Genomic DNA, 64,241 nt, shown 5'->3' with positions numbered 1-64,241 from the left:
ATTGATCAATTTGATATCCCCTGATCAATAACTGACACATGCATACTGATTTGGTTCCTAATCATCAGATAAGTCGCATACAAGGAAATTAAAAAGGCCAAATTGCTCTCTTTCTCTTTTTATTATTATCATTATTATTATAAATTTTTATGTCTAGTATTTTTAAAGGGAAAATATATATATGTATGTATATATAATTTTGAAATCATTAGATTAAGTGAGGTACAAGGAAATGAGAAAGGCAATAACTTGGTGCTTTATGTACAGTAAGCTCCTTAATCAAATTAAGTATATATATATATTCAAATGCCCTATTAGATCGTAACGTTAATATTATGAGTTCTATGTACATGGCTCTTCATATTTAGTTGGATTTTTTTTTTTTTTGAGAGGCAATTGTACGTTATATCAAGGGGTTTTACAATTTTTTTTTTTTCAAATTCTCATTCTTATATGAGTAAATTTTTGGTATATTATAGTGAACTATTAGTATACGTTTTTTACATCATATAAAATCTTTTATTTGCTTATTAAAATTTTTCTTTATTACATAGGATAGTTTTAATTTGGAATTATTGTATGAAAAAACTATGGTTTTCCGTGTTGTTGAGAGCATGAAATATATGTAATCCATTATACACAACTCACAACAAGCAACTTCAATAAGCCTTATATGACCCTTTTTTTTAATTAATTTTTTTAACCCCTTAAGGCCTTTCTAATATGCAGGAACTGAATTAATTAAAAAAACATTATATTCGGTTTAGTAATTTGATTAATGTTTATGAACATAGTTTTTCTTTTCTTTTTTTTTTTTTCTTTTTTTTCTCCAGCAAAAGTAGAAAATAAAAAGGAAAAAAATGAAAAAAAATTTATAGGTAGGCTTGTGTCACAGAAGAGCTGGAAGAGTAGATGAGATAATATAAGATAGCGGTGGAGGAAGGTACTGGATTCTAGCTCCTCTCCTTTTGGCGAAAAGCACCCACATTTTGAATAAAGTTTCTGCCATAAAAAGCATCATCTTTATTTTCTTGTTGAGGTTCTCTTATTCTTCTTTGTATCCCTTGTGTTAACAAAAACCCATATATTCTTTTTATTAAAATTTTGCTACCTTGGATATATATATATATATATATGAACACATTGTATGTATACACGTGTTCAAGAAGCCTCCTTGTTCATATGACCACAACATCTAGTGAAAGAGATCTATCAAATGCAAATTGTAGAGCAAAAGAAAAAGTCATAACTCAATGAATTTATTGGATGTCGAATATCTAAGTAAAAAGAAAAAGAAAAAGAATATATATATATATATATATGTATATGTATATGTATATATATATGTATTCACATCGATTAGTATTTAAAATTTAGAACGAGTATGATCACATAGGAAATTTAGTGAACTCGTCTTTTATCGTATTATTATATAGTTAAATAAGACAATGTTTTTGGTACATTAGTTGTCTCCCAATAAAAGAATTGAATTTATTTTCTCCCAATATATATATATATATATATATATATATATATATATATGTATTCTCTGTTTCTTGGTGTAGTCCAATATCTAAACAAAGTCTAAAAGTCTCATAAAGTTGATTTTCATCCATATAGAAAGAGGTAGAGATTAGGGTTATGAGCGGAATGGAGATTGTCTGCAAAACTTTCCTCAAGAACCCAAAACCACCGCAACATGACACAACTTTTTGGCTCGCATGCCAAAGAAGCTTCAGCCCTTTCGCCCTCTTTTTTTGAATTGGTGGATTGCTTTGTGGAATCTGATCCCTATTAATTTAAAGTTATTTTTGATTTGATTCTATCTTTCCCTGTTTTGGCATAATATTTTTTGTTGTTGATTTGTGGATTAGATTTATATGAATCCAAAAGCTAGTTATATATCTATATATTGGCTAAACTATGGAATTTTTCTTCTTGATAGTAAAAATATGGTATTTGTTTGAGTTTTTGGGCTTGCAAAATTTTTCTCCCCTATGTGCATAGAGTTATGGTCGGTCTCTTCTATTGAACCCAAAAGAATGTCAAACCTAAAAAGGATAGAAAATCATAACCTTCTCTCTCTCTCTCTCTCTCTCTCTCTCTCTCTCTCTCTCTCTCTCTCTACCTTTCTCTCACTAATTATAGAAAATTATAACTAGAGATCTCAACGGGGCAGGACAGGGCCGGTTTTTAAAATTCCATTCCCGCGGGAAATTTTACATCCCATCTCTGCGGTTTTCTCCGTTTTTTTAGGTGCGGGGCGGGATCGGGGATTTTGCGGGGCGGGACGGTTTTCCCCATTTTATTTTTTAATTGATATTTTTTTTAGATATTTATATAAAAAAATTATTTTATGATTAAAATATTAAAAAAATGACTACAATGTAATAAAAATATAATAAAATACATCAAATAACAAATTTACAATTATAATAAAATACATATTTAAAAAAATAAATGAAAAGAAAAGAAAAAAATGATTTTACATAAATGAAATTTTGTAAAAAAAAATAATAAATAAATATATATCGAGGCGGGTTCGGTACGGGTTTATTATTCCCCATTCCTGGCTCGGTTTTTAGGCATTTGCCCTGAGCTGTCCTGCATCCCCGAATTTTCGGGGAAAAACCGCCCTGTTAGGGGCGGTGCACCGCGGGTATCAGGCCGTGCGGGGCAAATTGCCATCCCTAATTATAACTTACTCTTGATGGACAAAGAGTATTCATGGAAAATAAGGAAAATTTTAACGAAGTGCAAAACAACCTAATTATCGTGTGACAATTACTAGTTTATGTAGTAAATTTTAATTCAAAAAAAGTTAATCAATCCTTAAAGATCATCTGAAGTTAAGTCATCTACAAATAAATTTTAATTGAAGAAATTTAATTCTATTATCTTTTATACTAAAATTTTAAAAGTGAATATTTTAATAGTAACTATTTAAATTGTCATTAATAATCAAGTGACAAATAATATTCTTTTTAGAACATTTCATCTTTTAGCACTATAAATGGTTGGTCCAAGATAATTGAACCATATGTATATATGTATCACCATGGAATATTTGAATGTTTTGCCAAGGTTCCAAAATATTGTTGATTAGAAAGATATCATAATTTAAGTCGTCCTCTACGATGAAGTCCTATGGTATGTCCAAGGTAAGAAAATTTCCATAAGGTTCTAGTGGCATGGAAGGGATCTATATCTTTTGTCCCCCCCCTCCTCTTTTTTTTTTTTTTTTTTTTTTTTTTTAAATTTTTAAATTTTTTTTTTTCATCTTCGTTCTTGTAAACCATTGATATAATAAGTTTAGCAACAAAAAAAAAAAAAAGAAAAAAAAAAGGGGGAAATATTACTTTGGTGTATTGAAGTTTCAAGGTTGTGAAATTTCGACAACGAATTTTAATTTGCATAAATTCGACCTTAAAGTTTCAATATCATTGCAAATTGATCCAATTTCTAATGGTGTTAAAATTGATGGTGCTAACATCAACATGTCATTATGTTGACATTATAAATATTTTTTTTAAAAAAATAAAACAAATACTTTTAAAAAAAATTTGAAAAAATTTATTTGTTATTTTCCTATTGTATATTTATGGTTTTTTTATTTGAAAAATTGTGTACGTTTCTTTTCTATTTAAATAAAAATACCCATAAATATTATTAAATATTTTTTGATCTAAAGTTAGACAAAATAAATAAATAAATAAAATTGGAATTTTTGGCCTAATAAAAATAATTTTATTGGACAAAAAATTAAAAGGGATGTATTCAATTTAGAGTTTGATGGATTTAAAATGAATTATAGACTTTAAAGGATTTGATGGATTGTTATGGAATTCTACAGACTCCATAAAGATTTTATAAGAATCCAATGAAATCTTTGGATTTAAAGCTAGATTTCATATTGACAAATTTCTTTACAATTTCCCTGTTAAAATCCTTTCAAATCCATTAAAATCCATCATTTTTTAAAATCTTTTAAAATCAATGACTTTTTCAATACCACCAGATTTTAAAAGAATTCTATAAAGTCATAATTGAATACATCTAGATTTTAATGGACTTTAATAAAATCTATCAAAATCTGAATTGAATATCATTAGACTTGTATGGACTCCCTTAAAATCTAAATCGAATACCTCAAAACTTTAAAAGACTTTTAAAATCCTTCAAATTCTAAATTGAATACATCCCCCTAAAAATAACTTTTTATCCCATACAAAAAAAAAATTAGATCAAAATACAAATTAGACCAACATTAAAAAAATAGATCCAAAAATTTTTTTGGTCTCATATTTCCCATAATTCATTTTTCAAAAATAAAAAAATAATTTTGTTAAAAAATTTGAAGAAATACATTTTTTTTTTCTATAGACAAAAAAAAAAAAAAAGGACCAAAATGGATTTATTTTTTCACTTTCGGAAAATTTTCCATTTGACCAAATGAATTATAGACGAAAATACCAATGTGGAACTGATCAAACTATGGGCAATTTTTCCATTTTTGAAAAAATTTTCCATTTGACTAAAAATAAGCCATCCAAAATGGAAAAATAAAAATTAGACCCAAAAAAAAAAAATGGACGCCATTTTTCCATTTTTGAATTTTTTTTTCCATTTTTCCATTTTGGTCTATTCTAATTAGTTTAGTCATTTTTGGCCTCCATTTTGGTTTATAAAATGGTCTAATTTTCAATTTTTTTAAAAAATTATTTTTATTTTTTAATTTTTGGCTAGTTTTTCTTTTGGTATTTTGATAATCTAATTACTTTTATTAGACCAAAAATTTCAATTTTATTTTAATTTTTATTTTTCAATCTAATTTTAAGTTTAAAAATATTTAATTATGATTATGGATACTTTAATTTAAATAAAAAGGAATGGATACAATTTTATTTTTTTTCATCTAATTTTAGTTTAAAAAAATATTTAATTATGATTGTGGGTATTTTAGTTTAAATAAAAATAAATTGTAATAAATTTTCAAATAAAAAACCATTAATATAAAATGGAAAAATAATAAATGTATTTTTTTCAATTTTTTAAAAAAATATTTTTTAGTTCTGAAAAATAATTATGATATCAAAACAATCAATTTTAACCCCATTATAAGAAATTAGATCAATTTGTACTGATTTTGAAACTTTAAAACTAATTTTTACAAATCATAAGTTCAAAATCGAAATCATACAACCTGAAACTTCAGAATATCAAAATGTAATTTACTCAAAACAAAAAACCTAATTGATATAATGCTACATATTAGTTAAAAACATTAATAAAGAAATTAAAAAAAATAATAAGTGAAAAAATTTACATTTTAAGATGAAAGGAAGATCCTATCAATCAATGATATATGAGGATACAAAAGTCTTTATCCGCAGGGCAGTCAAAGAAAATACGGACTTCATTCGTTGTATATATGATCACAAAAATGTATAGGAATGTAGGTGTTGTCCACATTGAGCCTCTTAGAAAGATATATTGTTCGTGAAACCACTATACAATTGTACATCTAGTGGTAAAGACGTTGCTTCTTAATTTTCCTTTGCTCAACGTCTGAGTTCGAATCAAGTCTCAATTGATGTTAAATAAAATTATAAAGAGACTATTAAAATTCAAGAAATATAAACTATAAATTAATTGTTGAATCCTTCTTCCGTGAGTTCTAGGCAAAGGCACTAGCCAGCAAAAGAAAATTTGCTTCTTTTAAATTTACTTCCATGGGAAGTTAATTGATTTTTTTAAACTAATGAATGTGTATGTGTGTTTGTGTATATATACGGTTTGGTTTCAATGACGATGTTAATTTAAGGGTATCATGCAGATATATATCATGCAACATGTTGCATGATAAACATTGTTAAAATAACATGTTACATGTATCTCTGTATAATATACTTAAGTTAGCATCCTCACTGTAGCTTAGTTGTGTATTTATATATATATAATATTTTTATTTTATATGTTGAACATTTAATCAATTAGGGGTGTTCATTAGTCCACAGTCAACCATTTTATCCAATAACCCAAACAATTCAATCTTGATTGGTTTTCTAAATTTCGAATCTAATCTAAACCGAATTACACATATTATTGGATAATCATTTTTTGCTTTAATTGGATTAGTTGGTTTTTTTGGGTTTTTCTTTTCTAATTTTTTGTGCCTTTTCATTTTTAAAGCTTTTTCCATTGTAAATGGTCTGAATTTTTTAATATTTAAATTGGTGAGCCCACAAATAGAAAAAAACCATATATATATATATATAAAAAAAAATATATATATATATTTTTAAATATATTAGAAATACGTTTATTCAGTATGGTTTGGATTAGATTTTTAAGTTTAAAAACCAAACCAAATCAATTTTTTCAACAAAACAATCCAACTAATAATCAGTTAACCAAGAATACCGCTATAATCAATGAAGTACTATGATCTCTTAATCAACTTAATTAATGAAATATAAAGTATTTAATATTAGTTGAAATTAATTACCATAATTAAGCTTAAATAAGCATATGGTGATTCTATGTATATGATATATATGTTTGAACTATATAAGACATGAAACAAAGGTGTATATATATATATGTATATACACCATGAAGAAGAACATATAATATCCAGAGACAGAGAGATCAAATTAAGAGACTTGTGATCATGATCAACGTCCAGCTTGGAACCTACGGGATAGCAAGAGCCCTAATGAAAATGCAACCACAGCCGTTAATAAAATCCCTCTGTTTTGGCTCAATATTTTGACTGTATTACTTAGAAAATCTCCATCATCATCCCATTTCTTCACATCCTCTTCGGAAAATCTCTTAATCTCATTTCCCTTCAATTTTTTCTCTTCCTTCTTGCTACTTTTCTCGTCACCTTCTTTGTTTTTCACTTCATCGTCTTTGGGTTTTTGTTGTGTTTTTGCTTCACTGTCTTTCACTTCGTCCTTCTCAAGTTTTTTCTGTGTGTTTTCTTCTTTGTTTTTCGGTACTACTTCGTCTTCGTGTTTTTGCTGCTGTGTAGCATTATTTTTTTCTTCAAGACCATTGACGACGTCGTCTTTTTTCTTCTCTAAGCTCGGAGTCGCTTCTTCTTTTTGTTCTTCATCTCTCTTTTTTTGTTCTTCTTCTTTTGGTTTCTTGGGGATTGTAACGTAAAGAATTTCACCATCGAATTTGGCTGTGATTTTGCTCATATCTGCATTTTCTGCAGCTGGAATCTTATAGGTCTGGTCGAAACTAACAGTTTTATTCTGGTATGTTACCCTTTCTCCGCTGACCTTTAGGTTGCCAGTGCTAAGTACTTGTATTTGCACCTGCTCTGTCTTGAATCCTGTGAATAACCCAAAAAAAAAAAAAAGAAAAAAAGAAAGAAAGTAAAATTGAACAATTGTTTAAAAGTAAATCAAATTCTTTTTGTTTAATTAATAAGCATTGCTTGCAATTATAATATATAAAAGTTTGTTACAAAAATTATGTATAATCTGCTTACGATTACATGTAAAATGTTGCATACATAAATTTTAACATACATACATTTTATAGGAAAATTTATAGAATATATATACATAAATACTGTAAAATAAAAAGAAATAAAAAACTAAAGTTTTCCTTTAATTATTAGTAAATAGATTGTGATTTTATATTGTGCCTTTTAAATAATGCTAAAAAATACTAAAAATTATTTTCCAAATATGTGGCAATATATTATTTATTGGTTTATATTTGAATTCACTTATTCTAAGGTTTACTTTATTTAGGTTATACTAATTTTTCAAACAAGAATATATTAACATATCATTTGTTACATCAAACTCGGTGCGCCTGTAACATTAGCTAATACTAAGTGGGCTTTTCATCCTCTCCATAAAGAAATACAAAAACCTGATATTATGCTTTTTCTTGGGAAAAATAATGAATTTCCAAGAAAACAAGAAATAACTACACAAACACAAACAGTCCACAGCACCAAAGTATATATTACCTGACTAGTTTCCACGAGAAAAGAAATTACTAATAATCTCAAAATATCAAAAACTATATATGTATATCTAGAATATGGTGATCATAAAGATGTTCATAAATGGTGGTAAAATATAAGATGTTGGCCAAGAGAAAATACCAGGAAGATCAACGAGAAGATGTTGGCTATTTGAGTCGTCTGACCAACCTGCAGAAGGTTCAATCTTTTCGCTTCCGGGTTTGCTACTTGTTCCTCTAACGTTTGCCATGGATGATCTGTCTACCGATATAACGAATATGATTATGGAAAGAGATTGATGATGACGATGATAATGATATATATGTACATGAAGAATGCAATAATATCAGTGTATTTATAAGAATGGAAAATATTATAAGTACAAAATGGGATTTTTCATGATATGAGGTTCAAAGTCAAAGCTTAGCTTGTGGGAATTATGCATTCTTATTCCAAACTTTCCCCTCTTGGAATGTTAACCTACGGGCGGTGGCTTATGTATTTTAGTTTCCCAATTCCCATGAGGTGGAAAAAGTTAGATTCTTTGCTTTATTTCTTCCTCTCCAAACAACCTCTCATTTTACCTTCCAATCAACTTTCTAGTTTAACTAAGCCTAAAATAAAATAAACAAAACCTTCTACGTAATAGATCTTGTTATGTGGTAGCTAGCTAATTTCCTCTCTCCCTCTCTCTCTCTCTCTCTCTCTCTCTATATATATATGTATATAAATTGAAATTTAAAATTAATAGCACAGCTACTTACTTTTGAATTAACTTTCTAGTTTGTATAATTAAATCTAAAAATAAAATGAACACCTTATACATAACAGCATTTGTTATGTGTGGGAGTTCTTTCTCTATAAATTATATGTGTATAAATATATATTAGGATTGAATATTTGAAATTCATTATTTAAGACAACAATAGCAAAGCTACTCCATGATCCATTGAGGACTCATGAGGTAGGTTTAATTGAATAACCATATAAAATTTTTTCAACTAATTAATCTACAGTTTATATATTATATTGATGCCACATCATTCATAAAAATTTCTTGGTTTGACAAATGCATGAAACTAAATGCACATGCACGCCAATGTGATAACATTTAATTTATACGATTTATTATTATTTTTGGTTGTCAGATGCCAATTACCAAATTGTAGATATGCTTTAGACCTCTGAGTCTTTTAGCTTGCAACGTGTAGCGCGTTTCATCTATACTAATGATCGGATCAAAACATTACAGAATATAAATTATTCCTTTCATTCCTTTTACTTATTATTTTATTATTAAAATTTTTTATATTATGCAAAACTAACTGTGCTGCTTGTGCTTTATTTATTTATTTATTTTGTGAAGCGTTCAATTTCATTCCATACTTTGGATATGTTAAAGCAACCTCCATATATATATATATATATATATATATGTACGCACCACTTCTCGAAGCCAATAATATGATTAAATTTGGAAATTAGAAGGGAAAATCGGAAAGCCAAAAATAAAAAGTTGATAACTTTTATTATTTGTAAAATATAATATATTAAAAAGGATCAATTTAACGCAAAATGAGAGCAAAATAACTTTCCATCTTTTTAATAATAATAATAATAATAAATATAAGCCAATAGCCAATCCATCAGTGCGAAAGTGACAAGAGAAATTACAAATTTTAAAGTAATAAAAAAAAAAGGTAAATGCCAAGAAGTTTTTTCGTTATCTTTAAAATCGAAGTACATAGAAAAATACCAAACACAATCCCATATTATTGGACTCCATTTCAATCTCTTCCACCACACCATTAATGGGTTTCTAAGCTTTTTTTAAGCTTTGACCGTTATAGTGAAAATATAGCTTACTAGAAAATCCTATTTTGACTTCGATAATACTTTCAATAAAAAGTACATAGTAAAATACCAACACAATCCTATATTATTGGACCCCAATTCAACCTCTTCCACAACGATGCATTTCTAAGCCTTTTTTAAGCTTTGACCATTGTAGTGAAAATATATAGCTTGCTTGAAATTCCTATTTTGACTTCAATAAGACAATAGAAAGAAAAATTGGAAGTTGACCGTTAAAATTGGGGAGTTGGTTCCCCTCTATTGCCTCCCTACTTCCCATTTCTCTTTTGCTTCATTTTAGACCTCATTCTGTTCCATATAACCTGCTCTTTTTTTCATTACACTTACTAAACTTTTTAACTGGTTTCAAATCAACCCCTTTGTTAGATTTTGTATACCATTATAGAAAACACACACACACACAGAAAAAAAAAAAAAATCCAAAAAATGTAAGTAACAGAAAAATATAAAAACAAAAAGACACAACAAAAAATTTTTTTAAAAAAAAATTGAAAATAAGAGAGGCAACAATGGAAGAAGATGCCAAGCCTAAATTGCTAATTCTATGCCTTCTTTTGGTTGCATTCTTTCCGGCCTTGATGGCTAACATTGCAGAGTTTGATGAGGTATGGCAAAACCGAGCTCGAGAAGCCAAGAAAGCTTCCCGTGCAGCGTATAATCCGCACCCAGAACAAGTTACTCAAAATTTTAACAAGGAAGTACACAAGTAAGTTTTTTTTTTTTTTTTTTTTAAACAGCTATTTTTTCATGAACATTGTATAATGTTGGCATTGATTTATAGAATTTTATTATTATTATTTTTTTTATACATTTCTATTCATGTTAAAGTCGTTATCATTGATCATTTTAAGATGTTAAAATGCTAAAATGTTAGCAAATCGGCTAAATATGTATATCAAGGTAGCCAAAACTATATTAGTTAGTTCTTTTTTGGTAAAAAATCTGCAGGGCATTGGATGGTTTAAATAGCACAAGGAGGAGCTTGAATAAATATAGTGGTCCTTGTATGGCGACAAACCCAATTGATCGTTGCTGGAGATGTGACAAAAATTGGGCTACAAACCGCAAGAGGTTAGCTGACTGTGCTTTAGGGTTCGGACATAAGGCAACAGGAGGCAAAGCAGGGGAGATCTATGTAGTCACCGATTCCTCGGACGATGACTTGTTGAACCCAAAACCAGGAACACTACGTTACGCTGTGCTCCAGCCTCAGCCCCTCTGGATCATATTTGCACACGACATGATCATTAAGCTAAGTGAAGAGCTAATGGTGACAAGCAACAAGACTATTGATGGTCGAGGTGCTAACGTCCACATTGCCAATGGCGCTCAAATCACTCTGCAGTTTGTGAAAAATGTGATCATCCATGGCCTGCATATCCATGATAATAAGGCCGGGAATGGAGGCATGATTAGGGACTCTGTCGATCACTTCGGCTTTCGAACTCACAGTGATGGTGATGGCATCTCATTGTTTGGATCCTCAGATGTTTGGATAGATCACATCTCTATGTGGAACTGCCAAGATGGACTCATCGATGTGATCATGGCGTCTACTGCCGTTACCATATCAAACTGCCATTTCACTCATCACAACGAGGTAATATCCATGGCTAGTTGCCAAACTGCTAGCCAAAAGCGAAAGCTATGGCATATATAGTATGAAAAGCTTATGTGTGAGTTTTAAAGTAAAAGCTTATTCCATAGCTCTTGAATTTGCTTTTAAAAGATGAAGCCCCGCCAATTAAGCAAAATCTAAAGGGTTACAAAGAAAGTTTTACTTAAAATGTGTGTGCGTGTGTATATAATGATGCATGAAAGCAGCACGGTGACTGTGTATGTACGCAAATACAGGTGCTATTGTTTGGTGGAAGTGATACGTATCCGGATGATGAGGTGATGCAAGTAACTCTGGCTTTCAACCATTTTGGTAACGGTTTGGTTCAGAGGATGCCAAGGATCAGGTGGGGCTTTGCCCATGTTGTCAACAATGACTATACCCATTGGCTCATGTATGCCATTGGTGGTAGCCAACATCCTACCATCGTTAGCCAGGGCAATCGGTTTGTTGCTCCATCAAACCCATTTTGTAAAGAGGTAATGGATACGCTAGATTTCCATAGGCTCATTATGTATAAGAATTGTGCAGGTTCTTCACTTTTCTGGACCTCTCTACACAAACATTTTCCAAACGAGTATCATATAAGAAAAAACCAATTAACCATTCTTCTTTCTTTCTTTCTTTCCTTTTTTTTTTTTTTTTAAAAAAACAAAAAACAGAAAAACACAATCACGTTGTGGTAATAAAATATATGCATTTACATGCATACACATCATATTTTAAGTAAAGAAAATTATAATGTTGTTTCCTTGATGATTTAGGTGACAAAGAGGGGCTATACACCTGAGAGTGAGTGGAAATCATGGAATTGGAGTTCCGAGGGGGATCTTATGGTGAATGGAGCGTTCTTTGTTGAATCTGGAAGCAAAATTAACAATCTCTCCAATAAGGATATGATCCCTGCCAAGCCTGGCACATCTGTGGCCAGGCTCACAAGATTTGCAGGTGCTCTTAACTGTGCTAAAGATAAGGCATGTTAATATGTATGAACAACAGTAATGTACATATACATGGAGATCAAACTGAACCCTGTTCGTAAAACAGAGGTTGTAGCGATAAAGAAGAAAAAATTAGTAGAAAATTAAGTACTTACTCTTATTGTTTTGAAGTCTCTATTTCAGAAGATTTTTGCCTGAAAAGGGGAAAAGAGAAGATGGGATTAGGACAAGAGGGAAAATACACAACTTTTTACAAATGTTAATGATAATTGATATTTTCTAATTAGCTAATTCTAGTTTGTAAGTTATTGTCCTTCATAGAATATAATTTTTTAGTCCTCTTCAACTTTTGCGTGGTACTCAAGAAAAAGTTCAAGTATATTGGTGGTGTTGTCACAAAGGGGATATTCTTCTAGTCAACCAACCATTAGAATTTCCTGGCCTCATTCATTTTCCTTTAAGTGTTACTTCGGTGAAGTCATAGAGAAATCAGAAAACAACAGGAACTGCGACTGACTTTCGCAAGTCCACCCGAAAGTGAAAATATTGAAATTTGTCATGAATTACCAGTTGCGTTTGAAGATTGAATAGAAAGTGGATTGTTTAGGTTTGTGAACCTGCTTGAATAAGCTAAGCAATGAAACAAGCACAAACTGGCAAACCTATGTTCAGCAATTTTATGAGTAAGCTTATAACCAATATGAGTTAAAGGAGATGATTCTAAGTACCAGATAAATGATTCTGATGTTGGATTTCAAATCAGACTTCCATTATCATCACTGCAAGAAGAGAGGATATGGCCATTTAATAAGCATTAAAATCCCATGCAATAGCCCTCTTGAAGAATTCTCCAGATACAAACAGAAGAGACATATTAAAAGAATAGAAGAGGGAAAAGAAAAGAGAGAGAGAGAGAGAGAGAGAGAGAGAGAGAGAGAGAGAGAGAGAGAGAGAGGGAGATGGTGAGTATAAGGTCAAGTCAGCCATTTATAAAGAAAATAGATAAGAACAGGGGACAAGAATGGTGTTGGCACTAGTTTCTGACCACATGAATTTTAATTACACATGATGTACCCACCAATAATTCTTCTCTTTCTCTTGTTCTTTTCCTATTGTTTATCATTTCATATCTCCCGCATAAGCCAGAAGGAAAGAAGAATAACACCACTCAAAGAGTTCTAGCAAAACATTCAGAACCACTAACCTTCTCAGTCGAGGATTGTCCTTGAATAATCAAGTTTCTTTATCTTGTAGGAACTTCAAGTTTAAGCAATTTGGTGAACTACAACATAAACCAAACATATAAAAATTGGTTTTTAGCACCTGCCACCACAGAACTTGTAAATTATACAAATAGGTTAAGTGTGAACATCCACCTTGCATATGTATCGTACATATAATAAGACTGATATTTGATAAAGAACACTATTTGACACTCACCTGAGAAATCTTGAGTTCCAATTCTTCCCACTCTAATGATGCATTACTGCCTTCTACAATTCCTGTTCCAGCATAGATCAATGCACCAAGGCCCTGGGGATCCAACATTACATTAATTATATTGGCATAGTAATAAAAATATGCCTTTAACAATGACAGTAATGACAACAATAACAAAAATATTTTACAACAGCATACTACCACTTAAACCTTACTATCTGCTCACTTTGTAGTCCAATTAGTTCGAACAATATTTAAGCCATACTAAGAAAAGAACTGGCAGACCATTATGGAAATTTTATCAGTTTACCTTTTCCACTAATGCTGACCTGATGCCAACAGCAAACTCACTCTCCCCTCCACCAAACCAACCAACAGGACCAGCATACATTCCTCGGTCGAATACTTCTGAAAAACACATGTAAATATATAAATGTTTGTTTTATGAGTATCAAACAATGACAAAACCGCATTATCTTCTTTAAAAAGGTATACATTTATGTATATTGAATCCTCATATTCAGGTTAAAATGTTAATTCTCAACTAATACTAGTTGATATTACGAAGTATTGGAGGCCAAGATATAAAAAATATGGAAAACCCTAGTACCACAAAAGGATGTAGGAACATATACAAGTACCTGTTTCTGCAATTAAAACTCGTGCCTCTTCTGTTGGAAATCCACATACAGCTGGACTTGGGTGAAGAGAAGATAAAATTTCAAACTGGAACAGAAACAGAGAAGTGACAGAACAATTTGTAACATCTAAACATTGCAAATTCATGAAAATTATGAGTCCAGGATAGTGTGAAGTATTTAAAATTTTTATATATGTGAATCAAAAATCCAAATTTTGACGCTGAAAAGGAAAATTTTGACCACTTGAGAAAAGATTTTGTATTGTTTTTACCTCATCATCTTCATTTCTTAATCTGCCAGCCAATTTAGCATATAAATGTTGGACTCTTGGGAGTTTTCGTATCGATTTCTTAGGTTGAACTACCACATCACTGCATACATCCTGGAAAAGAGAAACGAGACATATCTAAGTGTCTAGAAAATTCAATCCAATTAAAGTACTCACTACAAGGCTTGCTAGGGTCAGTACAAATATGCCATGTCCTGTGGCATCCTATAGAGTGTTGCTTTTACCATAAAGAGAAGACCAATAGCCAGTTCATTAATATTACATTATAATAAGAGGCCATGCTAATAATGGTAGCGCTGCTACCTTTGAAAAAGACCAAAGAAGCATTTAAAACAGTAATATGTTTGTAAATAAGTCACTCTCATAACCAGGCATGCATACCAGTGCAGACAAAGTATTTAAGCTTCCATATTATATAACTCAGTGAAAGAAAATGAATTAATCGAGCTTTTGACAGAGCTAAACACCATATTTGCCCTTAAGCAACCCAAAGGCAGCAAAAACTAGCAGATTAGAGAAAGTTTCTTTCACTCCATAATAAAAAATCCATTGATATAGAAGATAGGAATAACTGTTTGATTTCAAACAAAATTGATATAAAGAAATCAATGGTAAGCTTGCCTCCAATTTTTTTCTTATGCTTTCTCGCACAATGGTAAACTCAAGGTGATCTTTTGGACTGCATAATGAATTAAAAAGATAAAATATGATACAAATTGATTGTTAGCTGGAAGAAAACAATTCAAATGGTCACACAAGTAAATGACCTTAACATATTAAAAACAGACCTGGAAAGTAAGTCGAGTTCTATCTGAAGATCTACAGGCATTGATTCACCTCTGGCACGGGTTCCAGCCAGAGCCTCACTCTTAATCTCAAGCCATTTTCTGTGAAACAGTTGCTCTGGCTATTTGAAAAATCATTCAAGTCAAGAAAAACAATTGTTCAAAATAAGTTAATGCTTAATAATTCTCTAATTCATATTTTTTCAAAAATACAAGTTGAGAATTATATTTGGTAAAATGTAATATCAAGAAAATGCCAGCCATAAAGGAGGAGAATTTGAGGTTCGCAGTCAAACAGAAAAAATGTAACATTGCAAGACACAGTAAGCATGGATAACTTTTATCTGATATTCAGGAGGAACGTTAAATCAAACACCCCTAATGGGGATTCTCCTTGTCAGCATTCCAACTTGAAATTCAGTTTAGCTACTTCAAAAGTCAAGTTCCTATCAGCTAAGTTTTTGAGATTAATGTTCACAAACCAATAGAAACCATAAAGAATACAATTTATCAGAGAATTATCAACATTAAAAAATGGATGTAATGAAACTGCATAGGTATTTCACCACAAGATGTGCATAAAGTTAGCCAATAATGAGATATGTTACGATCTTTACTGTGTTTCCGTCAAATGCAGGTGCATTAGGTGGCTGAAGACAAAACTGATAAGCATTTTCACCTTCAACCTAATGAGATATGTTATGATCTTTACCGTGTTTCCAATAAATGCAGGTGCATTAGGTGGCTGAAGACAAAACTGATAAGCATTTTCACCTTCAACCTGCAGAAGTTTACAATATATATTGCAATCTTAACTTATTACCAGATTTTGTAAGAGAGAAAATTTGCCATTATTATACAAGAAATGAAAATACCTGTAAGCAAGCTAACCAGGTTATGGGATCAATATCAGTAGTAGTTATCACTCTGCTGCTACGTGCAAATACAACCTGAGTTCCCAAGGCAAATTTGATTAATTAACACGCAACAAAGTAGAGATTAAAAAAATATTAATAATTACAAAGAGGGATATGTAGTTACAAAACAAAAACAAAAAGGGATAGGACGAAGAGACTGGATAGTGTAGTAAAAGAACACTGCTTGCCATACAAATGCTATGGATGTATTTTGAGCATGCTAATGTAAGTAAAAGAATTCCATTCGCAACCAGAAATGGTCAACACTTAAAAACAAGCCGAGCATATACACTATTAACCTTAGTAAGTTCTGTGTCACTTCTGCTTATTATCTGCAAAGCTTGGTTAACAGCAGACTTCCAATATGCCTTACTGGGGATATGATTATTGCTTAATATGAATGTCCTAGGAACTTCTTTTCTCAACTTTACAACCATTGAAGAGACCTGCAACATCAAGAATCCATATAAAAAGTTATGATTTGAATAGCAAACCTTCCAGGTATATATACCAAACATTCAAAGCTCACTCAATTTGAAATATTGAGACCTGGTCCATAGTAGCTTGAAGATCATTGATTGCCTTGTCCCATGTCCAAGAAAGTGCATTATCCCAAGCAACAGTTGTAGCAAGCATTGAATAATCTTCAAGCTCATCAAACTCAACCTGTCATTTAGCATCTAATCTAGCCAATTGATAAATAGCAACAGGAAACTTGGCCAAGTGGTCAAAACTCAACAAGTAATGTTGAAAGAAAATCACGTTTCTACCTGAGGAATCATAAAGTAAAATGAACCAAATTCTTCCCATTCAGTAGATATGTCAGCTCTTGCATCAAAACGTATTGCCCCATAAGCTCTAATTAGTGGGCTTTCCCTTGAGAGGAACCTTAAAATCAAGAAATGAAAACATTTATGTTTTACAAGTCCTGTACTATAAAACAATTTTTGGACCAGATTCATATCCAGTCAAATGGGTTAACATGAAATTGTTAAAATATCATTTTTCCTAAGAGTAATCAACTAAATTAGTTAGAGTTGAAGAAAAATGGTTAGCCATATTTTTAGCGACTCCATTTTATCTCAAAGACCACCTAACTTGTTAAATTTTTAATTTTCCCCTATTAAGGCTCTCAATTTCAGTTTTAGTTCAATATGGGTATTAATTTAAATTAAAAATAATGTATATAAAATGAGATTATTGAAAAAGAGTAAAAAAAAAAAAAAAAAAAAAAAAAAAGAGCAACAATATACGTAATGTAAACAAAATGTACCTCTTGATGGACTTCCAATCAGCATATGAGAAAGGATGGATGTGCCTGAAGAAGACAGCAGAGCCAATACCAGCAACACTGATCAAATTATTTACAACCGAGCCATTCCCATTCCCATTCCCATTTGCATTTCCATAGCTGGCAATGCGATCAATAAACAAATTGGAAGTGGCGCTTTGGGTTCGACCGGAGAAGAAACAGCGTGGAAGAAGAAGTTGATTTTGGGCATGTAGCCAATCAATTGCTTCTATTTGCTGCTGGATTGGCACCTTTTTTTTTTTTTTTCAATCACAAACACAAAGACTCTATTTATTAGCTATAAAAAATGGCTTCGCAAATTTTTTTCTCAAATACTATTCTATTAACAAAAACAAAATATGGGTAGGAAAATTTAAAATTCTGTACCAGTAGAGCAAATAAAAATTTAATTTCATATATATATATATATTTCCTTTTTCCCTAATCACATCCAAAAATACCATACTGAATTGCATTTTCTTTTTATTATTTTTATTATTGCTATTGTTCCTTAATTACATGGTAGAAATGCAGGATAAGGAAAAAGAATGCAAAAACGGATTGTCCAATGCCAAATATCCACGTGGCACCATTCATGATTCAATAGATGGTGTTTGTATGGCCCACCACGAGACTAAAGATAAGGGAAAAAAAAAAAAAAAAAAAGGAACGTTTTGAATAATAGTGGTTTATGGTTTTGAAAGTTTAGTAAATTTTACCTGGAGACGAATAATCCCAGAGGAAGCAGAAGAAGAAGAAGAAGGAGGTGGTTGGGATTTCAAATGTGAAATGGCGGATTTGAGACTCTCCATTGCCAATGCATTTGATGAAACCGCTGGGAATGTACGGGTCTCGATGTTTTTAACTGGCAATTGAATTGTTGGATTATTATTTCCTTGGCAACCGTTCATTGAAGAAGAACATAACTGGTTATAGTACCTCTGCTGCTGCTCTCATCCAAAAATTAAACAAAAATAAATAAATAAATTACTTAATATTTCCACAACTTTTTTTTTTTTTTTTTAAAAAGAGTATTGAAGATGAAGAGGGTAGTGAATGGAGCTTACATGGAGAGGAAAGTGCCTGAAGGTAATAGAAATTGGCAAAGGAGTCAGGTTTTTGACATGTGAATCTGGTGGAAGGTAGTAGTGTCTTGCTGCAGCACGAAAACTGCTGCTGGCCATTAGAGAGTTTTTCCAGATAGATAGATAGATAGATAGATAGATAGAGAGAAATAAAATAAATAAATAAATATATATATATATATATATATAGAGAGAGAGAGAGAGAGAGAGAGAGAGAGGGAGAAACAAAAAATATATGTGTGTTTGTATCCACTTTTTGAGTCTGTGAATAGGCCTATATATACATCTAACAATGGAATTAAAACTTTTTAAACTGTGAACATTTATATGGAGGCTTATAAAAGACAAAGAAACCAAAAAAAAAAAAAAAAAAAGTTTTGGTTTCAGAAGGGAAAAAAAAAGTTTTGGTTTTTTCATTTATAGCAATTAATCTTTAACTTGGTAGGTACTGTGACACGTTATACGTAATGCAATCACATTTTTACACCTACTCTTTTTGTCGTGAATTTGTAATTAATTTTTGTCCTAAATTTTATTATCTTATTATTATTAAACAAAAGTCTTGTCATTTTAATATTTTATTATAATGAGACACTGAGTTTTGTTTTGAAAACAAAATAAAAAATAAAGTCAAACAAGAATTTTGTTATTTAGTATTTTTCTATCAACAAGTTTTAAAATGATTATTAATTATACAATTTTGTATATGTCAGCATTAAGGACATTAATTATCAAACATTTTTTCTTTTTTACAATTTTTTATTGTCAAACTGAGAGATAATTGTTAAATAAGCATATAATCAAATGTAGATTTAAATTTTCCATGTTATTTAAAAAAAAAAAAAATTGACTTTTGACCATATCCAGTGGTCAATATTTGGATTTTGTTTTCTTTGATATCCTCATCAACACCCATATGTTCTTTGAAACATCTATTGTGTATCTTTTACTTTTTGGCTAAGAATTTTCTTATAATTTTATTATCTATATTTTGAATTTAGTAAACCATAGAAAGGAAGTTGGTAATATGAACAAAGCAGATTTGTATTCCACAAATTGAAATATTCTTCTATTTTACAAATATTGGATTGAAGCAAGTTGTTTCAATGGCCATAGTCTTCTAAAGGCAACATAGCCAAACTAATCCCATCGTCAAAAAGCAAAATGCTTCTCTTCACAAGCTTCCTCACAAGTGACGTGGCAGCATGTCATTGGTCTGCCTTTCAAAAGTTGACCACTAACACGCTGCACAGCTCAAACAATTCCCGATTGGTGACAGATGGCAATTCTCTATCAAAACTATAACAAAACATTTTCCCAACCACAACTATTCTTCCTCCAGATCAAGTCCGATCCGTCGTTGCCGTCTTTCAAAGACAGCTTTAAACGATTCCTGCTCTGCTCGAAGTTGCTCCTTAAATGCGCTCCGCGTCTTCGACTTGCCATTACTCTGGCTAGACATGGAGGAGCCTTGTTCTTCAGGCAGTGGATTGGATTTCTGCAAGTGTTGGAAGCAACAATACAAACACAGATTGTGATGTTAACCCTGCCGCCCTTGTCTAGAGAGACTTTTTGATTTTATATTATTAGTTCGTAAGCAACAAAATTTTAACTAAACGAGAAGATACCAAATTGTATCCAGCTCCTGGTCCAATCACTAGAGACATCATATTTGCCTTCTTTGCTGCGCCTATCAAAAATCCAGAAAAGCCCACCTGAATGAAAGATGAGTAAAGTTGATACATTTTAGACACACTGACAGAGTTTGGATTTTTGGTCATGGAATGCCAGAACCTAAAAATATCTTGAATAGCTACTTGAAAATCTTTACAATGATCAAGTTAGTAGCTAACATTCAAAAAGCAACCAGACTATTTAAGAGTGATTGGAAGTTAAAAACGTGGTAATAGCAACATTCTCCTGGAGAGAATTTTTCATTTCAAGAATAAGCCTTATGAAACGATTATTTGCAGGGCAGTAGCAAGATACACACACAGTTATGATGATGGCAACTCTATTATGAAAAAGTTCAATAAGATCACTGGCTACCAAACAGCAGCACAATAGATTCATGTGTTCATAACTGAATTGCCCAATTCTCTGTTACATGGACTTGGCAAAATTTGGGCTAAAAAAGCGCTAAGCTCTCTCACCTACGAGTTTTTTCTTAACAGATATTCCTTGAATTTCAAAATCTAACAAGGATAATCCTAAGTATCTAATTTATCTTATCTTCTCTCTTAAACCCTTTTTTCTTTTCCTTTCTCTACACAAGAGCATCTTCTCAACAGAATCAGAGTTCACTTTTCGAAACACATTGCAAATTGCAATATATTCAAACAGCTGTTGAAGCTAACTAGCATGTAATATATCCCACACTAAACTAATCTGCAAATCATTCATGAGTCAACTTTATCTTCCTAACCATCATTACAGCTTGTATTCTGATAGGAAATCAATCAGTATTCAAGGCAACCTCATACTTCAGAAAACACTTCCAGTAAACTTGACATAATTATTCATAATAAAACATAAAACAAGAGCGAGATAACTATATAGTTTAAACATAAGGAGTGCTACCTAATATGTCATCAAAGTCTAAGAGAGAAAAACAATCAGCATCCAGGACGAACATAACACATACCCGGTCACCCCAGCGAACAGATTTTGCTTCCTTACCATAAGCTCGAATTAAGCCAGAAAGAGCATTTAAATTACCCTTTGGGATTTCAGTCCGTTCTGTATCATCTTCATCAAATTCATTTGACCATTTGCTCCTACCCAGTTCTTTCACTTCAATTGCATGGTCTTCTTCAGTATTCCAGCTCTGCCCATCCTTTGAAGAACCTAAAGCATAAAATGTAAATATATATATATTCATTTGCATAAAAGAAATCATATTGCATATAAGGATGATTTTTGTGGATTTGTAAAACATGGGATGAAGATAACCATAGAGTTTTATAGCATTTATTTATTTATTTATTTATTTTTTGTATAGCAATTTTTCAAATGAGACACATAAATGTCCACAAAATTGAAAGAGCGTTGAACGAGCAGTCAGAGAATAATAATAAAAAAAAAGTCAAACTTACATGTGATGCTAGATTAAATCAACCCCCATGACATGTAATTACTAATATGCAAATTATACAAGCAAAACTTACCATCAGGTGCATCTTTTGCAACGGGAGGTGCTATGACCTTATCTGGCTTCTTTTCTTTCAATCCAGATAGGTGTTCATCATTCTCTTCATCTTCCATATCCATGTCCACCTGGCAGATATAAGAACCAAAAAGGAAGTTAAATTAAGAGCACAGAACCTAAAGTTCCATATCACAGTTAACAGATGAATATTGCTGTACCACATTTTTTTATATTCCATTTTTTTTTCCCTACATTTTTATTCATTTTTCAAAATATTCTAGTACATGCCATAGATATATTTTATCATAAGAACAATACAAGCACATGATCAACCTCCACTGATTGGTAAATCTTAACTATGATGATGTGGAACTTTCTCTTAGCTTTTGTATACATAATAAATAGGAAAAATAAATTAGTGTAAGTTGTAACTGAATTACCTCTTGAATTCCACTTTTCTTCAAATCATCTCCATTAAATAATGACTGTAAGCCAGCAAAAAACAGCATCAAAGGCAGGAACACATGCAAGATACAAGTAAATATAAAGGCATCCCAAAGCCTATTTTCACAAGCTAATTCCTTCAATCTATGTTTTTACTTTGAAGATTAATACCCTAACCAAACATAGAATCTAAAACTCCACTCAAGCAAACCTTAACATCCAGTTGCAGGTATAAGGCTGGAGATTCTTCCCATTGTGCAGCCATCTTTTGTATGTCTTCTTGGGTAAAACCATGCACGTTCCTAGCTGCACAGCCCTAAAATTTTCAAAAGTACAAGATAAGTTCTCAATGTGGGTTTTTGCCAATTTAAACAATATGAACACTTCTTAGGATAGACAATCATTAATGTCACTGACGCAACGTAAGAAACTAATTTGTAAACTTATCCAACAGTATGCAAGAACTAAAAATTTATTTAGTAAAGAAATCACTTTCAGTTGTAAGAGGTGTTGACATAAAAGTATCCCAGCATTGCATTACAGTTGGATATGATAGATGAACATTAATACAAATTTGTGACACAAAGTACTCTTGCACGGTTCAATTTAAATGGATCACTGAGAATAAGCTCACCGCAGGATCCTTGTAGGAAGCCTCTAATATATAAACTTCATATCCCGAACTCTGCAAGAAAACCAATAGCAATCAGTGAAGCAAAATAATAGTAGATGACACTATAAATTTTTTTTTTTTTTCCTATAAGAAAAGCAAACAAAATCAGGTTTGACCACTCCATAATTACCCACAATCATATGATAAAAATAAATTATCACCATCTTTGCCATCGCAATATTCATAAAGAGGCATGAAATGTTTCATCATAATGTAGGAGGCGTCTGCATATACCAGTTAGCATGGCAGCAGACTAAGTTAAGGGGTGGCAACTCCTAACTTCCTCCATTGTTATGATTAAACAAAACATGTGCTGGCATGGTCATATGATATAGCATATGCGCATTAAAACATGTCAAGCATGTGGCACTTTTCTGATAACATTGATCTTAAAATTAGTTATGAAACTTAGATCAATTATCATCAAACAATGTAAAAAGTATTATTTAAAAAATAGAACAAAAACATTAAAGATTAATGAGATAAACTGATAAAATAAAATCAACAAAGCCTCATATCCTGACAGAAAATTGGAGAAATACAGAAACATACCATACTGAAAATTCGGAAGTGCAAAATATCCATGGCTATACAAAATAATAGATAATATATAATACACAAAAATCAAAAGTAGAAAAACATACCATATCAGGAACACAAGTGCAAAAAACAACAAATCTATAAGTATGCAAAGTCTGTTTTTCATATTGCCACTAACAATGAACAATCATACTGACCATAATCCAGTAAAGCAAAAAGCCAAGAAAGTGGTAGATCACGCAACCAATTATGAAGAAACACTATGTGCATGGAACTATTTGTATGCAAAACAGAATATGTTCAGCATGGCCATCAAAGTTAGTCAACCAGCTAGCAGAAAAATACTATAAGAAAGTATAATCTAAATACAAGATGAGCTTTAATACTGAATTTAAAAAATAACAATAATAATAACAAAGATAGACTCCATTTGTCTAAATTGACAAGACTCCATTTGTATAGTTGACAATAATATAAAATGTCCTATGATAGCAAATCAAATGTAAACCCAAATACTTGAACACAAAAAATAAAAATAAAAATAAAAATCAAAATAAAAAATGAAAAATATAAACCCAAGATTGCTCTCTGTAAGCCTATTTCATTGTCTGCACCAAAATGACTATAAGACTACTTTCTTAAATTAAATTCACAATGTTGCTGATTTAGTTCAAAGGAATTGAATTTTGTACAAGCACTCCGAACAAAATACTAATTTTCACAAAACAACATAAGGTGAATGAGATGTGAATGCCACCACTGACACTTCACATGAAGAAGGTGAGTGCACTTCAGAAATATTGAGTCGACACTTCAGAACGCATGGCAGAGGTTGTGAGAAAGAGAGAATTGAGGGTATACCTTTGCAACTGCCCAAAACTGAGCAAAATCAGCTACCCGCAGATTGCGGTCATCCACTAAGACGAAGCACACATATCACCAACAAAAGGGTCAATAGCCGAATAAAACTGCATCTTTGGTTAGCGAAAATGAGGGCAGTGCTTGCACACTGCACCACCACTTAAATCTAAAATCAAACTAGATGATTTGCTTGCTAAAAGCCCTGGCATGCCAACATTCCATAACTATTAAATCGCTTTTATCTTATTCTTACGCCTATGGGTTATAATTTTTTTTTTTCCCCTTCTTAAACAAAGCAAAAGATAACTTCAGCTTCCCAAATTAAACAATAACTCAAATAAGTTTTAATTTACAGTGTTTAAAAGGAGACTAGATGTCTTTGAATTGGGGCCACCACACCATCAGAAATGAGATATAGAATAACAAAAAACATTCTCTCAACATCACCAGACCAGAGGAAACAGGTACCAAATTAAATACAAAAGTTACAACAAAAATTACAAGTAACTCTAGAAAAATATCAATATTGTCCAATTTACAAATGGCTGCAATGCAAAGAAAAGAGACAGTGAAATAATATTGTGAAACATGAAAGCTTATTTCCAGTTATTTTGGCGATATCAAAATAAATACATACCAATTATGAAGGTAAAAACCCCCTCCTCAAGGGTCCTCTTAAATGCTTTTAGCATGCTTGACCGATAAGCCTGTTACGAAATCATAACAGCATCATAATCAGGCCAGAAAAATGACACATTTTAAGTAAAAAGAAATTCTGCAGCAACGCAACTGCAAGAGCAGAACCATACCAACAGTTATATCCCACACCCACGGGAAAATAGAAGTAGGTAACATATAACAATCGTAATTGAGACCAGACACGTAAAAGTCTCAATGGGCCACAAAGCTATAGGAAGTATAGAAGGTAATTTAAGCACATTGATTCACATGCAGCATATAACACAAGTTACTACCATCATAATTGCAAGCATGTGACAACAGAAGTTATTCAGTAATTTTTATTTGGCATTTCTAAAATATGCCTGTAAAGCAGCATTGTTAAGAATATTTATACTTATGATGCTTCTGTATATCAAATATATAATATTTATATAAAACCTACTGCAAGTTACAACATTAATTTACTATAAGAAAACTAGCATTAATCATGCATTCTTCAGCAATCATAAAAAGTGAAGTACAGGGATCCATTGGGCCAAGAAAACTAGTGTTCCATGCAATCCTCTGCTTGATAGACCATTACTCAAATATAAAGAAGTATGCTTGCCATCAATTCCTAGCAAGCAGAGGGATAATAGCAGCCTTTTCTAATAGGGAATGGCAAAAACCAGATTATTTATTTGCAAAAAGGAATGGTGGTAACTAGGCAGAACAACATAGTCAGAATTAAGTGCACAAATTTTCTCATCATGAAAAATTACAATGCGCACAAATTTTCTTTCTCATCATGAATAATTACCATATTTTGCCAGGAGTACCATGTTATGTCTGTTGCAAAGAAGTCTAGATAGACCAACTTAATGAAAAAAGACAAACTTATGTTCTAACATGATAAGCTTTAGCATAAAAAGACACAAATATGGAGGTATTTGACATCTTATACTCCTAAAACAATTAATTATATTTATAATTTCATTACCTCCTCCATCTCAGGTTCATAGCAATACTCCATCACTTTTTTTGTAACACGTTTCTTGCCTCTGACAGAACTAGAAGATTTTGAAGTATCAGCTTCCTCAACCTTTAGGATGGAAGACAACAATTATTCAAAAATTTGAAGCATTCAAACCTCAGTAACAAACATTAAAGAACATGACCACAGAAAAAGATGCATGATGAGCATTCTTAAAAGGAAAATCCACAAGGTGATCTTTGAAGACAAACTGAAAGTAACAAGTAAGAACCTTTTCAACTTCCGTCATGAAATAATCATCCATAGAATGAATTCGTGGAGCATCACCACCATTCTCAACCTCTACATCACGCAACATCTTTGCCATGTAGCTCTTCCCACTACCTGACAGTAGAAAGGAAATTTTTTTATGATTCCATAATATGGTTACAAAACTAAATAACATCATGGCATGGCATAGCTTGATCTCTTACTTCTGTAGCCAGCGAACCACAAGGACACCGACTATAGGTGTTACATCAGTTTAAATTAAGAACAAAACTATAACAATCAACTCAGAGTCCAAGTGTTTACTCTAACATACTTAAATTACCTTCTAGATGAGAAAAGGAGTCACTAGCTTGCACAGTTAAAACTTTATAAGTTAACCAGCTCAATTTTTCACACAATTCTTGCACTGTTCCTCCACGTACAATAAAAGAATAACTAAATTATGTAAAACTCGGGGATTAATAAATTCAAATAGAATGAGGATAACAAATTCAAGTAGAACAAAAAGAACAACTAAATTATGTAAAACTCGGAGAATAATAAATGCGAATAACAAAATTCAAGTAGAACAAGGATCAAGGTAAACTGAACAACCATTTAAACAAATTTACACCATAAGGCATAAAAAGCATGGATACAAACTTAAGATTAGAGAACAATTTTTTTGAAAAAGATATAAAAACACAATTACAAACTTGAGATTAGAGAACAATTTTTTTATTAAAGAAATATATATATATATATAGATAAAAACATGACTAATATTTGAACATTAACTGAAGCCCAAACAACCAGAATATCAAATTCACTTCAGTATCTTATGATATTTTGCTTTTTCACTCCTAGAAAGTTTTCCTTATTCTTGACTCACATGGAACAAAACATATAGACTTAATTTATGGAGATAAATCAATCAATGACAGAAATTCCAAAACAACCAGATCAATCAACAGAAATAAATTCACAAGTACACATATTGATAAAATATCACTTGAACTGAAAATAATAAGTATTATAACAAACAGTTTAGCTCATAAACTTATCCTCTAGATTATCCCCATAAACTAAGCAGTACAACTCTGTAAGATTATAAATAAATAATCCTCTCAAACTTCGAGAATAAATAAATAAATAAACAATTAATAAAATTGCAACCTGGAAGCCCTCTAAGAATTATCACAAAATGATCTGGGCGAGATGATCGATAAGGCTGTTTAAACAAGCGGGAAGCATCAACAACTGTAGGTTTATTCGAAGAAGATTGCTTCGGTGGGAAAGGTTGCTCCACTGCCGCATATGGCTTTGATAATGTTCTATGGATGGCTTGTGAATCCTGGGGACAAAAGCAATACACTTTCTTTTAATTGTCTAATTGAAAGCTAAAAATACATTCATAATGTAGGCCAATACAATAAAGAATATAAGAAGACAGAAATACCTCAGTGATAAAGGTAGCAGATGCAGGCATGAATGTCTTAGCATGAAAATAAGGCTGTTGCAAGGATTGAGCTTCAGGAATGGGTGAACAAGATGAAGACACCATTGCTGAGGTACTCACAGGAACAGGAAACAACGCTGACGATTTCGGCTGTAATGGCGGGTCCATAGGAAAAGGAGGTGGTGGAGAAGCAGGAAGAGGAGGCTGCCCACCATAAAACCGAGAAGCCTGCGTATGACCCATGTTCTCAGGAACAAAGCCACCACCAGCAGGACGTTGAAAGTAACCTCCGGGTCCACGAATATGATGATTGCCAAATGAACCCTGATTGACATCCTGCAACGGGAAATTCATCTCAACTGGTTGCCTCACATCAGTTGGCGGGCCATAAGCATTCATATCACGCTGCAGACCATATTGTGGTGGAAGCTGATTGTTGGGATCACAATTGTTCATAATAGCACCTCCTCCAAGATCATTGTATGGAGGACCTTGCCAGCTATTCGGATGTGAATATGCTTGTTCACTGGCAGGCATGGAATCTCTAGCACTACCAACTTCAGAATCAGCACAAGGAACACGATCATTCATGTTTTTGGCTACATGGGTCTGAAAATGATGGAAAGAGCTCTCAGCTCCACCTGTATTTCTCGAATCAACATCTTTGTTCGCATCTAACTGAAAACCATTCCTAGTATTATTAGTCAGCATATGTTTTTGCCCGGAGGCTAAGTCACTCTCCTCTCTCTGTCTTATATTCTCTCCAGAACCCAGTCCCGGATCCTGAAACCCACTCTGAACGCTACCATGTTCGCGAATAAGCTTCAATCTTCGCTCATCGTCCCAAGAAGTCCCCGCGGGATTCGGATTAAACTCGCCCACCACACCACCGGAACCGAAATCATCAACCCTCGGCCTCTTAAAGCTCCTATCGCTCTCAACACCGACGAATCCATTACCACCATAATCGTACGGTGGCGGAGGAGGAGCAGCAAAACCTTCTCTATACGCTGCGTTTTGCTCATATGGGTTTCTACCCCAAGGTCTCGGATTTGCGAAACCATCATTTGGGTTCCCCAAAAGGGGACTGTTCATAGCTACCGGACCATGATACGGGTCGAAACCAGGTCTTTGGAAAGAGTGATTGGGAGCATCGAATGCGAACCTAGGGTTTTGGTTGAAAGGTGGATGGGGAGGAGGAGGAGGAGGAAGAGGAGGAGGGCAAAAGGGGAAGTGACAAAAGGAGCAAGTAGGGCAGATGTTACCTTGGATTTGAGGTATAGGACGCCATTGTTGGTATTGTTGTTGTTGATGATGATGATGATGATGATGTTGATGGTCCATACGCTAAGAGGTTTTTTACTTCAATAGAAAAAGCTGAGATCACTGAGAAAAGGGGATTGGAAATTAGGGTTTGGAATTGGATTATTAGGGCTTCCAACCAAAAAAGAAAGGAAAGGACCTGCGACTCACTGGCTCTCTCTCGCTTTGCAGATTGCTTTATTTTTTTGTTTTTGCCTTTTTTTTAACTTTTAGCGCGTAATGAATCATTTTTCCAAACAAAATTTTTTCAGGTTTGCAGAAATACAATTTAGTCCCTTCAAAAAGTGTAATTTAGAAAATCTGTTAAAAGCAAAGCGGGGTGTAGATTGTAATTTTATCTCTAAATATATAAGATTCAAATTTCTGTAGCTAACCGTCCCACTAATTTCTTTATTAGGGTATGAATTTTTGCCCCAAACCGAAAAAGCTTCTCTCTCTCTCTCTCTCTCTCTCTCTATCTCTCTCTCTCTCTCTCACTTCCTTTCGAGTTTGGACAGCTTAGTCTCCTCCATCAATCAGGTATTTTTTGAGTTTTTCGTGTATTTAATTTATTTATTAGGCTTCTTTTCTATTTATTTCTTTTGGTTAGTTTGTATGCATTTTGGTTTTCGATTTTTGAGTTGGAAAACAGTTCTGCGTTGCTGAATCTTTGTGAGTTCGTATTTGATTGGTTGGTTTTCATCATAGCTAAACTGAAAATGACAACGAGATGCCAATTTAGGTGGACTATTTGGTCTTCTTTATTATTATTACTTTTTTTTTTTTTTTTTCTGGAATGATCATAAACCACAGAATGAGAAAATATTTTGTTGAGAGTGGGGTGGATAGTATTGCAGTTTTTTTTTGCATTTGAGAATCTTAAATTAAAAAAAAATCTATGATACTAAATTATTACATTTTTCATTGAGGATTTGTTTTGGGTATTCATTGAATGGTACTTTTATTTACCTTTGAGTTTAAAAGATATTTTTTAGACAGAGCAGCCTTACTATCTAGGAAAATTTGGGATTAAACTTATTGAGATTGGTAAAATTAGGCCCATGCGGAAACAAAATAGTGTGAACTGGTATTACTTAGTTTTAAGTTTGAATCGATGAGTTTGCATTAGTTAGTTTTAAGTTTGAATTGATGAGTTTTCATTTCATTTGATATTTCTATAGGAGCTTGATAAGCATACTGTATTTTTATGTATTTGAACTCCTTATTATTGTTCAATTGATTGACCTGACTGTCGATCAGTAAAAAGTGCTGATTAGCTGCTAAAGAGAAGAATGGATGGCCATGGGCAACGATGGTTGGCTGTGGCACCTTCAAATTAGTTTTCCTTTTGAGTATTTGAAAGCCATGGTCATGTGTGGCTATGGCTGGCCAGTTTGAAACTTATTTTTTTATTATTAGTTTTCTCAAAATGACTGCAGTCTTTTTTTTTTTTTTTTTTTTAAATATGATTTTCTGTTGTATACATTGAGGAAATAGGTTATGGGAATTACTTGTGATTTTAGAAGTTTGAAGGTTCGAGGTTTGAGGTTTGAGGTTTACTATGATTTCACAGTTGCCCGAATCATGGAAGAAATGAGGAGAAAAAGAGGAGCAATCTGGTAAAGAAATGAGTATTTAGGTTATGTAAAGAACCCCACAAATTGCGTAAAAAAAGGCCCAAAACAGCATTGCTAGCTCTCTTTCTTTCTATGCTTCAAAATTCCAGACTCTAAGCTTCATAATCCCCTCGGGGACCTTTATCGCCCTCTATCTGCTCTTATTTCTGGTCTTGCTGTTGTTGTTGTTATAGTGTCTTATGGCTGGCAGTGAAAGCAAAAATTCCAAGTTTGACAGTGAGGAGCCCAACTCAGACTTGGACCAAGCTTCAAGGAAAAACATGGGGTTGAATATTGAAGGGTACCCAGTTGAGGGTTTATCCATTGGAGGCCATGAAACTTGTATAATCTTCCCAACCCTCAAGTTAGCCTTCGACATCGGACGCTGCCCCCAGCGTGCCATCTCACAGGATTTCCTTTTCATCTCTCATGGGCACATGGACCACATTGTAAGCTCCTTTGTCATCTTTCTGGACTTGTTTGGTCACTCTCTTTCCTAATTGTATGCGGGTATTTGATGAATCTTCCATCAATGTAAATTTCATAGGTGAAATTTTATAATATTTTGAAGACCCTCCTAATCCCTTAAAGGAAATTAAAAAAGAAAAATAACTTTAATGAAATTGGATTATTTTCTCTCTTTTTTCATGATATGTTCTTTTTGGTTAACATGGTTTGGCGGATAGATTGAACGTAGATGTCTCAATGTATGACAGGGAGGATTGCCCATGTATGTTGCAACTCGTGGATTATATGGTATGAAGCCCCCTACAATTATTGTACCGACATCTATAAAAGAAGATGTAGAGAAACTATTTGAGGTGCACCGAAAAATGGACCAATCAGAGCTGAACCACAATCTCATTGGCTTGGATGTGGGTAATGTCTGATTTATATTTAAATTCCCCATCATCTGAAGAATTAGCTTTTTCCACGTCTTATGAAGCTTAATATGCAGGAGAAGAGTTGCAAATAAGAAGGGATCTTAAAGTACAAGCTTTTAGGACTTACCACGTCATTCCAAGCCAGGTATCCTATTAGAGTTGTAATACATTCTCTTTCGCATATACTTTGAGATGCATTAAAGTACTAACTGTCCGGTGCATTATATATCACAGGGTTACGTAGTTTTCTCTGTAAAACAGAAACTTAAGCAAGAGTATATTGGCCTTTCCGGGAATGAGATTAAAAGCTTGAAATCATCAGGTGTGGAGGTGTGTCTTTGTAGTTGTGTTCATAAACTTTATTAATCGCTTGGTAGCAACTTTTTTAATAATATATATTTATATATGCCTATATATAATTATTAAATGCTGGTATAGCACAACATGACTGAACATTCTCGCTTTCTTCCCCTCTCCCTCTCCTTGTTTGTTTGATTAACTAGAAAATTATTGAGACAGTAAAACATAGTACCTTAATTTTTTCTGTACAGAGTACCTTAAGCAATTTATGTTGTGTTTAATTTTTCGTTTCTTGTCAGCAGGGCTTGTCATGATATTTCTGTCTACTTTTTCTTCATTCCTTCTTCCAGTGTGTCGTTAACCAGGTTGAGTTTTGCTTCTTCTCAGATTACGTACACCGTGACAGAACCTCAAATTGCTTTTACGGGAGACACCACAGCTGACTTTATAGTTGACAAAAGTAACATTGATGTTTTGAGAGCAAAGATTCTAGTTATGGAGGTGTGCTAATTTTTTTTATTGGTTATATATATATATATAGAGAGAGAGAGAAGATACTGAGTCATCTTATATAAATTGTTGGAGCAAAGATTCTAGTTATGGAGGTGTGCTAATTTTTTTTATTGGTTATATATATATATAGAAGATACTGAGTCATCTTATATAAATTATTGGTCTCTCATGGAATGATGCAGTTTTAAGATTTTGGGGATGAAGGGTTAATGGTCATTTAGATGTGTGAGTAATACTCTCATAAAACTGCATTAGCTCACGTTAAAGAGTATCTCATACTCTTAACCATCCTATGGCCCTGCTTTTAAGGTGTTGGCTATAAAAGATATCGTAAAACTTTAGGTGCACGCAAGGTTATCTCAGTGTGCATTATGTATTATCTGGACTGAAGTACGGACTGTAAAATCTATCTTGTTGACATGCCTTATATTGAAGATATGCATTTCTTCTTGGAACACACACACACTTTTTTTAATTATTTAATATCTACATGAAGCTGTCATGCTCAAAGTTGAATAGGTTTGTTTCAAGGGTAGATCTTAATTCCTTTCTTTTCATGCAGAGTACCTTCGTTGATGACTCGGTTTCGGTTGAACATTCAAGAGAGTATGGACACACTCATCTACATGAGGTTAGTGTCTAAAGTCTTTTAATTAACAAGTTTTTCTTGATCTCTTTGTTGTTTTCCGATGAATGCTGCATCTCTTCTTATTGGTTTTCTGATATGCCGCTTTCCATTTACCAGATAATTAGTCACAAAGATAAGTTTGAGAACAAAGCAATTCTTCTGATTCACTTTTCAGCTCGATATTCAGTAAAGGTATATAACTATTGTATGATCTTCTTCTCTCTTCTGCGTTCTCTGTCATACTTAAATTGTTGAGTTTTCAATCATGGCTTACCAGGAAATTCAAGAAGCTGTATCCGCATTGCCTCCGCCTTTAGCAGGCCGAATTTTTGCACTTACAGAAGGTTTCTAAAGGATAGGTAATGGAGGCTGATGGATCATCTTCCACTTTTTCCATCAAGGATCACCCTTCCATCAAGGATCACCCGCTTGTTATAATTTAGGTGTTTCATGGAATACAAAGTTTATGAAACAATGGTTTAGGGTTTTATCTTTTACATTTTTAGAGATGATGTAAAAACTCTATCCAATTAGTTCAATTATACACGTTAAACGAAACAAATATTTATATTGGGTATTCATATTGTTACAAAAGTAAAATAAAAGTTACATAATATTGTTAAAATTGAAACAAACCTATAGTAAACAATTTTGTATATTTTCGTATAGAAAATTACAAACGTAACTGTGAACTCAAAAAAAAAAACTGTGAACTTCAACTTTTGTTTCAATTTTCTCCAACTTTGTTTTCTATAGACGACACATGCAACTGAAAGCGAACATCAGCAATGAATTATTTTTTAATTAATTGTTATCGATTTTATGAAAAATACATAAAAATAATATACAATTTTAATTCATGGAAAATTATAAAAATCTCCCTTTAAATTTTTACAATAGTTTTGTATTATTTAAAATTATCTCTTCTATCAATTTTTTTTTTCATTAAAATAGTTTATACATTTAAATCAAATATTTGTTTTTTTTGGTTACCACTTTAGAAAAAGAAAATGAAAACAGTAAACTATTTTATTTAATTTTTTGAAGGAAAAAAAATAAATTATCCTTGAAAACCCATATTATAATATTATCTTATTTTATATTTTTTAGGTGGGATTATCAAAATATATATATCTATATATATAATCTTAGACAACTATTCATAAATCCTTTTTTTTCCCCCTCTTTTTTTGTCTTTAGGAAAAATTTAGCAAGTATAAACCAAACTATTGTGTGCAGAATCATAATAAAACATGTAAGATTCTACAAAAATAATTTTTGGATGTTGGATAATAAATTATTGGATGTTCAATTATAAATAATTTGTTACAACTTACACTACAACACCAATAAAATAGTAAAAATATAAAATTTAATCTCCATCCTAATAAATAAAAAAATAAAAATAAAAACCCTATACTTATATTATACTTCGTGAAATAGAACCATAAAAAAATATATTAAATATTATTATTTATTAAAATATTAAAATAAAACATTTTGTTCGTTTTTAGCTCCCTTAATTAATAATAATGATAATAATAAAATATTAAAAAAATATGGATTTTAAAGCTTAAGCCTCTCCATGGTGAAGGTGAATCGGCAAAGCCCTAGACTCTAAAAAGAAATCAAATTCGGCCGTCACGAAGCCCATTCAGCTCTTCTCTTACTCTTTCTCCTTCCACTCCGGCAGTGGAGCACCACCACGTCCTTCCACCGGTACGCCTCCCTCCCTCTCTCTCTCTCTATCTCTCTCTCTATCTCTTCACCTTCGAACGGCTCATTCCCTCTCTCTCTCTCTCTCTCTCTGCGCCCACTTTTTTTATTTTAAAAGGGATATGCTTCAAATTTTGCGTCTTTTTGGTTCTAAACGTGAACAAAAAAGAAAAAAGCTTGTGTGTTTTGTCAAATTTTGGAATAGAATATCGAAAAGGAGTTTTTTGCCCTTGAATTTGATCGATCAAATTGTTGTAAATTCTGATGGTACAAAATATACTGGTTTTGACCATGACGCACTGAATTTTCTAAGCATTTTTTTTTTAATTCTGTAATATTTTTAAAACAAAAATGCTTATTGTTCCTTCTGTGGGTAACAATGCTGTTTCAATGCACTTTTTTTTTTCCTAGTAAATAAATGTTTACAAATATATTAGAAATCTGTATATTTTTCTTATATTTTTTTATACTGGTTGTTGGTAATTCCAATATTTTGGGTGTATTTCTGTTCGTTGATTTGTACTTTAGTAAACTTGATTGTGTTAAATTTTCTGTTACGGTTTTCTTTAATTCGTTCTTATTTTCTTATTTTTCTTAATGCAGATTCTCCGAGTCTCCTCAGCTATTTTGGTATTCTGCTCAAATTTTCGAAGTGAATCAAGTAGTTCCTTTTTCTTATTTTCTGTTTAGTTATTTTTGATTGATTCTTTTGCTTACTTAATGATTATATGGAGTAGATATATGTATCAATAGACATGCGGGTTTATTTGCATTTTCCTGAATTTCATTAGGACTCTAATTTTCTTGTTTATTCATCAAGAATATAAGCTAGAGATTCATAGTTAAATGTTATTTGTTTCTTTTATGCTTGAACCCTTATTTTAGTTTAAGTTTACTATTATTGTTGTTGGAAGGTTTTTACAGTATCATCGCTCTTCATGCTTGTTATCCTGTTAAAGAAGTAACGATATGTTAGTAATATATAGCTGCTGCTTCTGCTTTTACTTGAATTTTTTTTTTTTTTTTTCCTTGCATCCATGGTTGTAGGTTTTCAATGTTCCAAACGTTACTCAAAGCATGGAGGCCATTAAGTTTTACATTTTTTTTTTTGCCCTCTTTATAGAATGTAGAAAATTATGTTCTTAGCTTGTTCTTACATTTCAATATTTAGTGCACTTAACATATGTCACTTACAATGATGGCTCACCTAGTTCCGTCTCCTTGTTCACCTAGTTCTGTCTCCTTGTATACTAAGGCTCGCATTTGCTTTGAATAATATTTTTGATAGATGTTAAGCATTTTGTTTTGTCTTGTTTTGTTTTTGTGGAGAAGTATTGTTGCTGTGTTTATTAACCATGATGTTGCTCTAATTTTCTTTTTCTTTAATCTATCAATGCCACAGGTTTGGGATTTTTGTTATTCACGACTTTTTAAGGCATGACTTTGCTTGAACAGATCTATGAGGGCTTGGCCAGTACCCAATCTCCCATAATACCATCAGACTACCCCATTGTTCTGGATCCAGTTTCTATTTTTCCCAGTTTGAATCTCGATGACTCAAATGTTTCATCGCTTGTTATTCCTGTTACAGGATGGAAAATATCTGAATCTGACTCAGAGCTTATTACCCAGTGTAAAAAGTTCTTTACCAAGCTGAGACGGGAGCTCAAAAACCCCAACAATTTTGGTAAAGAGGAGTTCTTGGGTATTCTGAATGAATTTCTTGAGAAAATTTCAAAAAATGCTGGACTTTCAATTGGAGTTAATCGGTCTGATAATGAGTATACCCGGGTTTTAGTTCAGAAGGTAGGATCATTGATGGGCAAGGATGTTGCCAGTTTGGTTTTGGAAGCTTGTGTTACTTTTGAGATTTGGGAATTGGTGGAAACTCTGATTATCAACAGGCTTATTGAAAATTCTTGTTATTCCAATTTGGTTCATAGACTTGTGACAAAGAAGAGGGCCGACTTGCTTTGTCAGTGCATTAAGCATGCTTCTAATCTTGGGCCATCTGAATTACTCCTAATCTTGAGGTTTTTCCTTGGTTTGCCCAAAAATGCTTATGGTAATGCAGTTGATGTGCGCAAGGAATGGGAGAGCCAAGCTTTGTTAGCAATGGACAAAGCTGCCAATAAAAGTCTTAGCGGGAAGAAATCTTCATTGGCAAAAGAGGCTGCAATTTTGCTTATGTTGGCCCATGATGGATTTTCTTCTCCAGAGCTCTGTTTGCATTATTTGTTGTCATCCGAGAATCTTGATGAAGTGGTATTTGCATCTGCCATTGCCAAGTTGAATGGTGAGGAGACGAGAGGTTTGATCACTTACTTGGGAAAATGGCTGAAGAAATATGAGAGGTTTCCTCAAGCCGGTCCCTGTCCTAAGGCATCAACTTCTCTGGGTTTGAAAGCTTGTGATTGGGTTCCTAAGCTTGAAGATGTGGTTAAATGTATTGGGTTGGTGTTGGATGAGAATTATTCTGCATTGGTTTTGCATCCGGAGTTTCATCAAGAGCTTATGTCTATGAATGAATTGGTTACATCTTTAGCCCTGGAAGCAAAACTTAGTTGTTCTGTGGCTAACATAGCTGAGAAAGTGAGAATTCAAGTGTAAGATGCCTGGAGCTTTCCAGTTATCAATGTGTTAGCATAATCGAGTCTATACTACGGTTGTAATTTCATGGTCATCTGGATTGGGAATGGGTATTTTTGATCTAGGTGAAGAATTTTGTTCTCTCCCTCTCAATACCAATTGTCTCTGAAAGCCACAGATGTTCATTTATGTTTGCCCAGATTAACAATTCCGATTTTGATTCTTCAATCTATAAAGCTTCTTACGCAGTTCAATATTATATGGTTCTACCGTAAATTGTCTAGTTGGCAAAAACACTCTTAAAATATAAGATAGAAATTAAAATTAACATAAAAACTGTTAATGGTAAGAAAATGGATCCTGTGTCTGCTCCCGTTGCAATTTCTAATATTCACGTAACCTGTTTCTTTGTAATGAAAATATTGAAAAATAGAGTAGCTCAAAACTTTATGTAAAATTTGCAAACAAAATTCGCAAATTTAATTCTATAGCTCAGGAAGTGGTAACAGGACTAATTAACATTGGCACGGTGAAATGCATTATTGAAGTATAAAAAGCTTTAAAAACACAAGCTAGTCTGCATTACATTGTTGGTTTTATTTTCCTAGTCACCATGTCTCTATTTAGGTGGAAGGTGGAATTTCCCATTGTCTAGGCACTGGACCAAAGTCATAGATGATTTCTCTGTGGCAAGACCAAACAAGCTTTATCGCTTCCGGGGTCCCAATTCCTGCACCCCTGGGATCTCCAGCCGGTCCAAACCTGTCATAAACCATCATTTTGACATATTTAGCACCTGGAAAGCTCCTCATTTAACCTTACAAACATATCATAAAAGTTTATACCGACCAGTGATTTTGTGGAGCTCCAGTTGTTCTTGCTCTTAGTCCAGCATATGTAGTCCCATTCACCGATTTGCCAAGAACTTCCTGCAAGATGGAATTTGACAACAAACAGGATAAAACTTCAAAAGCCTCATCTAGACTCCACCCTTGAAGGAAAAATTCATTGACTGACGACTCTGTAATACGACAGAGAGGGCCAGAAAAGAACAAACTAGTGTGCTGTCCTGAGGCAAGTGAGAAAGTGTAGGACTGCCAAGACGTTGTTGATATGCAATGTCATATGCATTAAAAGTACTTTCCATTTGGATTTGGGATTATCAAAATAAGCATGTACAAGTCTATGGTGAAGTCTATTCCAAAGCATACAGTAACTACCAAGAATTTATTGTCTGTAGTAATAGTCAAGTGTTAAACATGTATGAGATGTTTTCATTAAAACATAAAAGACTCAAATCTTGCCTGCAGAAAATGAAGATCATTTGAAACAACAGCAGCTGTTAAATGTGTATGCATCCTCTCCAGGGCATCCAACACCAATGGGAGTTGTTCTTTGCTGTATTCGGTGACAACCTAAAAAGCAAATACATTAATATCGATAAATGTTAGCTTCGTCCTACCAAAAAAACAAAAACAAAAAAAAAAATCAATTTGCTAAAATAATTTAAACAAGAAAAAAGATAACTTTAGGTTTCAACTCTCTCGGCTTGTTTTCCATATAAAAATTGACTTGCAAAGTAAAACGGAAGGTTTTGAGATGAAGTCCAGTACACACCTGAAAATGTAAAAGCAATCATATTATGACTTATTGTTTACCTGGAAGGGCCCAAAAATTTCTTTAGTTACAAGGTCATAGTTGTTGTCCTTCAGAAGTTCTTCAACAGGAACATAAATGGCTGTTGGTTTGATAGCACCATATACAGGTGGAATGGAATGATTCTTTAAACGTTCGCCGCCAAAGAGTAGCTTTGAACCTGGTATCTGGAGCAATTTGTTCATGTGTTCTAGAATTGCTTCAGTTGTAAACTGCAAATACAAAGGTAGCAAAATCAACCAAATTAATAGTGCTTGATTTTACATAATAGAGTACTCATGGAACTCTACAGAACATCAGGTGACCTGTGATTTTACGCGATAGAAAAACTATAAACAAAATAAGTCTATGTAAACTGTTATTTCCATGTTCTCATTTCAACTAACAAAAGATTATCAATTGAGCTAGGGGTGTGTACTGTAATGAAATGTACCAAAAGAATTAAAAATAGCAGTGTAAGTAGCTAACATACTGTTAGGACAGGGCCGATAGTTAAATCTTCTAGCTTCCTTCTCTCGGCGAGATCTTTCAGTTTGGATATAAGAGAACTTTTGGACCAGTTCTGCATAAGAGCAATAACAAACCATCAAGAAGAAAGAAACACAAAGATAGCATTGGTGAAAGAAGCCTTACATTAAACTGTATAAACTAACCTCGTGCATGAATAGAATTGATTGTGCTGAGCACTTCTGACCACTGCATGCATATGCATCCTGATCACAGACCCAAGCAACATAATCCTCCTGCCAATCAACAACCAAATAATTAACAATGACATTGAATTGGAAAGTGAAGAACTACATATTCGGCAGAGGAAAATTGCTTGTAAGAGACCTCCTGAACATCAGGCCCCAAGATTTTCCAGTCAAATCCTGCATCTTCCAACTTAATACGACCCTTTAGATCAACAGCCAATTTATCTGCCACTCTCGAGCTACCAGTAAAGAGGGTCATTCGTGGATTTGCCTGTTAAGCATTAAAAGTAAAATTCAGTTCACAAATCTACATGCAATCATTGAAACATCATTTGAATTGCAAAAGAAACTTTCAACATGGATGGTTATGCCATCAATGATCACAAAAGAAACCATCGAGGTAGCCTATTGAGAAACATCAAGTATGATTAGAATCTTCTGATACTAATAAATATTAACAACCAACAACATCAAAAGCAACTATAATGAACCAACCTCCAATAGCAGCTTGTTCATTGTCTTTCCATCAGAATTTATGAAGTCAACGTCTTCCACTGGTAAACCACAGTAATGAAGCAGCCGTGTCATTTGTTCCATCACAAGGCTTACCTACATAACATGGTTCATTGAAAGCTCATAATTTACCAACTGAAACAGCGAAAAGCGATACAAGCAAACTCCAAAGTAAAGAAACGAAAAAGTTAATTATAGTTGGAAAGAAGGAACAACAATTTACGTAAACACAAGTTCAATAACTTTAATTGCCACATTCTTGTTGCCTCTTTTAGAAATGAAAGTACATTTCCCCACATAAATTTAACTTCTTCACCATTAAATTATACTTATGGTTAATTCATAAATAAGACATGAAATCCTACCGAAAATCACTAAAAAAGACATAGAATTCAGACTGTCAGTACCAAAATGATATAAACAGTGCCTACCTTGCTATCAACTTTGAGAACCGGCTTGTTTCCCATATAAAGTGCACCCATCAACTGAAGTACAGGTATTTCTAGTGGGAAATTGAAGGGAGTAATAATGGCAACCTGCAAAAACACTCTTTAGAACATCCATCCTCGTTGTACATAAAAAAATAACCACTTCAATGAAAATAAATTATGTGATGCAAGACAATTCAACATTGGAACAAACAAATTCATTTACACAACATATTTATCAATCTTGCCGTCGTGTCATGGTAATCATATTTCTAACAAATGAAACCTGATCCAATGTCAAGACGACATTACAATATGCAAACAAATTACATCTCTTCAAAAAGGAACTACCAAATAGGTGACAGTGCCCCTAATAGATAATTGATTTCCCCATGCTTGGTATAGTATTGAGACACCATCTGTGTAGGTAATGGTCTAGCTTTTACAATAACAAACAATGTTCATGATGTCTTACAGGACCATAAGGCCAACGGAAGCCATGACTTTGCTGTCCAAGATGATTTCCAGGGACCCCGAAAGACCTTGCAAGAAAACGAACCTGCCACATTGTAGAAAAAAAAGAAAATAAACAAATACTGAACATATGTTTAGTAAACTTTGAAAAAAGATTCTACCATTAAGGAACTGTTATGAATTGCAGTTATATTTAGAGCATATTCCTCCTTTTAAAGAGAAACTACACATAATTGCAATTTTGCAATATAGTTTCAGGAAGGAAATTGTTCAGTAGATTCAGTTCAACAACCTACTTGAATGAAAATGGAACATAGTAAGAAATTGAGAAGCTCAGGTCATCCAGCGCCAGTTGGACATTATGAAGGCTGAGTCCTTTTGTTATCCTTTTATTACGGTCTTCAGTGAACAAATAGGTCAACAAGATAGATTCATTTGTACCTGATCACCAGAGAAATTTTCCAGAAATTTTTGAGTAACATAAACTTCCCCAAAAGCCTGCTGGTAACTCTTTGGAGCAACCCTTTGTATTAATCTCGTGAAGAAATCTGCAACCTAAAAGCCAGAGAAAATGAAAACTATTGCCACACTAGTAATCTGAATGTACAAATAAGTGAAAAAATGCAAAGTAAAAGCCCTTTTTATTTAAACATGTTACCTTTGGCAGCGAAAGCATGTGAGCTGCCTTTGCAGATATATCTCCAAATAAAAGATACCTATGAAAATAATATTTCATTTTGTACATATATTGTCATAAGTATAAACTCTTTCATAATAAAAGGCTATAAAAATCAAAGTGTCCTCTATGTTCTAAATCTGAAGCCAAAATAAAAAAAAAAAATAGGTACCAGAGATAAACGAAGTAGATCAAAACTATACACAAACCTCTCAGGATCTTTAAAGGGATTGTGTAAACCATGCTTGGGACACCTGGACAAGCTCTCCACAAAGGGCTGCCAAAGCAGTCCAATAGTTGGAGATAATTATGGTGTAAATAAATGATATATAACATTGTAAAGTTACATAATAAAAAAAAGATTGAGGAGGAAAATTGAAAGATGGGATTAAAAAGCAACCCTAGGTGCCTAAAATAAAGAGCTGAGGTGTGCGCTTAATAGGTTAGACATACTCCATTTGCTTAACTATAAAATTTCAGGTGAAAACACAGTCATAAAGCCATCAAACACCACATCAATGGACATACCTGAATTCCTGTTTCATCAACCTCAGCAACTTTCATAAATGGTTCCCCATTTAAAGGATCCACAATTGTATTCCAACATGAAGATCCTGTCCATTTACCCTGCACTAAAAGGTAGAGCTATTTCATATTGAATACTATATTAATCATACTACATAAGATAAGATGGAAAATATAAGGCAATAGAAACTAAATAGAGAAATTAAAGAATTACTCAACAGAATTAAACTGGCTTTAAATGTTCAATAATTTTACTCCAAATTTACTCCAATACCATTTTCTGCTTTAAGTGCATCACATTATGCATGAGATCAGGTTTTACTGAGGCAAAGCACTATATGTGATAAATAAATTTTTATTCTAATGAAAATGTCCATCATTTCTGGAGGTTAGGCTGGAGTTTGAGCTAGACCTTATCGTTTTCATAACTAACATACCTGATAACTTTTTTAAAAGAAAAAAAAGATAAACAGCCGTTCAGCTAAAGAAGTCAATACAGGACCTACCCAAGTTCTGTACTTCGGCTGGCTGTGAACCTGATATCGCTTCAGCTTCGACAGTTGCAAATGGCAAAGAATGAAGAGATCTGCTGTATAACATACAAAATTATTCATAAACAGATTCAGATACTTGGCACATACAGCATCACCAGTAGAAGAAACGCTACAACCATGTTTATATAAATCAAAAGACAAGCATTATCAGGTCGAATATCTTCTTTGTATCAACAAATAGAAATCATCAGAACTACATATGTATGGATTGGCCCTATTTTGAAAAAAGTAGAGAACCTTTGCTGGCAAGGTTGATTCTGCTGACAAAGTTAAATTTCAAAAGCAGAAAGCAGCAGGGAATTCATATGCATTTACTGAAGCATCCGAACTCAGCCTAAATATGAACCAAACTATACCTTATATGCAGCTAAGCTATATTTTTTATAAAAATTTAACTAATATTCTTGAACAATCGGTGATGGTTCCAAATCAGAAAGCCTATCAAAATGCAGAATTTCAGGGCTTCTACAAGAATCAATGATCACAATCACTCAGTAATATGTCTTGAATTAAGATTAACTTCCAAATCTAGCCAGAATTAGAATTACCCAACCCGTTGAAGGACCATTTTTTTCAAAAAAAAAAAGAAAAAAAAAAATCCTCCCTTTTTTCATATTAAAACTCCAACCATCATACAACTAACACATACAATCTCAATTGTGACCAAAAGATTTTCTTTTCATACTTGTCTGATCATGAATAGTTCTATGCAGAAGTTTGCAACTCAGAGCATTAAAAAAAAAATAAAAAATTAAAATATACGAAAACAAATTGAGCAATAAAACGGAACCCAATATCATCAATTTCCAAACTTTTATACTCAGAAGTACACTAAACCCATAAACATTTATAATCCAATCAAAAACCCCACCAAACCAAATTTAAGAATTTGAAGCAGAAAACCATAAAAATTATATACCTCGAGAGGTTAAATGAACTGAACAAACTTAAGGCTGTTTGAGGAGCTCCGAATCTCATTTTTCTGCAAACTAGAAACTTATTCATGGTGGATGATGACAGAATACCAACACACAAATTGGTTTTTTTTCTCTAGAAAATCAAAAGGGTGTCTAATTTTTTTACAAACTCTAGAAGTGGGGTGGCAAAGACTGAAGGCCTAAAAATGAGAAGCCGTGTGCGTGAAATATCGACTGGGTTCTTGGTACACTAAAATACCATGTTTTTGTGTTTTACTGTCATTTCACATCCCAATATACACCAATTCAATCAATCGTCCAAGTGTAGGTTATGGAGACGAGATATAATTGCATGTGGGCATCACCCATTTGATCACAGTGGAGTTGCATTTTTATACTTCAGAAGATTATGTTTTTTTTTTCCTTTTTTTTTTTTTTTTGTACTTTCTGAAAAAAAACCACCTCGTATACAACTATTGTATAAATAACATACCATTTATACGTAGAAAAGCTTAATAAAATATTTATAGGATGTATATGGTTTATTTTGGTATTACATGATATTATGTGTGATTATTGAATTATTGAATTTACATTAAAAATGATTTATAAACATTTATAGATGATGATGATATGATACCAATTCGACCTAAGTTTTTTTTCTCATAGTTTAGATGTTGAAGAATAAAATACGCAAGCACGAGAGTCAGTCGCTATGATATTCAGCGAAAAAATGAGTCAGTTGCTATGAGCTGATAAAGACGACTAGCACTAGCTGGAATCTACTTTTGTTTTTTGGGTAAATCCAGCTGGAACTTACTTGTAAGATAACGTTTCCAACTTGATACATCTTTATGTTTATCTTCTCTGCGTTGTCGGAAATATAATATGGTAGTATAATTGCATTATCATTTTATGGTACAAAATTCCGTGGCAAAGGCAGTATTATTATAATATGGTAGTATAATATAATTATTTTTATTTCTTTGCTTATTTGTTTGATTTGTTCTCAATTTACAATTTTAAATATTATGGAATAAAAAATTTGATGATTAATAATCTTTTTTTTTTTTTTTGGCCCTTTTGATGTTGGAGAAGATTAAATATCTTATTGCAAAAAGGGTGTGGAAGGAATGGATATCTGTAAATCTATTCCAACAATATGGCGTATATCCATTGTCACGAAAAGTTTCTATATAAATATATATATTTATCAAAACAAGTTTCTATATTTAAAATACATGATATTTACTGAAAAATTGAAATAAGAATCAGCAAATTGGACTTACCTCTTATAAGTCACATACATAATATAATGGAAATATTAAAGCAATTTAATTTTTTTTAAATAAAAAATAAACGAACCAACTTGTGAGAAGCAAAAGAAAAATCATAACAAAATTAGTCCTTAGAAACAAGTAATACAGGAATGGGTCGGAACTTAGTCCAAGTGGGTCATCTTGTTTAACATTGGTTTGGCCCATTTTACTAGATCCAGCATGCCTCTCTTAAGACCTACCGGTTTGAACCCCAAAGCTCACAGTTAAAGGCCCAATTGACATGACTCCTCAGGCAGTTCTTTCACCAAAATTTAACAATGGTAACAATAATCTTATTTAAGTACAGCTATTCAAATTCAAAATTATTATAAGAGAAAAATAATAATTTTATCACTTAGATTATCCAAGAGGTATGCGTTATGGGCAAATAGGGATTGGAGAAGATAGGAAATATCTTTGATTGGTTGAGTATGGTTCATCAATCATAGTGGAAATCAATAATATTATAAGTACCAAAATATTTATCAAATAATATATTAAAATATTATTAATTAATATATCCATATAACTTAAATATTGAAAAGTAAACGCTTAAATAAATAAATAAATTTATAAAATAAATTAATTAAATATTATTATATCATCTGTAACATCATTTGATAAGTCTAACTTATTGAATGGAAATTTGAGAGTTATTGAATGGAAATTTGAGAGTTGAGTTTGAAAAGTAGGGATTAATCTAATTTATTATTTAACTTGCATTTTCAAGTTAAAAATATTGTACAAAATAAAAACAATTCAATTTCTATTCGTGCTCGGAGGTTTCCTCATGACTAAAAGACTGAAAGAGTCTTTTTTTACTTTTCTTTTCTTTTTCTTTTGTTGTGTTTTCAATGGGTGCATCATGTTTGGTATTAATTTTTTATAAAAAAAATAAAATAAAAAAAACAGTGGAATGAAGTCATTCGAAATATTAAAAGGATATATATATATATATAGTTTAATTAGATATGGATATCCTAATTTTAATAAAATTAAGATTCATATTAAACAACATGTTATCTATGTTAATATTCAAATTTTATAAAATCTAAATACTCGCAATTGACAATTTTTTAATATGCATAAATGTGTTAAATTGCCAATCATATGTGAGTTTGTCAAACTTTTATCTGTACATTACAAGAAAATTTGGAAATTATCTAATCAGAATGTTACAATTAGTTTTTTTTTTCTTTTTCTTTTTTTTCATTTACAGCATTTTTCGACTATTTCAATATCTTAAATTCACAATTTTTCAAATGTTAGTTTGAATGACTTACTGACTAAATAAATGTCATTTAATATTAAAACTATCATTTTCTCCTAATATAAACCTGACTATATATATATATATATATGTATATTTTATACGAATATTTTGTTAGGTTGATATAAATATTAAGCTAAAAATCTTTTAAATAATTTTTCTTTTAAATTTGATTTTAAAAGACAAGTTTATATAATAATAATAATAATAATAAATTATAAGTTCAGCCTATATTAAATAGACCTAAATAAATCCGACGGTGTAGTTGAAGTAATGAACCAAGTCTAAGTCAATAAGTAGTTAGTACAATTTGCCAAAAAACAACCAAAAAAAAAAAAAAAATGTACGTGGTACAAGTTGGCAAATAAACTGACCTCCAATTCTCGGTTGAGGAATTCCATTTGATTCGTGGGTCATTAGTCAATTTATGCACATAATAGACTGTTAGATTTTTATTTAAAATTATAATAGTTTTAATAGTATTAATAATTTTGACAGTTATATATTTAAAAGGTTGGAACGGTTATTATACATATTAAATTTTTTTACTAATTTTTAATTGGATGTATGATTAATTACATTAATTCTCTCTCTCTCTCTCTCTCTATACATTATGTATGTGTGAATTAGTTGTACTTTGATATTTTTAATTTTTGAAATTTTACAATTTAGACTTTAGCTTTTTAATTTAACAATTTAAACTTTTGATTTTTCAATTTATTGTAATGAATTTAAGGATCATCTCACGTGATTAATTTTAAACTGTATCAAATTTTAAAATATAATATGCTACAGTATAAAATTTTAAAATTAATTCTAAAAATCTAAATGTTTAGTATTTTTTTTCCTTGAACTTTGGTATAATTTAATATCAATGAAATGACATATGCCTATTTTTTTTTTAGTAAAAGATTGTAAAGTGCAAAATTAATGTATTTTCAAAATTTTGTATTTTAATATATTTTAGTTTAAAAATTAATATATTTTAATATTATCGTGTGAGAAGATTATTAAACTCTATCATCAAAAGTCAAATAAAGTTCAAATTATAATAGTTTGAAAAATTAAAGATTTAAATTGCTAAGTCAAAAAATTAAGTGATTGTATTATAAAACCTTAAAAGTTGTATCGAAAAGAAGTTAACCTTATGTGTTGATTTTTATGGGAAAAAAGATATAATCTGGATGATCTAATTTAGAATATATTTTGAAAATTGTCTTTTTCTTCTTTTTATAATAATACTATAAATGATATCTAATCTACTAATATATTTATCAAGAATATATGAATCACTGTTTGATTGATTTATATTTAGTATCATTTATCAATTTTGAAATTTCATTTATCTATTTTTAAATTATATTAATAATCAATTAAATAATAACATATATACTTTTGACAAATGTATTGCTAGACAAAAAGATGCTTATAATACTACTCTTCTTTCACTCAATTTCTATTAAACTAATTTGACGATTTTATAATATTTTTTAGCATTACGTCTAATTAAACATACGGTTGTGGAAAATTCTTAACTGTACCTAAAATTTTTTAGGATCATTATATTTTTGGAGGACAATTTACTACAAATCTAGTGCAAAAAGGGCTAATCTTCTTTAACGATGGTGTTGTTGCTTACCTCAATCCAATTTTCATACGCTATATTTATTCAATTAATTAAGTAAATTATATTATTAATATTTAGTGTTTTTATATTTCTCTAACACATTTCTGCCTCGTGGTAGATATTTTCCACATAAAACAACATCTAATTAGGAAGGGTTATATGGTAATATATTAATATTCTAGGATACTTGTTGAATAGAAAATCAATATATATGTTTGACTAAGTTTAGAGAATGAGGGAACAAAGTTATTGGTCATCTATGAACACCTATAGCGTTGTTAATTTAGGCATCTAGAAAGGATATATTAGGCCTCACAATCGCATAATAATTTATGAATTTGGATTCATGATATTGTGTTGAATTTATACTAACATTATTATATAAAATCTAATAAGTTAAAAATAGAAATACAATAATACATGATAAATTTATTAAACTTATTAAGAAAAATATTTTTATAATAATATATGTATAGTATTTTTAAAAATATTTATTTTATTATTTAAATATAAATTATATTTATTTTTGAAATATTAAACAAAAAATTACTTTTTGCAATATTAACAAAACAAAAAATATATAATTTTATCACTTGAATTTGAATTTTTTAAATTTATATAAATGGATAGACAATAGGTAACATAATAATTTAATAAACGTACTTGAATTTATCCATAAAATAGTCTTATTTGAATAGGCTAAATTTCATATAAACCCATATGGCATAACTCAATACAATATGACATATTGCCACATTTTAACATATATTTAGAAATATATACATATATATATATATAACACTTTAACGTATTTGTAGGCATAGTGTAATGATAAAATTATTGATTATACACAATGCCACATCCTAACATAGATTTAGAAATATATACATATATATAACCTTTTAACGTATTTGTAGAAATAGTGTAACGATGAAACCATTGATTATACACCCTACAAAATAAATACCCTTTAATAATTCCTTCCACTAAATATAGTAAGTGTTTATTTAATATATATATATATATAATATAATATAATATATATTTATAAATATCCTAGTGGAGTGTAATATTCGGGCGTCCTTGGCTCAAATTCCTGCTTGATGAGGATGTACTTGCTGTTGCTTTTTAATGGAATTCATTTTATTCTATATATATATATATATATATATACACACACACACTGTGAGTGTAATATTTTAAAGCCATTTTGTAAAAATTAATGAACTTAAGGTTACGTACATTGAGGGTAATTATGACTTTTGCAGTTTTTACGCTTATATATCTCTTTGACTTCAACACTATTTTTAAGTTATTGTTTTTGCGAAACAATAGTCTGCGTTTGAATTTAAAAAATTAAAAATATAATAATAAGAAATAAATAGCCACTGTTATTATTATTATTATTTTTTCTGTCGACAGCCAATAATCTTTTATTTTCCCTTTAATTTGGAAGTGCCCTTATGGAGATCTATTTATTTGACCTACTCTAAGGAATTTTGAAAGCATATTCGTCCCTTTTACCGAGCAATTACACGAGGATCACTATCGGCTCTGTCCCATTATATTGACTAGCTACTTCACCAACGATTTTAATTATTTGAACACTGTAGATAACATACATAATTTGGACTAATACTTACTATTTATCCCGGTAATAATTTGGTGGAAGTAATAAAAAAGTTAAAATACATTAACTAAAAAATGTCATGAAGAAATCTCACATAATTATCAATGATAATTATGTCTTAAAAAAATTCGGTATTTGAAATCAAGCTCTGATTTTCAAAACAATAAAAAAAAAAAAAAAAAAAAGGAAACCAAGTTTTGATAATGTGTTCGATACCCAAGTAACATAATTTAATTACTCTCTAACCATTATTAATTAATACTTAGTTTTAAATCTAGGGTTATTAAGTAAAGATATATATAGTATTTGTGCTATTTTTTTGTACAAGTAGCAGCCCTAGATTTGAAAAGACTTGACAAAAAAACAATATTTATGAAAGACTAGAAAAAGAAACAATATTTAATTGTGTTTACGTCTCCGCTTTCATATATTAATATTGCCGATTAAGTCGTACCATGTAAACAAAGGCTGGATCTTTCAATTTTCAACGATTTTGTCCAAATTCAAAAGGTAGGAACCATATTAGGTAGCTTCATAAAAAAGTAACTCATGCAGACATTGACCTGACTGATTTAATATTATACATTTAATTGAAGACGTTATTACTCAAGGTACATATATACATACATGTACAAAAATGCATATTATATTTTTTAATCATACATTTTTCAAATATATATGGATCCATATTTATATATACATATATTTATTGTATTGGGCGGTTATCTCTTATTATAAAATTGGTGTCTCACATTAGATAACATGTTATTAAAAATAGGTATCGCATAATATATTGTCTAATATGAGACATCAATAATATAGTAGGAGTGGAAGACAAACATTTATTTTAGTAAAATTATATATATATATATATATATATATATATATATATATATATATGTATATACAATTTGTCTCAAATTATTTTTTAATATCAGAACTAATATCAAATTTTTTTTTATGCCTTTAGATTACATTAAAAATTAAAATTTAAAATTATATTTATTAATTATCGGATCCTAACAGAATTTATTTTTTCTAAATAGAATTTGAGTATGTTACTAAATTCAAACTTATTCAGTTTTGAATTTTTAATTCTAACATTTAATGCCAATAACTAATAAAAGAAAAACTAATATTAAAACTATAAAGTTATACTTATATAAACCTAACTATATATATATATATATATATATATATATATGCAAAGCATGCATGTGTGTATATGTTCCATTCATAAACATATATATTGCTGCAGGCAGGTTTATGCACGCTTGGTTTACCAAAAGAAAGGAAGAAAAAAAATTTCCTTATACATATATATACTTGCAAATATTTTCATAGGACAAGTAGTTATAAAGTTTTACTAGTTTTACCATAGATGATCAAATTGGGGGAAACCATTGATTATACGACAATTGGTAATCAATTAAATTAATTTTTTTTAAAAGATTTATTACATTTTAATATCTTATATGTTGTATTTTGGTTAGATTTCACATTAGATATTTAAATTTAAAACTTTTTTCATTAAGTTCTTAATTTACAATTTGTTTCATATTAGTCTAGTTTTCAAATTTTCTCAAATTGAGTAATACAAAGTTTAAAAATTGAGAAAATTAACTATTTTTTTTTTAATTTACAAACAAGATAAGGAAAAAAAAGTTGATTACTTGATCACTAAGAAAACTAGTCAATTTTATTAATTTTTAAACTTTTTGTCATGGTTTGAAAAATCAAAAATATCCTCAAAATTTTAGTATATTTTATATTTTTAAAGCATGGAAAGGAAGCTTAGATTCCAAATAGAACTAGTATAATTTTTATAATATTCATAAAAAATTTCGATATTTTTCTATAATTTCATGAAAATTTACATCAAAATATCAATATTAATTTCTTCACAATTTTATTAAAAAATACAAAATTTTTATATAAATTTCCATGATATTTCTATAAAAATTTTGGAACTATCTATAAAATTTATTTTTTATCAGAAAATTTATAAATATATTGATGTTTAGTAAAACTTTTTGCTAGATTAACTATATTGATATATATATATATATATATATTTTACTAAAACTTTTTGCTAGATTAGCTTTATTGATAGTTTTGTTTTTTTTTTTTATTACCTTTAATTGCCTTCAAAAATTAAATAAACAAAAACAAAAAATTCATAGTTAACAAACAATATATTGTCCAAAATTACATCAAAATAAGTCTACCTATTCCATTCGTAGAGAAAAATTGGTATGTCAAGTTATAAGTCGACCTACCCTTTATTATGTTTTTTGACAATAATATAATAAAATTTGAATATAGATAAAAATTGAAAGATATGTATAGAATAATTCTCTACAAGCTAAACCATTAGAGAATAATAGATATGCATAAAGTCTACTAATATCGTTATCATCAAAGACAAGCACATTTAATTTATACAAGATTCATAATTTGCATATTAACAATTACATGAAAATTAATTATCAATGAGATACATCTTGTAATAATTATTTCTCATATTCCACATCTCCAAATGAGAATGAAAATGAAATTAACAATTTTCAAACTTATGGGAATTTTTTGTAATATTGAAATGATATTTACAAAATATATAATAATTGTAATAATTGTTTTATATATCTTAATTAATAAATAATTTTATCAAATATATATTTTTGGTATATTTTTATTCATAATAATATATTATGATTATTAACTCTTACTATATATCGAATGATTAAGAGAAATATAATATTCAATATATTTGTAGTTTTTATAGTTAATTTGATAATTAATTAATTAAATAAGTTAATTTTAAAATTTTAATAAATTTTTTTATCAATTTTTGTCTTGTTATGAATTTTTATTGATATTTAATATTTTTTAATATTTTAATGGATATTTTCATATTTTAAATTTTTTAATATTTTTATCGATATCAAAATTTTGAATTTTGTTTTCTATTAGTCAATTTGGGAATTAATTTATCGATAAAAAATTAATAATTAAATTAAAATTAAATTAATATAAGACAAATTGTAAATTAAAAGTTCAACGTAAAACATTTTAAATTCGAGGGTGAATGTGGAATATGGAATCTGGCCAACTAATAGTCCTAAAATGCATTTAATATTTTTTTAAACGAGAAACTTAATAGGAGAAATAAATGATAAAGATTACCAATTAATTATCACATGTATGAAGTGGTGGTAAACTATTACTGGTGATGATAAACACACATCATAAAATTTCCCAAGTAATTCATACATAAATAAAATAATCTTTTTAGGCTAATTATTTAAATTTTCTTTTCATAAGGCTATTTAAAATGTTTCTGGAGTCGATGCTTAACTTGTTTATCATTAGTTTTTTTTTTTTTTTCAATACAATGCTTATTCTTAGTTTAAGTATTAATTTGTCTTAAAATATATACCAGTTGAATATTTTAGCTACCATTTTAATTAGTTTAACAATTAATTAAGTATTACATGCTAATAGGTCACATATTGTACTTGATTCATACTTTTGATAGCTTATAATTAAAGGTTATGAAAGTCTAGCTATAAGTGTAAATAAAATATAACACATACATACATACATACATATATATATATATATATATATATATATAGTCACAGGATAATCGGCAACTTGATTGTGGTCCTAATGAGAATTTGGTTCCCAATAACTAGTCACTTAAATTCCTAGTGCTAGATTGCCGGCGAAGGCTTGATCGAGTTGGGATTTATTAGTTATATGATAATTAGCAGGTCAATGGGGGTAAATAATAACTTGCTTGGCATTTAAGTTTCAGTTTTTTAATCAGTGCAGTTTTGAAATCTAAAGGCAATGTCTATACATTTATGAAATTGAGATTATATATATATATATATAAAGTTTTTACTAAGTTTTAGCAAAAAATAAAAAATAACTCGGATAGGCAACTGTCTCATTTGAAACGGGGAGAGGAAAATATTATATATAACGGTTATACAATGTCATTTATATCATTTTAATTATTACATGTTAAATTCAATAATTTATATATATAATTAAATCCAAATCATATAATGATAAATTAAAGTATATGAATCTTATATAAATATTAATGTTCAATACTAAGTGATTTGTTATATCATATCATTTGTTATATCATATCATATAATGATAAATTAAAGTATATGAATCTTATATAAATATTAATATTCAATAATAAATGATTTGTTATATCATATCATTTATGTAACAATAGTATATAAAACTAACAATAGTATATAAAACCTTTTCTCTTAGAAATTTCATGAAAATAAATACGAAGGATGTGAGGGCCATTAGGTTTCAAACTAGACCATACAAAAATGGAAGGGGGAGATGACACTCAATTTACATGTATTTAGGTAATATATCTTACCAATTATATAAAGCGTAGTAAATATATATATATATATATATATATATAGCCAGTTATGCTATATATATCCCAAAAGACTCATATTCTATTTTACTTTTAAATTATAATGTAGAGTTTTTGGTAAAAGTAATTATCAAAATTCGATCCCTCTCTAAAAAGAAGAAAAAAAAAAAAAACTAAATAGAGTTCTACCAACGGTTGTTTTATGAATTAAAATTAATATATATATATATATATATTATCACTTTAGAAGGGATTTTAAATCAATTAGAAGCACTGTCACAAATATTGTTCTCTACCTTTTACATATTTCGATATTCAAAAGTATCAAAAGAGACCAAAAAAAAAAGGAAACTTCCTAATACCTAGTTATGTTATATAAATCGGAATTGCTAATAATGGATAGGAACCAATTATTAGATGTCAACGAACTTGATCCCAAGGTTTGGTTACAGAGGTTGATGTACTTGACATAATATATATATATAAATACACACACACACATAATATATATATATATATACACACACACATAATATATATATATATATACACACACACACACACATATGTATAGTATGCATGTAAATATATAGATATATATACAATTATCAAAAAAATAATATATATATATATATACATATGTATATGTTGCCGAGTCTTGCGGTTACAAGTGGACATGGTTTGTATATTATATTATAACGTATTTTTATTATAACCATACATGGGCTGGATGTATAAACACCATTAGAATTCTGTCCTGTCAAATACCTTGGTATATATACATCCAGCCCATGTATGGTTATAATAAAAATACTATATAATATAATGCAATAAGTAGAAGAATTATATATAATACATAATAGTGCCACTTATAAACTTTTTTAAAATTTACACAAACCTTGACTCAATCTAAGGCATATTTCCAACAAGTTTTCAACTTTGACTCTATCTAGCTAGTACCATTTTTCTAATGTTGGAAAGTCTAACACGTTATACGCATGTTTTATGTATATTATTATTATAAAAGCTTTCACTTTGGCTACATATTGCAAATATATATAAGAAATTAGATATTAGCAATACTATTAGATTTACGAATTAAATTTTGAATATCTAGTTATATAACATTATTTTATTGCCTTATATGCATATTCAAAAACTATTGTATGAATGAGTGGGCCTCATTTTATCCATAGTTTTTTTGTGTTTTTTGTTTTTTTTGTTTTTTTGGAGTATCATATCCATAGTTAATTAATGATAAGAAAAATAAAACAATTTGTTGTTTTATTTTTAAAATTTCTCTATTTAGAATCACATATGTTAATATATATATATATATATATATATATGTATGTATGTATGTTTTCGTTTATGTCTTGGTCTGTTGATCAATAGCAGGATTGGCCCCTTCAACTTATTTCTTCTGACATGTGTACTGGTTAAAGTTCATGAATTTCTCATGTTCTTGCCCAAAAAAAAAAATTTAATATATATATATATGTATAGATAAGCCACTTATCCGAATAATAAATGGTTAATTTGATCAAATTTAAACCAAAAAAAAAAAATTTGATAAAAGGGAGACATTTTGATATTATGTCGTATGGTTGACAATTCCCAGCTTTATTCGATCCCTATATATCCACCAAAGCGTCAACATTTATTTTCAGTCTTACCCATTTTTGATTAAATATTTAACCGAAAAACCCAAATCATGAAAATGGTAAACCTATCAAACTTTATTATTAATCCAGTGATTAAAACAAATAAAACTCCCAAAAAAAAAAAAAAAAAACCGTACCAATCATTCAACATTGACAGCCATATATAATCTGTCCTATTTGCCTGGAAAAATGTGATCATGCATAGAATATTATGGTGGACATTCCCACATTGGATCAAATGAAGCATATTAAAAATACCTCATACCAAAAAAAAAAAGTGTATATATATATATGTATATATATGATAATTAATAATAACAAGAAAGTTAAAATAAGCTCAAAATGTGTACTGCATGGACAAAGCGAAAACCAATCTCTCTTTCAATGTATAAACCAATGGTTGACTCAGAAATATATTTTCTCAAAATTACTATAAAAGCACAATTATCAATGAAGTTGACCCAAAGTATATAAATCTCATTTCACAGCACGTAGCACGGCCGCCACTAAACGTTTTTTTTTTTACCCACAACCAATCCCCATACGACTTTTGCACCGTATGAAACTTCAACGAATAAATCTATTATCAACTAGCTCTCTAGTTTTTTTAAAATTTTTATTACGTCTTTCACCGAGCTTTGCGGCTTCAACCTCCTTCTTTTCTTTCTTTCTCTTGACAATTATCTCAAATCGTTGAAGTTGAATTCTTCTTCGTTTTCTGTTTTCATTATTATTGTTTTTTTAGTATGTTTTTTCTTTGGTCTTATATCGATGTATAGACAAAATTGAATAGTTTTACCATCATCATTTTTTTTCAAACTTTTAATACATTTTTAAATATTATCAATTTTTATTGTGATCAATATACAATCAGATGCACCCATATGGATTGATTTAATAGCTTTATCATTCTGACTTTTTGATTTTGTTAATTTTCATTTTTTAAAAATTTCATGTAAATAAAGGAAATTTAAATGGTAAAATCATATAATCGATTTAATATAGATGAGAGTGAGTCGCTCTCTATATATGTATTTATCTGTATATGTATATATTTATATATGTATATATGACTTCATAATAAGATGCAAGTGTCTGTGTCTATTTTTTTTTTGGGTTCCATCCAAGTGCAATTGGATTATAATAGTGTGTTGACATTTTGTCTGCGGTTGATTAATATAGTTATGGAAAAAACTATGAGAGTTCATATTGTAATAATTTCATCATTTTTTTTTTAATAATATAAAAGTGGGGGTCAAATACTGCATGCTATTCTACATAAGGAGTAAGGTACAGAAATATATTGGAGAGAGACCAAAAAAAAAAAAAAGGATAATAGGAGGAAGGGAAAATTAGAAAGGGTCGCCGTATAGCTCTCTGTATTAATGGAGGCTGCTACTTTGGGAAGACACGGCCATGGAGGTCTGGTCAAGGAAGAGAAAATAGCTGATAATTCTAAGGCTACAACGGATCATTATGAGGAAGGTTGCAAAGAAGAAGACTTTGCTGTCCAGGTATGTCTAGCTTTTTCCTTTTCATTTTTCTTTATGAATTTCTATGGTGTTATATATACATATATATATAAAGTCAAAATATTTTACAGATCAACCTCTCTATGAAGGTTTTAATCACATCCTCATTCATGGATCAAAAGAATTCTGAATATATATATATATATATATATATCTAGGTGTGTGTGTGTGTGTACAGTAATATTCTATTGGGCATCATCATCTTATTGAAATATCCTCAGCGTCAGGCCCTAGCGGGATGAAATTATGCATGTGTACATGTGATTTCAAAATGAGTTTGTAACTTTGTATATTCAGAACTGGTAGAACTACAACTACAACTTTCTGATACTTTTACTGATATGTATTAAACTGATTAAATTTTCTTGAACAAACAAGCGGTTTTGTGTCATGTTGCTTTATTAAGTATGTCTCCTTAAATTTTGCCAAAATTAATTTTGCAGTTGAAGATAATAGGTCTATTCTTTCAGGAATCAACCTTTTTCTGATATGACCAATGGTGACCAATGATTTTTTAATTCAATTAATTTTTGTTTCTGATCATCTTATTATTCTGAAGATTGAACATGGAGGTGCAAAACAAAAGATTACTGATGACATAACACCATCTTCACCTAAACAACAAGATCTCATAAGTTGCATCAAGCAGGTATATATATATATATTACCAAATTATACATATACATGTAACAATAGAAAGTATCACACACACAAACCTTAATTTTCATAAAATTTTCTGCTTCAAACTATATTCCAAATATTGATTTGGTCTTTCAATTTGTTTCAAACAAGATGAAAATTGACTCTAAATTTTTAACTAATCAATGCGATAATTTAACAAATTTTACTAAAATTATACATATTTTGGCATGTTTCTACAAGACATTTTGTTCGAATTTGTTCACTTCAATCTTCCTAACAAGCTTAAGTGTTTTTCTAACATCGATCTTTGCATATATAAATATAGAGAACCTACTTAATTTACATTGGCATCAAAATTAAGGTAGTTTGTTTTAATTTACTTATAAATAAAACTAGTAGCTATAATTTTCATTCAAAAGATGGGAAACTGATAGTTAATTGCATCTCATATTAAAAGGATATAATTATCCGTGCGAGTTCATTTTCAATATTATATAAGTTCTTTTTTTAAAAATAAAAATAAAAATAAAAATAAAAATAAAAGGTCATGAAAAGTAGTAGTTATGCAGCTGTGTTTGTCCAAGATATGTGAATAAGTTGAAAATTATGTTTCATTTTGCTGAAATAATTAGAACATCCAAATCAAACATTAATACTTAGATGCGAACTCTACATTTTGAATGAGAGAAAAACAAAATAGTATATACCATCAATCAACATCTAAATAAGAAAAAATGAAGAGGGTGTGACATGTTGTTGGAAGAGCATACTTAAAAGTGACAAATTCATTTGAAAAAAAGTTTGCGTTCATATATGTGTGTATATACATATATATATTCATTCATACACGTGTACAATCTAGATGTCTGAATAGTACTAACGCAAATTGCATGACTTTGTTTCTTTCAACTTTTGGTCTTTGGCTAAGTTTCATGAAACGTAGCTGTCTAATAGTTGAAGATTTGTCTAGACCATTGATTAGTAGGACTTTGAGTCTTTGACCATGAGGATCATGTGATAAGAAGACCAATGGCGCCTGACGACTTTTTTGGACCATAATTTCTTGCACATGCCCAGAGCCATATAATAATCTCAATTGGAAAATATCTTAATTTTATTTATTTATTTGTTTTTGTGTAAATATATATAACTATATTTATATCGGATTGACAGATGAGAGCCTAACTCTATATATAATTCTCTCATTTATGTTTTCCTAATTATGATGTTTAAACAGGTACCAAGCAATACTACTGGTATTGAAAGCTCCTCAATGGAACGCGACTCAATGGTGTCTTCTTCGAGTCGAAAGGAGCAGGTAGTTAAAAATATCTTTCCATCTTCAATGTTCAATTGATGAAAACACAACCTGTAATTGAACATACAAGCTGAATTTTTATTTATTTTTATTTTTTTGGACACGTTATACGCTGAAATTTTAATTTCATGTAATTAATTTTACATCTTTCAAAAAAAAAAAAAAAATATTACATTCCACCAACCTATTCAAAAGTATCATTTTTTTTTTTCTTTTTTCCTGAAAGCTCAACATCTAATACCAAACTTTGAATAATGGTTTAATATGGTTCATTTAATTTGACAAGACTCTTTTCTAAATATCTGTTTTATCAGATAATTATATACATAGTTATTTATTATATATGTATATATATATATACAGTTGTCATGTATACCATTATTAATTAAGAAACATTCCAAAAATCTAAATTTTATTTTCTTACATTTTGTGGTATATATGTGTGTATGTAGGATGAGCAGCTTGTGTCTACCAGAGCTGAAATGGGTGAGGTTAGAGAAGAAAACCAAAGGCTGAAAATGTATTTAGATCGGATAATGAAGGACTACCAAACACTTCAAATGCAATTCTATGGCATTGTTCAACACGAAGCAAAGAAATCCACCACTACTTCCGAAGCAATATCAAAGAATCACCAACAAGAAACCGATCAGGAAGCAGAACTTATTTCCTTGAGACTCGGAAGTTTTTCATCTATTACTAATTATTATCCCAAAAAAGATGAAAAGAACAAAGCTTCTAGTGATCATGGGAAAGAGACAAGTAGTACTACTGATCATCAAGTTGAAGAAGGTTTGGCGTTAGGATTGGACTGCAAGTTTGAACCTTCCAAATCATCAGGCGCAACTGATCAAGGGCCATTGTCGAATCCTAGCCCCGCGAGCAGCTTTGAAGAAACTAACAAGGAAGAAGCTAGGGAGACATGGCCACCTCCTAACAAATCTTTGACGGCAAAGAGAAGCACAGATGATGAAGTTTCTCAACAAAGCCCTGCAAAGAAGGCTAGGGTTTCTGTCAGAGCTCGATGTGATACCCCTACGGTTAGTATCCGAACATGCATATATCTACATATCTATATATACAATTTTAATCAAGTTACGATATCCTAAATTTATAAAATAGAGTATGTAGATTTGAAAATAACTGTATATATATTTGAAACGTTACTCATATGACTTGTCTCGCTACCAATTAAAAGATGATTTCGTATAAATTAATACAACTATGGACGCAAAATGGTATTTTATTGACATTGACCCCAAAAAAAAAAAAAAAAAAGGACTAATATTTTAATGATACAGATGAACGACGGATGCCAATGGAGGAAATATGGCCAAAAAATTGCAAAAGGAAATCCATGCCCTCGAGCATACTATCGTTGCACTGTTGCACCGTCATGTCCAGTAAGAAAACAGGTACATACTATAATTATGTCAGAATTGGATATACGTATCCTATTTTAAATGTTTGCATTCCATTGGGGTAAAGAAAAATAGCTAGTAAAAAACATTGAAAACAAAAATTTATCTGTCTTTTATCAAGTCAGCCTAATATTAATAGTTCGTTTCAAACAATGAATTATCATCTAATTAAGATTCTTCTGATCTTCTCCTATATTATATATATATAATCTTAACTAACAAGAATTTTTACTATTTCAGGTACAAAGATGTGCTGATGACATGTCCATCTTGACCACCACCTATGAAGGAACTCACAACCACCCACTTCCTATCTCAGCCACTGCAATGGCTTCCACAACTTCTGCAGCAGCTTCCATGCTTTTATCAGCTTCAACAACTTCCTCTTCTCGTTCCGTCCTTAACCCATTATCAGCCACTACTACTCCTGCTGATCTCCATGGACTCAATTTTTATCTCTCAGGCAACTCAAATCTCAAGCAATTCTACTTGCCAAACGCTCCACTCTCTTCTACTTCACACCCAACCATCACTCTAGACCTCACTTCAAACCCTTCATCTTCCTCTCTTTTCAACAAGTTTTCCCCAAACTACCCTCCATTGTATTCTTCATCAACAAGTCTCAATTTTGGTTCCTCAGAATCCAATCTCATGTCATGGAGCAACAATGGATTCCTCAGCTATGGTACTTCTAATTCTCAGCCCTATAACAACAGCAGGACCCAAATTGGTAATTTAAGCCTTGGAAGACAAAGTGGTACTAGTACTAGTACTATGCAGCAGCAGAACAATGTGTTTCAAAATTTCTTGCAGAAAAATGGCAATAACGCAGTTCCTCATAATCCTCGTCCTCAAGGATCGATACTACTACCACAACAGGCTCTACCGGATACTCTAGCCGCCGCCACGAAGGCCATCACGGCGGATCCTAGTTTCCAGTCGGCTTTAGCTGCTGCTCTGTCGACCATCATTGGAACACAAGGCAATCATGGTGGGGGTGGTGGTGGTTCCTATGTTCAAACAACAAAGGGGAATAATGGATGTGCATCAAGCTATTTGAATAGAACAACTTCGAATTTGCAGCCTGGAAATTCGATGTTTGCATCGTCGTCTTCTTTGCCATTTTCGAACTCAAAGAGTGGATCTGCATCGTCTGGTGATCATAGAGAGCAAACCAATTAAAGGAGGTTGGAGGAGCTATATATGTAAATAGCTTGTTTACTTTCCCAAAAAAAAAAAACAAAAAAACAAAAAAACAAAACTATACTTAGAAGCTAGTTAGAACTTTGTTTTTTAATTTTTCTTTGGCCTGTATAATTATTCATACATATCATAAAGAAATTGTTTAGACAAGGGAAAGGAAATGGATTAACAAACTTATGTACATTATTTTGTTTTTAAGTAGATTTCTATGTATGTATATGTTGATCATATATAGTTTATTCAGGTAATTAATAAGTATATAGTGGATAAAAAAAAAAATTAGGTATTGATGGCTAATTAAATTAACATATGCTGTTGGATTATTTCTTGGAATATGAATTACAAGCAAAAAAAATAATAGACGTAGGTTTTAAAAAATAACACAGAACTTAATGGTAATATATCAAGAACATTAAATAGAATAGACAGAACAAAAGACTTATGGAAATTAATACCTTTTTTTTTTTTTTGGCTTGAAACTGGGATTCATTGAAACCAAAAAGGCGAGGCTACAACAAGAGCCTATAGATTCAGGATGCTTCCATACGTACACACTCCTGAATCAAGCCAACAAAAGAAGAGGCTGGCAACCATTTCAGATCCACAGGCCTCAAAAAACACTGATCAGCCGCCCATTTACAGACAAGGTTGGCCAACACATTGGCTAATCTAGGGACCCAAATAAACCTCACATCGCAAAAATTATGATACAAAAAGGTAACACTGTCAAACAGAACATTAGAAGCCCAATGTAGATGAGTTCTATCATTTTTGTTCAAAGCATTCACAACTGTGATAGCATCTGACTCCACTATAACTCTCTGCCATCCCTGCGATATAGCCACTTTCAAAGCTTGCTCCACCACTTCCAGCTCGGCCACTTCTGGAATATATGTCATAGATTTAAAAGTATGAATGTGCACCACCTCTCCTCTTCTATTTCGGGCAATCATCGACAAAAAGCTATAGTCGTTCCTTACGGCTGCATCAGTGTTAATCTTTATGAAATCGTGATGAGGAAACTCTCGTCTTTGGTTGACCTGCTGAAGCAAGGCCCCCTTAATTCTTTTGCAATGTTCTTCTCTAGAGTAGGCATAAGAGATTTCTTTGAACCTGTTTTGAATCACGCTTGGAGATGCATTGAAACACTGATTATGGCCTTCATGGAGAACTTTGTTTCGCAGCCACCACAGGTGTTCAAGGGTTAAAACACTAAACATAAAGAATTTCTCTCTATCTTCCTCATGAACTGGAAGAACATTTTCAGGATGAGCTAAACACTTAACAAAAAACAACAGATCATTAGAATCGAAACCCTCCCATCTGATACCCCACGGGTTTGAAAACTAAATCTTTCTTGCAACTTGACAATGGAAGAACAAGTGCACTTCATTTTCTGTTTTTGAACACCCATGGACGTAGCTGGGATTTGCTACACCAATTCCCTGATTAACTAAGTTCGCAAACACCAGAAGACCAAAGTTAACAAGCTTCCAAAAGAACAATTTTGAACGCTCATGAATGTGGCTTTTCCAAAGAATTGTCCACCAGCTTTCATCCTGTTACTCATCTTTCTCTAATAGCTTATAACCAGATTTAACACTATAGACACCATTCTTGGTTCTAGTCCAAATGAGCTTGTCTTCTTGGTTGTTTGATGCCTAGAAAATCTCTCTAATGTGTGCAATTTAATCTTGATTGAACATGCTATGTAATCTATCTTCATCCCATTTACCATTCTCCAGCTTCAAAGAACTGACCATGCCAAACGACTCACAGGGCTGAATTTTTGGGTTTGAAAGGAAACTTGGTGTGTTTGGGATACAAGAGTCTTCCCAAATGTCAACCAAGTACCCTTTGCCTATCTTAAAGCAAAGGCCTTCGGCTAATAACTTCCTAATCTTCAAAATACCCGACCAAAGCTAGGAGCAACTACTCTTGTTTTTGCATTTCATGAAAGTAGAAAAAGGAAAATATTTCCCCTTTAGAGCTTGAACCCAGAGCTTATGTCCTTCAATGGCAAGGGACCATCCAAGCTTTGCCACCAAAGCTTTGTTGAAGCTTCACAACTTTCTAAAGCCCAAACCTCCTCTGTCTTTTGGTCGACATACCCTACTCCAAGCAACCGGATGGAAATCTCTTGATTTCTTGACATCATTTCTCCATAGGAAGGCTCTGGTAGATTGTTCAATCTTCTCACACCAACCTTTCGGAAGGAGGAATGAAGACTCGTATGAACTGGAACAACATTAACTACATGGCTAACAAAAGTGGCTCTACCTACTTGTGAGAGAAGCTTGGCT

General features: G+C 31.1%; 8 protein-coding genes across 30 annotated transcripts; 4 read left to right on the top strand and 4 right to left on the bottom strand.

Moving 5' to 3' along the window:
- Positions 1-6,465: 6,465 nt before the first annotated feature.
- On the bottom strand, positions 6,466-8,444 carry LOC107415852 (legumin B). Its single transcript, XM_016024255.4, has 2 exons — positions 8,138-8,444; positions 6,466-7,348 (listed from the first exon to the last, which is right to left on the bottom strand). Exons 1-2 carry the CDS (start codon positions 8,244-8,246, stop codon positions 6,678-6,680), a joined length of 780 nt encoding a protein of 259 aa, XP_015879741.2. The 5' UTR covers positions 8,247-8,444; the 3' UTR covers positions 6,466-6,677.
- A 1,778-nt stretch (positions 8,445-10,222) lies between these two features.
- LOC107415842 (pectate lyase) lies at positions 10,223-12,487 on the top strand. The gene is made up of 4 exons (XM_016024246.4): positions 10,223-10,577; positions 10,820-11,471; positions 11,726-11,968; positions 12,254-12,487. Exons 1-4 carry the CDS (start codon positions 10,381-10,383, stop codon positions 12,470-12,472), a joined length of 1,311 nt encoding a protein of 436 aa, XP_015879732.2. The 5' UTR covers positions 10,223-10,380; the 3' UTR covers positions 12,473-12,487.
- Positions 12,139-19,046, bottom strand: LOC107415855 (isochorismate synthase 2, chloroplastic). Of its 13 annotated transcripts, none has more exons than XM_060814589.1 (19): positions 18,861-19,043; positions 18,513-18,740; positions 17,776-18,044; positions 17,273-17,390; positions 17,052-17,168; positions 16,802-16,948; positions 16,461-16,535; positions 16,298-16,366; positions 15,589-15,707; positions 15,422-15,479; positions 14,783-14,893; positions 14,512-14,596; positions 14,181-14,278; positions 13,871-13,963; positions 13,635-13,753; positions 13,159-13,209; positions 12,998-13,047; positions 12,586-12,624; positions 12,139-12,452 (listed from the first exon to the last, which is right to left on the bottom strand). In XM_060814589.1, exons 1-15 carry the CDS (start codon positions 18,975-18,977, stop codon positions 13,664-13,666), a joined length of 1,794 nt encoding a protein of 597 aa, XP_060670572.1. In that variant the 5' UTR covers positions 18,978-19,043; the 3' UTR covers positions 12,139-12,452; positions 12,586-12,624; positions 12,998-13,047; positions 13,159-13,209; positions 13,635-13,663. The 13 variants fall into 13 exon arrangements, with proteins under 13 accessions (XP_060670572.1, XP_060670569.1, XP_048329403.2 ...); XM_060814586.1 differs by having other exon boundaries at positions 12,139-12,447; XM_048473446.2 differs by having other exon boundaries at positions 12,139-12,447; positions 13,635-13,767; positions 18,861-19,042.
- An 855-nt stretch (positions 19,047-19,901) lies between these two features.
- Positions 19,902-29,439, bottom strand: LOC107415854 (uncharacterized). 3 transcript variants are annotated; one of them, XM_016024257.4, is made up of 13 exons: positions 27,907-29,438; positions 27,624-27,801; positions 26,470-26,582; positions 26,205-26,306; positions 25,182-25,251; positions 24,545-24,600; positions 23,105-23,155; positions 22,682-22,786; positions 22,467-22,511; positions 22,046-22,154; positions 21,523-21,725; positions 20,507-20,593; positions 19,902-20,376 (listed from the first exon to the last, which is right to left on the bottom strand). In XM_016024257.4, the coding sequence occupies exons 1-13, from the start codon at positions 29,248-29,250 to the stop codon at positions 20,206-20,208; spliced, it is 2,634 nt and encodes an 877-aa protein (XP_015879743.3). In that variant the 5' UTR covers positions 29,251-29,438; the 3' UTR covers positions 19,902-20,205. The 3 variants fall into 3 exon arrangements, with proteins under 3 accessions (XP_015879743.3, XP_060670495.1, XP_015879744.3); XM_060814512.1 differs by having other exon boundaries at positions 20,220-20,376; positions 21,459-21,725; positions 27,907-29,439; XM_016024258.4 differs by having other exon boundaries at positions 20,220-20,376; positions 21,597-21,725.
- Positions 29,440-29,584: 145 nt separating this feature from the next.
- On the top strand, positions 29,585-33,717 carry LOC107415850 (tRNase Z TRZ1). Of its 4 annotated transcripts, XM_048473449.2 has the most exons (10): positions 29,612-29,748; positions 30,706-30,827; positions 31,019-31,273; positions 31,541-31,703; positions 31,783-31,853; positions 31,943-32,038; positions 32,396-32,509; positions 33,084-33,152; positions 33,267-33,341; positions 33,427-33,717. In XM_048473449.2, the coding sequence occupies exons 3-10, from the start codon at positions 31,025-31,027 to the stop codon at positions 33,499-33,501; spliced, it is 912 nt and encodes a 303-aa protein (XP_048329406.1). In that variant the 5' UTR covers positions 29,612-29,748; positions 30,706-30,827; positions 31,019-31,024; the 3' UTR covers positions 33,502-33,717. The 4 variants fall into 4 exon arrangements, with proteins under 4 accessions (XP_048329408.1, XP_048329405.1, XP_048329406.1 ...); XM_048473448.2 differs by lacking the exon at positions 30,706-30,827 and having other exon boundaries at positions 29,586-29,748; XM_048473450.2 differs by having other exon boundaries at positions 29,645-29,748; positions 30,782-31,273.
- Positions 33,718-34,709: 992 nt separating this feature from the next.
- Positions 34,710-37,682, top strand: LOC107415858 (uncharacterized). 2 transcript variants are annotated; one of them, XM_025072493.3, is made up of 3 exons: positions 34,710-34,868; positions 35,469-35,495; positions 36,268-37,682. In XM_025072493.3, exon 3 carries the CDS (start codon positions 36,303-36,305, stop codon positions 37,473-37,475), a length of 1,173 nt encoding a protein of 390 aa, XP_024928261.3. In that variant the 5' UTR covers positions 34,710-34,868; positions 35,469-35,495; positions 36,268-36,302; the 3' UTR covers positions 37,476-37,682. The 2 variants fall into 2 exon arrangements, with proteins under 2 accessions (XP_024928261.3, XP_015879751.3); XM_016024265.4 differs by having other exon boundaries at positions 34,711-34,868; positions 35,469-35,526.
- A 242-nt stretch (positions 37,683-37,924) lies between these two features.
- On the bottom strand, positions 37,925-44,290 carry LOC107415857 (delta-1-pyrroline-5-carboxylate dehydrogenase 12A1, mitochondrial). 4 transcript variants are annotated; one of them, XR_007241064.2, is made up of 17 exons: positions 43,895-44,290; positions 42,928-43,010; positions 42,425-42,528; positions 42,106-42,173; positions 41,879-41,936; positions 41,662-41,775; positions 41,222-41,305; positions 40,750-40,854; positions 40,301-40,414; positions 39,945-40,076; positions 39,764-39,853; positions 39,583-39,672; positions 39,113-39,322; positions 38,759-38,869; positions 38,512-38,688; positions 38,304-38,383; positions 38,130-38,216 (listed from the first exon to the last, which is right to left on the bottom strand). XR_007241064.2 is itself a non-coding variant. In XM_016024263.4 (16 exons), the coding sequence occupies exons 1-16, from the start codon at positions 43,978-43,980 to the stop codon at positions 38,078-38,080; spliced, it is 1,668 nt and encodes a 555-aa protein (XP_015879749.3). In that variant the 5' UTR covers positions 43,981-44,284; the 3' UTR covers positions 37,925-38,077. The 4 variants fall into 4 exon arrangements, 3 of the variants coding, with proteins under 3 accessions (XP_015879749.3, XP_015879750.3, XP_060670271.1); XM_016024263.4 differs by lacking the exon at positions 38,512-38,688 and having other exon boundaries at positions 37,925-38,216; positions 43,895-44,284; XM_016024264.4 differs by lacking the exon at positions 38,512-38,688 and having other exon boundaries at positions 37,925-38,216; positions 42,928-43,007; positions 43,895-44,284.
- A 12,820-nt stretch (positions 44,291-57,110) lies between these two features.
- On the top strand, positions 57,111-62,149 carry LOC107407574 (WRKY transcription factor 72B). 2 transcript variants are annotated; one of them, XM_048473027.2, is made up of 6 exons: positions 57,111-57,336; positions 57,914-58,003; positions 59,234-59,314; positions 59,767-60,354; positions 60,616-60,729; positions 60,976-62,149. In XM_048473027.2, the coding sequence occupies exons 1-6, from the start codon at positions 57,208-57,210 to the stop codon at positions 61,915-61,917; spliced, it is 1,944 nt and encodes a 647-aa protein (XP_048328984.1). In that variant the 5' UTR covers positions 57,111-57,207; the 3' UTR covers positions 61,918-62,149. The 2 variants fall into 2 exon arrangements, with proteins under 2 accessions (XP_048328984.1, XP_048328985.1); XM_048473028.2 differs by lacking the exon at positions 57,914-58,003.
- The last annotated feature ends 2,092 nt before the right edge of the window (positions 62,150-64,241 follow it).

Source organism: Ziziphus jujuba, chromosome 2, assembly GCF_031755915.1.
Source record: "Ziziphus jujuba cultivar Dongzao chromosome 2, ASM3175591v1".
Lineage (NCBI taxonomy): Eukaryota > Viridiplantae > Streptophyta > Magnoliopsida > Rosales > Rhamnaceae > Ziziphus > Ziziphus jujuba.
This window is presented reverse-complemented; position numbering and strand designations above follow the sequence as displayed.

What these genes read in the sequence shown, in the direction of transcription:
- LOC107415852 (XM_016024255.4), bottom strand. Translation starts at nt 8,246, where the DNA reads ATGGCAAACGTTAGAGGAACAAGTAGCAAACCCGGAAGCGAAAAGATT. An exon ending in TCTTCTCGTTGATCTTCCTG is followed by an intron (nt 7,349 to 8,137) that starts GTATTTTCTCTT and finishes GGTTATTCACAG; the next exon opens with GATTCAAGACAGAGCAGGTG.
- LOC107415842 (XM_016024246.4), top strand. Translation starts at nt 10,381, where the DNA reads ATGGAAGAAGATGCCAAGCCTAAATTGCTAATTCTATGCCTTCTTTTG. An exon ending in TTTAACAAGGAAGTACACAA is followed by an intron (nt 10,578 to 10,819) that starts GTAAGTTTTTTT and finishes AAAAATCTGCAG; the next exon opens with GGCATTGGATGGTTTAAATA. An exon ending in CAAACCCATTTTGTAAAGAG is followed by an intron (nt 11,969 to 12,253) that starts GTAATGGATACG and finishes TTGATGATTTAG; the next exon opens with GTGACAAAGAGGGGCTATAC.
- LOC107415855 (XM_060814589.1), bottom strand. Translation starts at nt 18,977, where the DNA reads ATGGCCAGCAGCAGTTTTCGTGCTGCAGCAAGACACTACTACCTTCCA. An exon ending in TTCAAGCTACTATGGACCAG is followed by an intron (nt 16,949 to 17,051) that starts GTCTCAATATTT and finishes TTGATGTTGCAG; the next exon opens with GTCTCTTCAATGGTTGTAAA. An exon ending in TGGAACTCAAGATTTCTCAG is followed by an intron (nt 13,754 to 13,870) that starts GTGAGTGTCAAA and finishes CTGTGGTGGCAG; the next exon opens with GTGCTAAAAACCAATTTTTA.
- LOC107415854 (XM_016024257.4), bottom strand. Translation starts at nt 29,250, where the DNA reads ATGGACCATCAACATCATCATCATCATCATCATCAACAACAACAATAC. An exon ending in AATTCTTAGAGGGCTTCCAG is followed by an intron (nt 26,583 to 27,623) that starts GTTGCAATTTTA and finishes TTCTACTGTCAG; the next exon opens with GTAGTGGGAAGAGCTACATG. An exon ending in ATGAACCTGAGATGGAGGAG is followed by an intron (nt 25,252 to 26,204) that starts GTAATGAAATTA and finishes ATTTCGTAACAG; the next exon opens with GCTTATCGGTCAAGCATGCT.
- LOC107415850 (XM_048473448.2), top strand. Translation starts at nt 31,025, where the DNA reads ATGGCTGGCAGTGAAAGCAAAAATTCCAAGTTTGACAGTGAGGAGCCC. An exon ending in ACCACGTCATTCCAAGCCAG is followed by an intron (nt 31,854 to 31,942) that starts GTATCCTATTAG and finishes TATATATCACAG; the next exon opens with GGTTACGTAGTTTTCTCTGT. An exon ending in CAAAGATTCTAGTTATGGAG is followed by an intron (nt 32,510 to 33,083) that starts GTGTGCTAATTT and finishes CTTTTCATGCAG; the next exon opens with AGTACCTTCGTTGATGACTC.
- LOC107415858 (XM_025072493.3), top strand. Translation starts at nt 36,303, where the DNA reads ATGACTTTGCTTGAACAGATCTATGAGGGCTTGGCCAGTACCCAATCT.
- LOC107415857 (XM_016024263.4), bottom strand. Translation starts at nt 43,980, where the DNA reads ATGAATAAGTTTCTAGTTTGCAGAAAAATGAGATTCGGAGCTCCTCAA. An exon ending in CCCTTTAAAGATCCTGAGAG is followed by an intron (nt 41,937 to 42,105) that starts GTTTGTGTATAG and finishes TTATTTTCATAG; the next exon opens with GTATCTTTTATTTGGAGATA. An exon ending in TGAACAAGCTGCTATTGGAG is followed by an intron (nt 40,077 to 40,300) that starts GTTGGTTCATTA and finishes AATGCTTAACAG; the next exon opens with GCAAATCCACGAATGACCCT.
- LOC107407574 (XM_048473027.2), top strand. Translation starts at nt 57,208, where the DNA reads ATGGAGGCTGCTACTTTGGGAAGACACGGCCATGGAGGTCTGGTCAAG. An exon ending in CTTCGAGTCGAAAGGAGCAG is followed by an intron (nt 59,315 to 59,766) that starts GTAGTTAAAAAT and finishes GTGTGTATGTAG; the next exon opens with GATGAGCAGCTTGTGTCTAC. An exon ending in CATGTCCAGTAAGAAAACAG is followed by an intron (nt 60,730 to 60,975) that starts GTACATACTATA and finishes TTACTATTTCAG; the next exon opens with GTACAAAGATGTGCTGATGA.